The sequence below is a fragment of the Malus sylvestris genome, chromosome 5, assembly GCF_916048215.2.
Source record: "Malus sylvestris chromosome 5, drMalSylv7.2, whole genome shotgun sequence".
In the NCBI taxonomy this organism is placed as follows: domain Eukaryota; kingdom Viridiplantae; phylum Streptophyta; class Magnoliopsida; order Rosales; family Rosaceae; genus Malus; species Malus sylvestris.
The window spans coordinates 31,977,088-32,036,846 of NC_062264.1; the positions used below are offsets into that span (position 1 = coordinate 31,977,088).

Below are 59,759 nucleotides of genomic sequence, written 5' to 3' on the forward strand. Positions count from 1 at the left end.
CAATAGTTTGTAAAATTCTTTAGATATATCTTATGAAATTTATCGTGAAATTGACATTAATCAACGGGTAAAAAATATAGAGTATGCACCATTAGGTGTCGTTCAAATAACATTATCATAAAATTATTTGAGAGATCGCTAACTATAATAAAACTAATATATTTATGTAATACTATTTACATGTTTTCATATGTATAATATATGTTTTATACACAAACCAAGTTAATTTTGATTAGTTGCAGCATAAGTGGGCCAAATCGTCATTTTAAGCTGCCCATCAGGGAGTTAATCCTTGTTCATGAATCAATGACGTGCATAATCATAGTCCGGGCAGGGCGGGCAGAAGTCGCAAACCTGCCCGCATTTTTCTTTTATCTTTTTCCGTGAGAAAAAGCAAAAGGCATAATGCATAATTTAGATATGTTTGTCTCAAACTTTTCGACTCACAGATTTCCTAAACCAAACACTTCGTACATATTCATTCTCTTAATCAGACACAAACCGCAAACTGTAATCATAGTTTGTTCTTTGATTAAGCCAATAATAATATACTTTTTCATAATGCAAACGAGATTTGACGTTTAGGGAATCGAACACAAAACTTCAGATATACGATTAACAGTTGTTAATCACTTTAACTTTAAGTCATTTGCTGTTAATAATTGGTGATGAAGCTAAGGGTGTATTTAGATTTTGTGCTTTCTAAATTCAGCAATTTTACCCTCTCAGGGGTGGCGGCACTCAAGCGAAACACGTGGACATCCCATCAATGTGACGTACATAGGGTCGGCCCTAATCAAGGGCAAGCTGGATGATCGCCCAAGCACATAAATTATTGGGATACTTTGGATGCGGTCCATAATCCTTAACATTCTTTGACTAAAATCTTAATGATATCCAAAGTTTGATCCAAGTCCCTTGACTTTGTACACCTCATTATATTACAATTAATATTTATATTTTTATAGTTTTGACATTAATTGTTTGATATTTTATGACATTTATAATCCTATAAATTTAAAATCCCTCATAATACTATCAGAAACGGTTACAATAAAAAAAATTCAAACATTTTAATTGAATAAATGGATAAAAACTATGTAAAAATAAGAAGTAATAAATGGCAAAAGAATGTATCCATAGTGTTAAAAAAATTGGTACATTTCACATATAACAAAGTGATACATTAATAAAAAAGAATGGATACATTATAAATAAATTAGGGTACAGATAAAAGATTAAAAAATTATGAGTACAAATGAATTTTTAAAAAATATAGGCGCTAGAAGAAATTAATACTTGGGTACGAAATAAAACTAAAAATAAAAAACTACAAATTTAAAAAAATGTTGCAAATTAAAAGTGGGTACAAACGAAAAATATAAATATATGATACAAAGTTTAGGCATAAAACATAAATATACCATATGTAATTTTTCCATTGATTAAATATACAATATCACGTGACAGTATACACATGGGTACAAGCACAAAAAAAACTTTAAAAAATATGGGCACAAAAATAAACTAATATATGGGTACAAATTAAAAATGGAAAAAAAATTGGTCCAAACTAAAAATAAAAATATATGATAAAAAAATTTAGCCATAAATATAAATATACTAATTGTAACATTTTTAACACTAAAGGAATATATTTACAAATAAAAATATTTTATTATTCAAATAATTAATGATGTTATTAATATCCAAGGACCTTGATTAAAAATTAAAATTAATAGGTTTTTAATCAATAGAGTAGCAAAAAGAAGGATGTAAATCTAATTTCTCCCAATTAGGATGATATATTCATATATGTTTCCATAAGCAGAATTTATACAATTTGGTTAAATCATCAAGAAGTTTAACGAGAAGTATTGCTTTTTGTTGTTTACTATTAATAAGGAGGTTTTGGGTTCGAGATGGCATGCGTATATTTTTTTATCTTTTCAATTTTTTACGAATTTTTGTTTGGTTAATTACTTTTAACTTCATGTTTAATTATGATTATTAGCTATGTGAGTTCTAGCTTTTAGACATTCATTTTAATTCAAGTCTAATCTTCAATGAATTAATGTACATATGTCTTTACCAATAACAAGTTTAATTTTCTGCTCATTTATTGCTTATACATATCAATTAAAAACTTGAAAATATGATTATTTTTTTTAGTCTCATATTGACAAGGTTAGTAAACAAGAAAAAAACCTCATCATCTATACTTGTAAGCCGGGACTTTTTGGTTTCCTTCACTCAGTACAAAATAAATTGGTTTTTCCGTCTTTCTAAATTATTAAATTTTAAGTGCAATTTATCGAAATCTTACTTATGAAAAAAATTATTTTCCTTATATGAAGTTAGGCATATTTTAACGTCGCTCTAGGTCTCAAAAATCTCAAAACCAGCCATGAACGTGCATCACGTTTGGCCATTGGTAATGGTATTCATGCAACGGCGAACCGTTGATACTACGAAGGACGTTCAAGTTTCATCCCAAAACCATCCCCAATGGGACAGACGCTAACACCTTGCCAGGTTCCTCAATTTTCGGTCACGAGACAACTATCCACATCCTTGCACATTAGCCATGGGCTGGAAACAACCTAAGTTGGAGAAAAGACCATTATCCATTACGTGACCATATTCCAGCACCGCAGAATAACTTTTGCCAAATAGTAAAAAGCTTAAAATGGAGCTGTCAATTTATGCCAACAAATCAGCTGCTTCGTTGCTTCGGTGCATAACATGAGAAAAATATTAAGAAGCAAGACCTAATGTGCATCAAAATTGCACAAATAGCGAACATTCTGATCATATTATTGCAAATTGCAGAAGTCTATAGTGTTATGTACAAGTTTATATACAACAGTGATTCAGAACCAACAGAATCAATCAGAAGACAAAAAAAATTGAGTCACACTACATGCTTCAAACACTCAAGCAAAAGCTAAGTTCCCAGGAGAACTAAGAGCAAAGAAACCTACCTACCTATCACATAAATTCCGCCTTCCCAAGCTCAAAGGGAAGGAGGAGAAAAAAAGGGAAAAGTTTAGACATTGTACGCTGCTGATCCGGTTCCTGCGTGTACTTCGCAATATTTCCATGACCACTAATCAGAAAAAGGGAAGAAAAATGTTTGGACTTCTCTGAAGCTAAAATAAATTAAAGAATATATATATAAAAAAATATCCCTAAAGAAATATCTTGAGGGAGAAAATGTTATGGGGCTAAATTTAGAAAAAATCAGCAACAGGTAAATGTCTTTATTTTCCCTTTCCCATTGCCCCTTCTCGCTGATTCCTGAAGTGACTGAGAAGCTGCTGTGCCTGCATAATATATGTAAAGCAAAATTTTATCTTCTTTGTTCCACAGATCTATAAAAAGGTCGTACCCAGTGCACAAGGCTCCCGCTTTACGCAGGGTCTGGGAGAGGTGAACACAGATCTATATTCTAACAAAATCATGCAATGTTCGGCATAACTTCGGTTTTATGCTGACTCAACAGGGATAAACATTGAGAGTGAACACCCTGGCATAGTTCTAGGTTGGCCTAAAGAAAGCACTCATGGCATTTTATGTGCATATCAGATGTTTTCTCACAAACTTTCGACAATATAGATTGATCTTTCGCCGGTAATGGTAAATTATTGGGTTATAGCTACACCAGGGCAATAAGTAATAACAGCTGCCAAATGACGGGAGGAAGAGAACTGTTTTCACTAAAACAGAAGGAAATCATCATTATTGAACAATCAATTTTTCCCCATCCTTTAAAGTTTTAAAATTTTCTGTTCCCTTGCCTTCTCCATTATTTGGCACACTAACCGGTAAGCAGATCAACAGAGAGCTAAATAATAGACAAGAAAAATGTTTAAGCTGTGTACCTTTTCCTTTGCTCTTGGTGTGCCAGACTGAGATAAGGCAACCAGGGGAGGGACAGCTCCTTCCTGAAGAACAAGAGTACAAAACTTTGGACTATGAAGGCACAATTGCAACAGTATGGAGGCGGCATTTTCCTTTCCTCTCTGGGAACCTGATTCAACAATCTCAACTAGTAATGGAATGCCCCCTTCCCGTGCAATTGCTACGCGCCCCTCCGCAATGGTGGACAAATTTGCTAGGAGAGCAACGGCCTTGTCAACCATCCCAGTATCAGGGTCCATCAAATCAATAAGATGCTTCACAGCCCCAGCTTGAACTAGGCGAGCTTTATTTTCGTGAAAAATTGACAGATTGAACAATGCAGTAGCAGCATCTTTCTTCCCTCTAAGAGTCCCTGAGGCTAGAAGATCAACCAAGGCCTTAACTGCACCAGACCGACCAATTTTTGCCTTGTATTCATCCAATACAGAGAGGCTGAACAAAGCTGCAGCAGAATTTTCTTTGGCTCCGTCACTTCCTGTTTTTAGAACATGGATTAGGGGATCAATTGCCCCTGCTTCTGCAATCATTGCTTTGTTGTCTTCATTAATTGATAAATTCAAAAGAGCTGTCACAGCATGCTCTTGTGTTATCATCACTCCTGAATATAGAAGTGAAAGTAACGGCGAGATAGCACCACACTGGCCTATAATAGTTCGATTCTCCGTATTGCGCTTCCCAAGAAGCCGCAACTCTTCTGCCGCCATAGTTTGCACTTCATTGGACTGGCTGTGGAGGTCTTCAATTAATTTCCTGACACGGGATGCTGTCGTCAACTCGTCAGATCCTGAACTAGAAAATGGAAGCAGCTGTCTGTTGGGATAACTGGGGCTGTCAGTCCATGCCCCTTCTGCTTTTGCCTTGGAAATGTGAGATAATTTTCCTGATAACCCGGGGGGTATTGTTGATTCTTTATCTGGAGAAGAAGCAACTTCATGCGCAGATGAGATTTCTCCAGACAACCTACGAACATTTTCATGCTTATTAGATATCCCCGACACCTTAATGGATGCTGGCAGTGCATAATCAATACTGGAAGCAGCACTAGTGGCTGATTCACTCCTGCAATGACTATATGACTGTTTTGGTGATGAGTGGCCTTTCTTGTTGCTATCGCATTCATTGGACTTTTGTCCACCTAACCTAGGAGAGACATCTTTCTTTTGTTTCTCAAATACGTTTCCAACTTCAAGAGAGGACCTCGATGTCGAATTGCTACTGTGTGTAGAGCAATACAAACTATCTGTGTGAATTGAATCTGCATCTGATGGAGATGGGACCAAGATAGCATTAGAGCCGTCAGAGTTCGCCGTAAGTTTTATATCATTTTCCTGACACCAGCTTTCTATCATAGCTTTGACAGTATAATTGGGAAGGAGATTTGTATGGGAAAGCCTCTGTCGGGTCTTTGGGCAGAGAGTTAGCCCATGATCAATCCATTTTTGGATGGAAGATCTCTCATAGGTTTGACCTGAAGCTACGATCACAGGGTCCAGCATTAGCTCTGAAGACAAAGGGCAGCGGAAGTACGAAGGGATTGGGACGCCAGATGCAGTTTCAAGGTGCTCAATTTTGACCATGAATTCACGAATATGGGAGACGAGAACCACAATTTGGTTAATTTGATCTAATTCCCCTCTAACATCGCTGACTTCGACATTCATCCTTTCCTTTTCTACAGCAATGCTTTCTTTCAGCAGTTCTTGGTTTGAAGTCAGATTAAGCAATTCGATAATTTTCATAAGAAGTTTGGTGGAAGGCATGACGTCTTTTCTTGGACTTTTCAGAGCCTCTTCTAAGTATTCTGATACTCTTTCCAGCTTCAAAGATTGAATTTCCTGCATACAGTGCTGAAATAATTTACCACAGATTAGAGTTGCATTTGTCCTGACTTCTGACGAATTGAACAACATAGTTATAAATAACTAGTGGGATGAGGAATAGAAAGTTTCAAAGAAATAGGTTAATATTAAAAATAATAAGAACGAGTAGTAGAAATTTTGTTATATCAACCTCGTTTTCTTTTTCCTTTTTCCTTTTTCGCTTATAAGAAAACGATACATGCAGAAGGCAGTTTGAACTTAGCAATTACCTGAAGACCTGCTAAGATTGAGCCAGATGAAGATGACTGCAACAGTCTAGGTAATACGCCGCAAATCTTGAGTGATGAGCTTTGGATTGTTATCAACAATGGTTCACCCCACCAAGCCTGAGGATACATTGCATTTCGAATTAAAACATAAGACGAAACCCCCACCCCTCAACACAGGCACAGACACAGACATACACCAGATAGTTTGTCAAAGTTGAGGTATTTTATGCACACTGCTTTGTTCAATTTCCATGTATTCAAAAGGGAAATACAGAAGCCTCATAGTTGTGATTGTAATTATTGTTGTAGGGTTCCTATTTCTTACACCACAGTTTTTCTTGATTTTGTGTGCCTTTCCAAATGAAAAAAACCAACAGAGATTCCGTAATGAAAATCCTCAAGCATGGACTAGAAACACACATAAAGACGTGAATTTAGCTGAAGAGTAGGTTTGCACTTACACTTAAAATTTTGCTCGACTTTGGAGACCATTTTTCCATGAATTCTCTAGCTCCATTTACAGCCATATCCAATTCATCACACTCTTTATATAGAATGTCATCTGACGGTATTTTAAAGTCAACTACTTCATCAAGCAATGGCTTCAAAAGCTTTAGTACATCAACTATGGTTGTGTAATCCTTCTGAATAGGAATATGTTTCGATGTTTGGCTTGAAACTAGGTGAACAAATCGAGATATACTGTTGATCAGACATTTTATAGATGCTATGTCCATCTCACCTGTTCGAGAAGAGAAACGACAAATAAATACAACAGACGGCAGAGAAATATTATGCATTGAAAACTTTACAAAAATGCTCTGCGAAACTAGTTCAGTTTTCTGGTTCTGAAACTCCAACAGAACGTAATGAATTAAAAGATGTATACCAATTGGTCCTATTTGTCTACGTAACAAACGTCCTCGAATTGTGAAGCAACCATCAATTACATGTTTTGCACGGCCTCTCTTAACAATGCATCAAGATTCTAAAACATTGTAATAGCTAGCAAAGATCAGAATCTTTACACCTCCATTGTCAGCCTGTTGGTGTTTCAAAAACCGAACTTTCCTGCTAAAAGTGTTTCGATTCAAGATACCAAATCAATTTCATTAAACACTCAGCACACAAGAAACCATGCAAAGGGGGAAAACACTATTGAAATCTTAACTCTTATCATTTTTTCCCAATTTTGAGACCAGAGCACAGAAGAAACTCGGCTCAACTTTGTCGAACGGTAATTTTCGATTGATTTTTGTTTCGAAAAACCAACACGAATAGTGATTCAAAAGCTAGTTTTCCTCCCCTCAGCTCAACCTCCTCAGTCATTTTAGCAACAACAACTAGAGGCAGGTGAATTCACTCAACCAAAACCTCATTCCCTTGAACCTCAACATAACAATACCTTAAAACAAACCTTATTTTCTCCTAAAAACAATCTGATCAAACATGTTACAGATTATCAAACTCCCAATTTGCACAAACCCAGAAAAATTCACACAAAACCGAGAAGAACAAACAAACACAGCTAAATCCAAAATAAATAATCAACACCAACCATTTCCTCCCCCACCCACTAACATAAGACAAACATCACCAAACATTTTATTGGGAAATAAAAAACAAAAACAACAACATTGGATAAAACGAAAATTGTTACCTCTGAATCAAACGGTTAGAACTGGTGAGTTGAGGCATAAAAAGCAGATCTTGATGAACTCAAAGCCAAAGGTGGAAACTTAAACATGAAACTTCAATTGGGTTTTTGATAACAAACATCAATCTTCAAGAATCAATCTAACCCTCATGCACTGCTTTCATTACAAGGCTGCATGAGAGAGAACAAGGAGAGAGAGAGAGTGTGTGTGTGTGTGTGTGCTGGGAATGAATAAAATTTAGAGGAAATTAAAAGCAAAAAAGGAACTAAATTGGTGGGGCCTATGTGGTTGCAGATTTGTTGGGTGAGGAGGTTAATGAAGATGGTAAAATGTAAAAGGAGGAGACTTTGTCACTTTGGGTATCTAACCATGATTAGAGATAAATTTGTAAGACAAGTCGAGCCTTTTTTTCGTTTTTTTATTTTTTATTTTATTTTATTTTATTTACAAAAAAGATTATGTGAAAACATTTTTCTAATTGTAAGGGATTGGACGATGCTTTGGAACAATGATATCCAGCAAAAGATTCCACAGAGGAAGTATCATGATTGTTTTTTAAATTTCCTTTCTTTTAAGTTACTAATCTACCCTTCACATCTACACAAATTTACCATGCACGCATAGCTTTTCTATTGGCCAATGTTTGAATACTCAACTATTGGCCAATGTTTGGCTACTCAACTATGAATGCAAACTTCTACTTAAAACTCTTCATGTTCGAATCACAAAGTTTTGTACTTAAGATTAGAACCGTTCATATTATGAATCACTTTGTAAAGATAATCTCTACAAAAAATGATTAAAACTAAAATTGTTTAGTCAATCTAATGTTGCAAATACATAGACACTTTCGTAATGCTTCTACCAATTATGTTCATCTGTTTTTATACAATTCGATAATTAAATGACCTTAGTTTTAACTGATTTTTTTGCAAAAGAGATATTTATAGAATGATTTATAATATGAACAGTTTCGGTTATAAACATGAAGTTCTATGAGTCGACCACCTAACGGTTTTGAGTAGGAACGCCTACTCATACTTTGAGTAGTCAAGTATTATTCTTTTCTATTTCCCAATATCATTTTTTTAGATATTCTTATTATAACATGTTACCTATTTAGAATCAGAAAAGTACGTGAATAAGAGAAAAATAAGAATAATATAAAAAAAATACTAATCAATTTAATTTATGTTTTTTATATAATATTTTATAATGTTAGTGCATAAATTAACGATAAATTATGAAATAGTAGAGAGTCCAAGAAGAGTCCCCTGAACATTTCTCATCAAACAATTATCATCACTATTGACAAAATTCCATCATGTCTAGCTTTAGATTCTGGTTGAGATTAAGAAATGATAACTTAATTTATATTTGCCACCTACTCCAATTAATCTGATGAAATGATTAATTAATTAGATCAAGGATTATAATTATGAAACTTTAACTAAAAGTTTCCGGTACTGTTTATTTTAATAAAAAATCACATTTTTACGCTAAAAAATCAATCTTGATACTATTCACTTTACCCTTTATTTTGTTATTTTCGTTAAAACTCAAAGTTTTCAAACCATTTTTATTAGTTTTCCTTTATAATTATAAATTATAATTTAGAATTTAAGCTTTTATGTTATGCCTACTTCACTTGCTAGCTAGAAAGCAGAGAATATGTCAGACTTATACCTGTCCAACCAAAATAAATCTAATTATTTTGTTTTAACCCCAAGTTTAACCATAAGATAATTAGATTTAAGACAAAATTAGCAACTTTTTAATGGACTTAAATAATCACAACCTATATGCTATTTGGAAGAAAAAAATATTGGATAACATCCCTTTGAAAAGTTGGAGTCATTTGTCACAACCTTTCATTGGTTTCAGCTTTTGCTAACTAAAGCATGGGATTTTCTGTAAGATGCATGCCAAACGATGCCAAACAAGAAGTTGCGATGGGGCATCTCCTTCTTGTTTCGGGCATGGTAAATATCACCTTGGAAAATCACTTGCTAAACTAATGAAATGTTATTATTCGTAGGGCTAAAACTTACTTCTAACGGGGTGTATATGTCTATATGTCTATTTCTTGAGTGTAGAGAGAGAATCACATTGACGGATGTAATTCGTTGTAGGTAAGTTTTTTCTCTGACGAAGGTTACAAACTTTGTAAGTGGCCCTCTACCATAGTGATGGAGAAAAATGTTGTTCTTGCACCACGGCGTGGGTTCGAAACTCGTTGATTCCCTAATCTAATATCTAATCTAACAAATCCATCATTTGACCCAAAAAATGGTTTCAAACCTTCAATCAAGAAAAAGAATACACAACAGTATAATTTCATTTGCACCATTGCTAACTGTAAGTACATTTACACTCATTTTTACTTCTCACACGCCTCTTTCAATTTTCGGTCGTAGATAAAATAAATTAAAGAATATCAATGAACACAAATTACACTACCTTTAAAATAAGGACAAGGATTGTCTGCTCTCCACTTCCGATGCCCTCTTCGTGTCCTCCTGTTTGTGTAGTCACGGTTAAGCTACGGTTAAGCCACGTCAACATTTTATATTACTATTCATTTTTGTCTTATTATATCTATATAAAAAATAATATAAAATGTTGACGTGGCTTAACCGTGACCACACAAAACAGGAGGGCACGAGGAGGGCACCGGAAGTGGAGGGCAGACAATCCTTGTCCTTAAAATAAAGGGTAAATTAGGTGAATGTCAGATTGTAGCACCTTTAAAGGTTTTAGCTACCAAGTTAGCTGTGAATCTCCAACTCTTTAAAAGTTTTATCTACCAAATTAGGGTTCATCGAGAAAAATTTCAGTGAAACTGTCTTATTGTAACTGCACTTATTTTGAATTAGACGATTAGCATTGATTTGTATGAAACTAAGATACAAAATATTTCAAAATTTTGTAAAAAGTGCCTTACGAATAACGCGAGCTAGCTAAATAAATCTAAAACTCCAAAATTAATTGGATCCCAATTATTATTGGCCCCTTAAATAATATCTTCACCCTCTTACAAATTTCATCTGAGAATCCAACTATGATCATTTGGTGTGATTTTCTTTTATTTTCCTGTCGTTTTCGATTTCCAAGGGTGTGTGATTATTTTTTGCACAATCATATATAGGAAAGACAACCATCTTCTTAATAAAAACAAATCATTTGCATCCACATTTCTAAATAGTTGGCATCTTCACACCCTAGTTTGGACCCCGCCCTACTCTCCTATACCATCCCATACATACTTGTACATTTGATACAGATTGATGGTTATGTATATAGATAAAGACATACCTATATGTGTGTATAGATAAAGACATACATATATGTGTGTGTATTGGATAATAGAATCTCATGTCCAAAATTTCATAGAATAAAGTATAATTTGATAAAGACATACATATATGTGTGTATATTGGATAATAGAGTCTCACATCAAAATTTTCATAGAATAAAGTATAATTTATATTTTCATCTAAAAAAATTATAATTTATATTGAATGATTTCATTTTTAATTGTACCGAGATCTTTTGTGATAAAAGCTCAATACTTATCAAACTCTACAGGTGATTAAGTTATAACAATATTAATGTGATTAGTTGTGGACCACAGATCTTACTCTGAAATCTTACGACACACATAAAGACTAGGCTTTTACAAATTGGAAAAGCAAACAAAACCATTCTTTTTGCCATTCATTTATGCAGCAGTCACCATTTGTGAGCTTAAATCCAATAAGCCTACCATTCCATATCAGACTATACATCTTTACGGTTGGTCTACCTTCACTTCCATTCTCATTCAAGCACAAACCAGAAAGATAAATAATGCAGCTCAATCATTAAGTCCCCCCTCCATTATCTTTTACTGCTAGCTTTATTATTTTACTGCTAAAGCAAATCACTTTGTAAGAGCATTTTTAGTGGAGTCTCTATATAGGACAATCACCGTATAAAATGAGTATAAAATAAATATAGGAACAAAATGAATCTCCAATGGATCAAAAAGTGAGTTCTTGAAGTATAGAGACTTGCCGGATACTTGGTGTATGTACCCACATATAAGGACTTTATAGAGATGGAAATGGTGAACCCAATAGGATAATTTAAGTGGAAAAACAGGCATGAGTCCTAGTCACATGGCCTTGTCTTTTTTTCTTTTCATTTCAACCATTTAAAATGGAGGGTCTAGATTGATTCTTGATTTTCAATTTTTTTTACCATTTAAAGATCAACTGTTCTAATTAAATAAGTGTTTCAATTTAAATTACTCTCTCATGTTGGTTTTCAAATTATTTTGTTTTCTCACTTCATAATGCCCCTGTTGAAATATTAATATTTTCAATTTGGGTTACTCTTTCATTTTGTTCTCTCATCATTCTTATAAATACTAAATTATCTAACCAAAACTTACCACAATTTCATCTCATATATTTAGTTCACTCGTACTCAATTCACTCATTCTAGTTACGTTTTTGTGGAGAAAAAAATTAGTATCAGAATTTGATTTTTTTTTTTTTTGGGTTAAAATGTTCACAAAAATATTTTACGAGAACGTAATATTAACATAAACAACAAATGTGCATCTAACCAAATAATCACATAAAATTGTAAAAACCTCAAATTTAAGAATTCTACTGTAACGACTCTGCCATTGGAGGCAATATTCCTTTAGGGATACAAAGATTCTCTTTAAGTCCTTAAATGAGTACTCAAAGATGGTGGTAGGAGTCCCTAAATAAGGACTTCCATTGAAGATGCTCTAAGGAGAAAGACTTGCATGTCACTAAATGTATATTTTTGTATAAATATATATAACGCTCATTAAGTGATTGCGTAGAAATAAACGCACCTTGATATGCAAGAATCCTCCTTAACTAGAACAAGATGCGTGCTAGCAATTAGAACCGGACGAATGATTTATTAGTGTAGAATAGCCCTTCTAGTAAGACTATTTTTTATAACAAAAAAAAAAAGACCAGCTAGTGGCTTTTCGACAGTAGTCGATCTTTCCGAGAATCAGAAAGACTCACAAAAGCATTTTAACCTCCGCTTGTCCACTATTGTGTGATTCATCAGCGCCAAGAATTGAACTCATGGCATGCCTTGTGAAACACAAGACCAAAATTCGTCTCCAACCACTGGGATCACCCCGTGGTGGTTCTTCTACTAAGACTTAAAGTGCAATTGTATGCAAGAATTAAGACATGGCTTAATATTTAACAAATCGAAAACGGTTAACTTTGTAGAAAATCTTATATACGTTCGAAAATCATGACAACGTATTATTAGTTTGTTATACTGTTGTGGTGAAATTCGAAGTGCAAGTAAGTCGTTGTTCAACATGTGAGGCGGTATCCCATTAAGTAAAGAGTACCCTATCTATAATCGAATTGATATTTAAATTACATGACTGCATTGCCGTACACGCTATGTTGGCATGGTTCTACTTTCAAAGGACACAATAATTAAAGACTTGGTTCCCCATATATCATATGGCCATACGGTCATAGAAAATGTATAGGATGAAAACTTTAGGGAAAAGTTAATGTGACTTTAGCAGGACTTGAGTGCTAGTTTGTGGATTTTTCTTGTGGCTCTTCCCTTCTCCCTACATATAAAATCTTGTCTTGTGTGTGAATCTTTTAGAGATATGTTTGTAATCAAAATAAGTCTAATCGAACAACCACATAATTATTGATCCGAAAAATGTTAAAATCAGCGGTACACGTGAAGATGAGTTGATCCGGTAATTCATGCTTGCAGAGTTTACAAAATGCCAATAATCATAATCAATTAGTGCGTACGGACATAAGTTAATTTAATCATTCATACTTATCAAACTTAAAAACGATTAGAAACAAGCGACGAGACTATCCTAGCCATCTTATTATGGACGCATGTTCAAGTGAGAGTTCTGGGGCAGTTGAAATAAGTTGAAGGAGATCTGTATTTGAGTAGCCATGTGCATCTGGTTTCACATAAATGGAAGGTAGGGTCCCATGATGTTGGAAGTGCTACTTCTCATGTGATGTTAGAGTACACCTGTAAACAACATTTGACCTTTTGTTTTTTGAAACGTAAACAATGAACAAACATTTGACCTTCCCATAACTTCATTGCCCTAAAACTAGGGTTAGGGTGCTCAACCACGTCATATGTACGACACCTTTTATAAAAGCATGAGTCTACTCGTATTTTGATTTCATCTGAACCGCTATAATTCATGCGATGTAAAAACGGTCCTAGTCAAGTAGCCCTACCCAAGTTTTTCTCATATATTTGATATCTATCGCCATTTTCAAATTGACGATTCCAGTTTGTGACAACGAGGAACTGTAAACCAAACTTCTTTCTGTTGGACAAACTTGCAAATGATTGTTAAAAAACCTACAAATTGCTACAATGCAATGCTGCTATTTCCTCGAAAAACAGTCGCTGCCTTTCCTACTTTAGACATAAAAAAAACCGCGTCACTTACTGTTTGAGTTTGCGAACATATGCTGGAGGAAGAATCACCTCCGTCTACCAGACTGAAACCAATGATTGTCCCTTTGATCAAAATCTCCTCACAAATAGGTGCAGCAGAAGGAACTGGTGAAACAGATGTGATATTGCTACTGTTTGCGAGGACAATTGGGATCTCGTTACTTGGGCATGTCCAGCAGGTTGTCTACTGACCCTGAATCACAGGATCCATCTTCTGTAGTCCCCCTTTCCCTGGTTCATTTAACCACCATTTGTAGCTTCCGAAGATCTGTTTCTACAAACCATTCCCCCGCCAATTATAGTAACTGCTATTCTCAGCAGAGCTCTGACCATTCTGTTGATAGTTTCAGGGATCCGGGAAGTATTAGGAAGTTGGTATGTCCACTGCATACTACATGCAAGCAATGAATGTCATTACAAATTTCGCATATTCTGAAGAAGCAGCTTCTGCAGAAGCTTGGGTGAGGCACCGGGAAAGGCATAACCTGAGCAGAGAAGAAAAGGCAAACACTTTCTTTCAGCAATTACCCAGACCAGTAAATCTCTAACATCTAAATGTGAATCATATGTGACATGATACTTGAAGCAAAATGCGTCCAAGTAAAAATAGAACTAAAAACTATATGCAATCTTTAACAAGGCACTCGAATTCCTCTGCGTGTGATTGCATAAGCACTGAAACTTGCTTATATTGGGGTTCTGATAAAATACATACAGAAACAGCTCAAGTTTTGGCAACACCAATCAGTTTGGGGATCATGCGTTTCGTGGGTTCTTCTCTTTTCAGTGAAGCCACTGTGTCAAAAGTACAACCCAGGTCACAACTTTCTCCCCAAAAAACGGACTCTATGTTGCAATCACACAGTTACAACCTAATTATCAGCCAAAAACAATAGAATCCACCCCACACTGCACTTAATGAGAAAATAAACTTAATTTTGGAATTGAAAGATTCAAACGATTAAACAATGGCATGAGTGTACTAAGCTAATACGAGTTGGGATATGAGGTTAAAGTTCTGGGTTTTGTACGTAACTAACAAAACATAACATCCATCAAATTATAAAAGTATAAGCTACAATGTTCAAGATTATAAGAAAACATATACAAAGAATAACTTCAAAGAGGCTTAGAAGGAGTTGTGTTAGCATTACCAGTTTATTACCTCGAGGCTAGCAACTTCACCGCAGAGACCTCTTTAATGGCTTCCACATTTGCTGGAGTTGACAATCTCATAGAGTAATTCAGGTTTGGGACCTTGTTAGCTTAATGAATCAAGATTTTGGATAATCAATTATGATTTTCAAGAGACCTAACAAACTTCAAGCCACAAGGAAAAAGGCACAAGAGCCAAGAAAATAGATAATATTTGAAGCACAGATAGGGTTCTCAATCCACAGTGGCAAGATGGGATTCACATTACTAATATCCGAGACCAAACATTTTGGAATTAATCATTGCTCACTCATTGTATTATCACTGATCATCATCATACAACACAAATGAAAGATGAAAATTTTCACCCCTGATGGTCCAAAAACATAGATATCTAAATCCATGCTGCAAATACAAAGACGATAACAGAATCCTCGCTTTAAAGCCACTCCACTCCAGTCGTCCCACAAATGATTCTCCATAGCATCAAATCATTTTATCATTCCATCCGCTCCTCACCATCGGGCCTCAACATTAATTTGGTCAAGACGCAAGACAGAAGAATAGGGGAGATATTCGCTCCTATATAGCCTCCCCAACAATATCCTTCTAACCAACTAAATGGAGTTCTAATGTTCTTGTATCCACTAAATGGATGTTAAAATACACTAAGCTACAGATTAGGTCGGTGCGATAAACTTTGCCATTCCATCTACATTACTTAAACACTGCAAATGAATACAAGGAAAATCGAACGTATATTTCATGCTCAAATATCAGCTCCGAAGCTGTATCTAAGTTAGACAAGCGCAAGAATTGTTCTTTAAGCATTGAGCATTCCTAATACAAGTAAAATAGCACACATTGTTCCTAATACAAATAAATAGCACACATTGTGCACAGATAGCCATTAAATTTTAATTCAGGATCATAGCTTGCTAAAACTTCAATTTTACATAAATCTACAGCTTGAAATATAAACCGCAATCATGCTACAACAACACAAAAGCACCAAAAATCGACAGTTGGGTCTTTCAAGATACACTTACACAGCCTCAAAAACCTCTCCCTTTACCACACCACTATTGCCCGCCGCCGCCTTCTTCCTCCAATTTCTGCACATAAGCCTTCAAAAGCATGACCAACTCCCTCGCCGGCGCCTGAATAGTCCCCACCAAGCTCGACGCCGGACTATTCAACGTCCCAAGCAACTTAGCGTAAATCTCTGCCCTCGTTGGCATTGTCTCGAGCTGCTTAAAGTCCCCAGGCCCGTAAAATTTCCCTTCGAAAACCGCCCCGGTGAAGTCGTTGCTGTCGAGCTTTTTCTCCTTCTGAAAATCCCTGTAGGGCTTGATCGCCGGCGGGATTTCCTCGCTGTGGACGAAGAGCCAGGCGTTCATCCCCGTCATGCACGGCTTGAGCGCCTCCCACGGCGTCCCCTCGATTGCCTTGTAGACCAGCGTGTTCTTCGCCACAATGAGCTTGGTGGTCTCCGGCAGGACTTTCCGGAGGTCCTGGAATTGCTTTACGGTGAGGCCCTTGTAGCGGATACCGGCCATGAGGTGGCAGTTCTCGAGATTTTCCTTGATGGTTTCGACGGTCTGTTCCTTTTTGGTGCGGGAGATGGCGGAGCGGATTGTGGGGAGGCGGTGGTGGTGGTGGCGGGTGGGGCGGGAGGTGAGGGAGAGAAATGGGTTGGTGGAGGGTCGGGCCAGGAGGGATTTGGGTTGGGTTTGGGTTAGGGAGGGTGATGGGGGTTTGGAGCAAGGGAAGCTGAAGAGAGTGGCTTCCATGGTCGCAGAATATGAATTGAGAAGCGAGAGTGTGCTTTTGGGGCTTTTCCTTATCTTATCCGTCCAATTTTTGGGAAGGGGTAGGGACCGTAGGGTGGGAAAATTATGTGAGCAACAATGTGGACATTTGAGAAAGTTCCTCAAGTTTTAGGTAATTCAATTGAAACCCAATTCCCAATTTTTATGAAAAACTATTTCCAAAGAGGGGTGGGTATAAAAACCGTCATACCGGAAAATCGAATTGAACCGTGAGAAAGAAAACTAAAAAAAATTGTGTTGACCAAAAAAGTTAAAAGCAGGTAAAAAATGATTGGTTTCAATTCCGATTTTGAAGGGAATTACTTGTTCCCAATTAATATACAAAACTATTTCCAAATTCAAACAACTTCAGAGACAGAAAATACTCGGTTCCTTCTAGTAGAAAAATCACTATTTGACATATACGTAGAAATTTTTTTGCTAATTAATGAGTTATTTTAACATAGACGGTCACATGTAATGAGGAATATATCCTTACACAATAGTGTTCTTTAGAGAAACTCTTATTGTCCTAAAAAGCTCAAGTCTTTTTCGCTTATTTTCATCTTTGGTGATTGATTTGTATAATTAGGCCTTCAACGGGTCGGAAATTTTGAGTATGATGTCTAAATTAGAATCAAACTCATACAGTAGTCCGGAAAAATTGAATCCAATATAAGTGTTTCCAACTGTTGAGTATAACACATGCGTCTCGTGAGTTTGATTCATATAAAATAGTGGCCATCAATTTTTAAACTCACACCATTACAACTTTATGAGGACTTAAGATTGTTTGGGCCAACAAGGCATGGATTCCAACAGTCCGTAAATACACAAGTAAAAATATGACAAAATGTAGTTTGTGAAGGAAACTACAACGAATTAGACACTTGAACTAGTTCACCAATTTTACAGAGAGCAACCTTTAAGCTACAATAAACCAGAATTTGACATATTTTCCCTACGATGAAAATCCTCTACGAAAACAAATACAAAAAAAGGACCAATCCCATCGCGGCGAGACCATCCTGTGCTCGAAAAAGATCCTCCGAAACTAGAAAAAGCTAACCACACTCTCAAATCTCAACAAGGATTCAGAGGCCCGAATACATAAACGTGATAAGTTATTTGAAACTATATCAATATGTCAGCGGTAATACCGTGCATCACAAATCAAACTGCGCTCCTGCTTAGCAACTCCAAAAGCTCAGCCTTCTTCATCTTCGAAAACCCTTTTACACCTCGAGATTTTGCTAGTACCCTCAATTCTGGCAGCTTCAATGTACTCAAGTCCCTACTTTCAACAAGTTCTCCTTCGTTCTCATTGCCTTCAATAAGAGTTTCTTCAGGAACTGAAATCTCATCTTCTGAGGTCTGGTCCTCTAACAGTTGAGAAATCCCTTGCTCAGGCTCAGGTTCAGGCTCAAATTCAAACTTAGCATCATGCTCGGGCTCATGGTCAAGTTCTGCCTCCAACTCAAGCTTTGGCTCGGGCTCTGGTTTTGGATCTCTGTCAACATGATTCTTCGTTCTTTTCCCAGTTGAATTCACATGTGGTACTGTGTTGCCTATGTGATCATCCTCAGAATAAATGGCCTGGTATGTTAACCGAGGAATGGGAGACTTGCGTTGAAAATTTGATGCAGGCCTGCTGAAGGAGGCTGTAGGTTCTTCAACCTCGTCCTTCAAAAGGTTATTTGAATCAAAGGAAGCTTTGTTATTTGAATCAAAAGAAGCTGTGTTTTTTCTTTCACTATATCGGGAATTATTTTCTGGTTGGTCCAACGTGAAGTCCTTGTTGCTGCTGCCACTGTTGCTGTTTCTCTTTGATTGCTCAACCGAGTGTTTTCTTAACAGGTTAAGGAGGGAATCCACGGTCGCATTCTCTTTACCATGCCCTTGTGAAGCTTCAACCTTCCTTTCTTCTTTAACTGCACTTCTCTCCCGAAGTTGAGTCTGGACCTTCCGGAACAGCTCAACAATCTCTTTTTCTCTAGGTCCAGGGGATGCAGTGGCCCCGAACTTTGTGTTACTTGAAAGAGAGACCAATGACCCGTTTTTAGAAGAAAGCACATCAGATTCGTCAAGGTTTTCAAAGCCATCTCTTTCTACACTTTTCCTATTCCTGCTCCGGGAGTACCCATGTCTGTTTTGCCTTGGAAAGTCTGGATTTCTATTACGACCACTAGAACTTGCTCTGCACGTAAAAGATACCCCCTTGCAAGCACCTCTCGGTGATCCAATCCTGATCTGTGACTTGGACTTATGGTTGAAACGAGAAGAGCAGTGATATAAAGGGGCTACTCTTCCGGAAATTCCTGAACAAGGAAGACATTTGACATCTGATGGTCCATAACCTGGAAGAAAACCACCATCATCCAAAAATCACAATGCAATAAACCTAACATAGAAATGAAAGCTACAAGCAATATCCACAACCCCAATTCACCTGCTCGTGCCCGAAAATATTTTCAGAAGAGACCATTCTTATTCTATCCCACATGTGCAAACATTCCCCACTCACCGAAAAAGTACATATTTGCGTTCCTTGTAACAAGACAGCCTAATAGAAAACCGAAATCCCACATGTGAAATTTTCCTTAGCATTCAAATGCAGCCAGTAGTTATCAATAAAAAAAATCCCAAGGCAATGCAAGATGGAAATTAAAAGTCAAGACGCGACATGAGAGCTAAATCCTTCTGTAGCCATTTGTTATATGCAAGTGCTGTTCATACAAAATCTTTTCAACAAACACCTGGTGGGAACTCTAACCAAAATGTGCAATTTTGAAAAAGAACAACACAGACATGAATACTTCAAAATACCAACGAAACCAATCACAAATCGGATAACCCACATCTTAAAAATAAAAAAGCGAAATGGAAAGAACCTACAAACTCCAGCCTACGTAGAAAGTTGGAAACGCAGCAGAGTTTTGTTTCGGTTTATGAGAAGCTCACCGATGATACGAACGCCTTGTAACATTTTTGTGGAGGTTAGAGGCAGACAAGGAGAGCTTTCAGTTCAGTCGTCAATGGCGGATTCGCATTTTCTGGCGTGCTAGCTGATGGTAGAGCTCTTTCGAAGCGTTAGTCTCTTTGCATTGGTAAACCCTATAGCGCCATTGATAAGGGACTCGTTTGTGGGTCAGACTCGGGTCATTTGACCCGGTTATTTTTTAGGCCCCGTTTTCTTTTGTTATTTTTTATTTTTTAATAGAAAAAAAAGGGATTAGCTAGTGATTTCATCACGGCACTTCATTCGGAGCCAGAAAGATTCATAAAGACATTTCAACTTTCCTTGGTCATCATCGTGCGGTTCAACAGGGCCAAAAATTTAACTCATAACATATCCTATGAAATACGAGCGTGAAATTTATCTTCAACTACTAGGTCACTCTGTGGCGGTTGTTTACTGTTGTTAGTTCCATTTGGCCCTCGTTTTCTTTTTATTCTTATTTTTTTAGCAAGCTACATCAAATTTGTCCACAAAATAATGTGTTACCAATGAATTTTTTTTATTCAAGTTAGAATTTAATTAATAATTGTCATAAAATAAATATGTGGTGTAAAATATACCAATTTTTTGGTGCACAAAGTTAGTGTATTAATGATCAGTTGGGTTAAGACCAATTGACCAAATCATTGTGGCTCACTCTTTTACTCAAGTTCAAACCCATATTCGAAAATGGATCCTCTTAGGATCCCTTCTTCCTAATTCACCAAATTAGAGAATTCATGCCGTTGAAAATTGATCAAACAGCTGAAGTTATTATGACTTTTAAAGTGAACCCTTATTTGTAACCGTTAGATCAAATTTTAACAGTACGAATCCCGTGATTTGATGGATTAGGAAGAAGGTATACGGAGAGATCCCTTTCCCCTATATACCTATTTCCTACACAAAATATCAACTCAAGTTCAAACCTATATTTCTATTTCCTACACAAAATATCGTCTCCTAAGAACGATATCAACTACGTCCTGTACTGCTGCGCCCATATAACAGTTCAGTTTATTTCTTTTAAAGTTACAAAATCTTACCCCCGTTAGTTTAACCAAGTTAACTTTTTTTTTTTCCTAACACGGGTGCCAAATTCCATGTCATGTTAAGACATATACTGCGCCTATGCGAGGAAAAATATTGGCTCACTGAATGCCCCGCGAAAATAATGGCAATTTACTTGATAGTTTGACGAAGCGAAGCTCAATTTATGAGATGTTTAACCTAAACACCTCATATAACTACTACTACAACACGAGATTTTGGATTTGATGCATGCAAGTAGCACAGAGGAAACTAAGCATAAATGGATCTTGTTGAAACACAAGAAAGTATATTCCGCCGGAAGGATCAACAAACAGACATGCCAAGGATTTAAATATAGGTCTAAAAACTTGACAACGTCTAGGTTTTCTCTTCTCTCTGTTAGTTTTTCGGAGTACAGCGCTGTTCCAAACTCCGTCGAAAGACAAATACCGCTCTAAACTCAAATTCGTTACAGGCCGCTTCTGTATTTTTCAGCAAAAACTAGACGTGCCATTACTGAAGTAGGAGCACCTGAACAAGCACCATAAACTTACAACCATCTATCTTTATTTTTCTTCTTGTACTCGAAACAAGGGGAAGAACAGAGAAAGAAGAAAAATGATCCGATAAGCAATTGGGAGGAAAGTAGGTACAAACCAAGTTAGCAGTCATTGCTTTATGAGGACATACTTCAGGCTTTGTGGTTTTTTGCCATCTCATCGACATCCAATTCAACTTGTAGAACTGGTGCATCCTTTCTCATGCTAGAATGGCTGGACAAAGAATATAACAAACACAAATATTAATCACTGCAGAACTTCTCGTCGTATAAAACAAAGATGGGTTGAGCACATTTAGTTTGAGTAACTCGCCTGTTCTGCACGGGGCCATGATCCACAGCTGTTCGTAAACAATATATGACTCTGCCAACTATGCCTGTCATGGAAACTGGCCCAAACTTTCGACTGTCATTGGCTTCCTGCCAGAAATAAGAACGAATACTAATCCATCTATTCCCAAATATTCAAGTAATGCTATACAGAGAATGTCATAGTTCACCCTAATTGTGTACATGTGTCAAAGCTAGAATATGTCAAAATGGTGAGTTGTAAATTTAGTCAAAATTCTAAACACAAGGAAGGAGGAGAGAGAGAATCCTGAATATCATATATTTTAGGTGAGTTTCAATTCTTACATGATCATAGAATCAAGAGATTATGGAACTATAAATGAGCATGTGATGTATGTGTTGCATATTTATGAATCTTGATTCAAGTGAAACGTCTATCTTTAATTATTCAATTTGTCATCTATTTCCAATAGTTTCCCAAATTTTCGATTTATGCCTCCAGTTCCATGACTTTCTTAAAGATTCTCAAATGTCTGTACCCATTTCATGAAACAACTTCCTCAACTAACAAGCTGTTGCTCAAGTATAGTTCATAAAAGATTTACGCTTGATAGATGTTACAACCAAACCAATAGATGGCAATCAAAATTCCACACATATGTAATGATGATAATATACTCAGCTGCTGTGCTACAGCTATTTCCAAATAATAAAACATAAAAATAAGTGTGAATGGACTCATAAAGGAACAGTGCAAACTGTGAAGTAACCGAGCAAATATACTTGATACATTTGTCTGAACATAACTATAAAAATTCTGAATATGGCATTGTACCTTGGGCTTCAAATTTTCATTATCAGCCAGCACCCAGCATTCATCCTTGTCAAGGACAAAAGGCTCATCCTTTTCATCCGTAGACAACATTTCATACCCTTCAATTGCAGCCAATCTTCTGACAAGATAACTATCTGGTTTCTCCGGGTCCTTCAAGACCACTACATCCCCAACAAAGACACGCCTGTCAGATAAATATGAGGATGTCAATTGAGCTGTTAGGAACCATAAAAAAGGTCGTACCCAGTGCACAAGGCTCCCACTTTACGCAGGGTCTGGGAGAGGTGAATGTCGGCTAGCCTTACCCCCATTTATGGAGAGGTTGCTCCCAAGTCTCAAACCCGAGACCTACCGCTCATGGGCGAAGGCACTTGCCATAAATTAACATAAATCAATATGAAAAAGAAAATGAACATGTTTCACACAGAGGTATCAATCTCTGTAAAAAACAGGTAATGATCAAACCAGAAGGACTCAGCTCGGGACCATCTTTAGAAGAATGACAGGCAGAACACAACACGATTAAGCACCAGAAAGCTTATCACCAATCCATGTGAGAATTCAGAGCACAAGTTGAATAAAAGCTCACAATACATGGTAAGGGCCTGCTTTAACAATATAGAGACTCAATAAGAGCGACTAAGCCAAGAGCTTACACCAACTTCAACTTTTCATGTATCCATGGACAAACGGCACAGGCAACCAAAGTGGTCCACAAATCTATTTATGACCTTTCCTAAACTGCACCTAAATTGACAAAGTATAAATGTTGAAGAAAAACACCCTAATTGCTCATCATCACAAGAAGTAAACTAGAATTGATTTACTATCCCCAAGTTTCCGAAGGCATTTATGATATCTCAGTTCCTTCATGAAAACCCTACCACTAGCAGTCCCGCATAAAAAGCTGATCTACGGCCAACAACTTAACAAGGGTTTTATTGTTTTAGATGCACGATCTTAGATCATTACATAAAATGCTTAAACTGGTCCTAGAGTATCTTTGGAAGAAGAGAGGACATATTTAAAATGGTAATTACTTTGGATCTGCAGCTGGTATCTTCCGAACAAGAAGAGTTCCCCCTTGTGCCCCTATACTAGGGGCCATCTCCTCTCCTTTATTCCAATGCAAGTATGTCAGCCTTCCCTGAAATAGATTTTTAAAAAGAGCATCACCCATTTCTTTGTCCGTGATTTGACCTCTGTGATAGTTCTGCATTACATGAACACTTTTGACTTAAAAACGTAAAAGAACAATATAAAACAAAAGTCGTTTATAAAGCTTTCACTGACTTAAAGGTAACCCCTGTGAATGGAAAGTAAGAATCTATCTTTAAGATTGCAGAAGAACCAGAAGTAAATTAAGTGTTACTTGACCATCTAAACCATCTGCCAAGCTAACCCTTTGTGCTTATAAATACTAATAAAAACTTATGAAAGGATAACCCACATTACAGCTCACCCCAAGTTACATATGAAAAACTGAGGGAGATAACTGGTTCCCCAATTTCACAATTGAGTTTGAACATTCAAAAGACGCGCATCAAAGGCAAGGTAAGCACACAAATCATGTTTTAAATGTTCCTAGATTCTTAAGAATAGCTATAAAGCTTTTTTCTTTTGACAATGCAATATTCTAATAAAACTACTCTAATCTGCGGGAAAAGGGCGGGCACACTGCCTTGACCAACTAACCTAACACTAAATATCTATAAAGCTAACTTTACCGAAAGTAGTGAACATTACTGAATAATTCTCCATGGTCTCTCAATCTTTTCGAATGCCTTCGGAGAGGTCAAAAGTAACAGTTTTGAAGCTGAACTAAAAGTAGATACCAAACAAGATTTCAGTTTTCAGTTTTCAAAAAAGCAAAAACTTGAAACCAACACAAAAAAACTGTAAACGAAATGATTAACAAACAGGCCCTAAGGATTTCAAAAATGCACCTTCAACATACACACAACATTTCTCTGACACATGTAGCAGTATAAAACCTGAAATCATACACAATATCTATTCCTACAAAAACATCATTGAAATTGAGAACGCAAAACATTGAGAAAACCCACGAAAACCCTTATTCAGATCACCATTTTAACACAAAACTACCAAAACAATATCGTTCTCAAAAAACCCAATACAACCCATCCATTATTACCCAAAATCTAAAAACCCAAACATCAAAGCTCACTGCTTTAACTTTCCATGGCAGCAATATTACAATGGGCAATCTCAAAACCGGTCTAAAAACAAAACCCAGAAGGCGAAACATCGAAAATTGGATGAGAGAGAGGAGAGAGAAGGACCTTCAAGCTGAGAGTGGCAGAGTACTCGAGCTTGTGGGCTATGTACCGGCACCAGGTGGAGAGGGAAACCATCGCATAGAGAGACGACCGACCGCCAGCAGCTTCGAGTTGTTGCTGTACGCGTCGTCAAGCTTCCCCTCCCCCTTCCCTTTTTTCTCAAAACACTACGATAACAAACCAGCCCTTAAACCCCAAAAATAGTTTGATCTTGAAAATTTTGGTATCGTGGGCTCTTGCAAATCGCAATTTTTTTGGTGTTCAAAGCTAATCCACTCCAGTATGATGAGTTGGAAATCAGTGTGTGCAACGACATGCCGTTTCACTGGGAAATTTTGGAAAATAACCAATTTTAGAGGCACAAATTGAATTATAGTCAAACTTTCTAACTTCTTAGACCTCGTTTGGTATGCTGTATAAAGTACCAGATAGAACTAATAATATGGAGCCAAGTGTTTGGCGTCCATATGTATTAAATAGTCACCGGATTAATAGTTCGGCCCCACCTATTTTATACGGTGTACACCGCTTAGTTATACACTCTAAAACCACTGTATTATTTAGTCGGGTAAAAAACACTCTTGCTTATTTAGTGGGATAGAGTCCTCGAGCTTGTCGGGTAAAAAACACGTTAAAACCACCGTATTATTTAGTTGAGCCGCTATAATTGTTGCGATAGTCGGGCAGCAAACGCCCCAGCAGTAGCCCTTTCCTCATATTTTAGAGCAAGTCCACCCATGGTGGTTGCTCGGGGGACAAGCTCCAGGAAAGGGTTCGAGGGCCGGTTGGTAGGCCTCCAGCCTTGGAGAGCCCGAGTGAGGGTGGGAGCCCGAGGGCCAGGGGGTGGGGAATCGACAGGTCTGTGGCCCGAGGCCCGTGACGTCAGGCTTCGGTCCGGCCATTTTTTTTTATTTTTTTTGTGTCAGGCGCGTGCCCCTCACTCGCGAGTGGGGGCATGTTGCCCGATCGGATTTCAGGGCACAGGCCCACGCGAAGCAGAAAACCTAGTGACCGTTGGGAAGCCACGTGGCTTCCCACGGTCCGTTTGATCCCAACGGCTCTTTAATACGAGCCGTCCGATTTACAACAGTAACAAAAAAAAGATGATTTTATATCAACCGTTCGATCTGAGATCAACGGTTGATATTAATCTGCTTTATAAATTTTAAAAAAATAGTTTTAAAATTAAGAAAAGTTACCGTTGTGACACGTGGCACAATCTAGAGTGTTGGAATTCAAATTTTTTAAAATCCAACGGCAGAGATTAATTATTTGAATAAAAATTTAAAAAAAATTGTAAAAAATGGTTTTTACTTTTCTATAAATACCACTTCTTCTCTATCTACCTTACACCACAATTTCATATTTTCTCAACTACTTTCAATCAAATTCCTATCTTTCTCTCAAAGTTTCAATCCAATTTTTTTTCCACAAAATGACTACTGATGCAGGTACGAATTGGTCGTTTATTGAAGATGTTGCGTTGTGCACTAGCTGGGTTGAAGTTACTCATAATTCCCTTACGGGTAATGAGATGCAGCTGCGAGAAATGTGGAGTTTAATTCATACCAAATTTCTTGAGCAAATAGGTGGGAAAAGAACCAAAGAATCGATGTCCAGTCGTTGGAAAATACTTTGCCATTCCTTTAGTACGTGGAGAGATGCCTTGACACAAGCTAGTAGTAATGTTCGAAGTGGGGCAAATTATGCGGATGAGGTAAGAATATATTATAATTATTTGTTTGTATTATTATTTTGTTTCCTAATAATAGAATCTTTATTCATCAAATTGTTCACGTATAATGAAATTATAAAACACACCAAATAAAACTAAAAAACTCACCGAATGGAATTACATAAACACACCAAATAAAATTACATAAACATACCAAATAATAAAAAATTCACTACAAAAAACACACCAAATAAAATTACATAAACATACCAAATAATTCACACCAAATAAATTACATAAACATAGCAAAAAAAAAAAAAACTCACTACAAAAAACACACCAAATAAAATTAAATAAACACACCAAATACAAACAAACATACTAAATAAACTTAAGTATCTTCAGCTTGTTTCAATGCCCACTGGTGCTCTATCAAGTCAATTTGCCGATCATTGTGCATAGATGACCTTTGAAGTGTAGTATATCGTTGAATGACAGTTTCATTGTAACGTCCATCCTTTTCTAATGGCTCGTGTTGTACGGGTTCTTCGATGGCATCATGCGCACAATATATCTGTGTTCTTGAATTGTTCATCGTGTCTGGCTCTGGCTTATATTCATCAACCGCATCATAATCGAACTCATCTTCCACAATCATGTTGTGAAGAATGACGTGCGTCATAATGATGGATCGAAGTGACTCTACATCGAACATTATAGAAGCATCCCTGACGATCGCCCAACGAGCTTGAAGGATACCAAAACAACGGTCCACATCCTTCCTGCACCCCTCTTAACAGCTTGCAAAGTGTTTTTCCTTTGCACTTCGCGGACGTGGCAATGTTTTGACAAATTTTTCCCACCGTGGGTAAATGCCGTCAACTAGGTAGTATGGCCCGTCGTACCTACATCCGTTGACGATGTACGTGACTTTTGGTGCCCTTCCTTGCAGGACGTCGTTGAACACTAGGGATTGGGCAAGGACGTTGAGATCATTTTGAGCCCCCGGAACCTCGAAAAATGTGTGCCATATCCATGTATCAAAAGATGCCACTGCCTCCAAAATGATAGATTTTGCTCATTTTCTGTCCCCATATGCGCCTTGCCATGCACTTTGACAGTTTTTCCACGTCCAGTTCATACAATCGATGCTTCCTATTATCCCAAGAAAACCTCGCATCTCGCCCTTCTTCAGAAGCCTTTGCAGGTCCATGTGAGTAGGTGTTCGGAGGTACTCTGCGGTGTATAAAGATTCGACTGCTCCGCAAAACCTCATTAGGGCCTCAAGAATGGTTGATTTCCCCATCCTCGTTATCTCATCCACTTGGTCTGCAGATGCTCCATACACAAGCATCCGCAATGCAGTAGTGATTTTTTGCTAAGGCAGGAGACCCATAACACCACAAGCATTCTTCTTTTGCACAACGTAAGAATCATGGTTGCAAACATCAGTCATGATTCTGTTGAACAAATGTCGTTCCATTCTAAAACGGTGTCTGAAGTATGTATTAGGAAATGCACTGTTATGGACAAAGTAATCGTCTAACAGCTCTTCACCCCGTCGTTGCCTGCTTCTATCAAGGTTTCTTGAATGGTTGGGTCTGCATATCTGAGCAACAGTCTGGATGACTCGACGGGAATGTGAGGCTCTGGCCATTCTTGTTTCGTCATCTCTCCTTCTACGCTCTTCATCCTCTTCCATCTCATTTTCGGCTATCTGAAGGTTGAACATTCCTTCAGATTGGTTAAACAATTCTTCCTCTTGTTGATCGATTTCCCACATCATCCTTGATGAAGAAGAAGACATTGTAAGGATGGATGGTGAAGAAGAAGCAGAAACTATGAATAATGAGATAGAGATGTTGAGAAAATTGGTGTGAGATTTGTGAGGATGGATGGTGGATTATACGGATGATTCAGAAATGATTGGATTGTAGATAAGGCCACGTGGCATGTCGTCATTCGTTAAAAATCTGATCAAAATCTATCTGCAAAGATTCTGAAAAGATAATGACATGTGGCACGATCGTATTGGATAAAAATCTTATCGAAATCGATCTCCAATAATTATCTTTTCGGATAATGACATGTGGCGCAATTTTGAACGAGTTAAAATCTGATCGAAATCTTTAGACAAGATTCTCAAAAGATAACGACACGTGGCACGATGACATTGGATAAAAATCTTATTGAAATCCATCGCTAAATAATTGTTTTTTTTATAAAATGACACGTGACGCAACGAGAACGATTTAAAAAATCTTATTCGAAATTATAAATAATTTTATTTTGTATTATTTAAACAAACAAAAAAACTAATATTTTATTGCCTATTGCCAGGGGGGAGGGCTCCAAGGGTGGAGATGCAAATGGCAATTACTGTTCATTAAGGGCAGTAACTATTCATTAAAGGCAGCTACTGTTCAATAGGGTGGATTCAATAGTGGATTGTCAGGGGGAAGGCTCCATGGGTGGAATTGCTCTTATGGTACCATTTCGCCTAAGATTAGTAGGCAAAGTGAAAAGTTCTGTTTAATGCATGAGTTGTAATAATTTCTATGCACACAAGGGGGAAATTGAAAAGGATGAAATACATGTCCTTGGCATGTGGTGTATCAACTGAAAATATATAGAATAGTTTCTAGGGTAAATTACATAAAACTACTTCAACTATTGGGTCAATCACAATTTCATACCCTATCTTTAAAACATTTCAATGTCATACCTCATCTTACGAATTTGTTACAATTTCATACCTTCCGTCAGTTTGTCTGTTAATTCTTTCGTTAAATAGTGACGTGGCTTGAGACGAGACCCACTCTCTTTAAATTTTTTTATTAAATATTAAAAACTAAAAATATAAAATCATTTTATTTTATTTTATTTTTTGCATCGTGGACCCACCCCTTATCCCCCTCACCCTTTCTTCCCCGCTCCTATCTTCCCCCAACACAAAACTAGAACCACCCTAAACTCAGATCCCACCCACACCAACATCTCCCCCCCCCACCCTCCCCGACCACTCATCCCACTCCCCCACTATTCTCTTCTTTCCCTAGAAACAAATAAATTTTGAAACAAAAAAAATCCAGAATTTTTTTTGCAGGTGATCGATTTCGCCGATTCTCTCCCCATTCTTCTCTTCTCTTCTGGCTGATTCTGCCGTCACTCCCTCCCCCCCCCCCCCCCACGGCACATCAAATCCGCTCATTGCCTCCTTTCTCGAACCCAAACCAAAACCCAGAAAAACCCGATTGAACCCACTCTCATTCAACCCCATAACCCAAGCACAGCTGCATCCCGCCCCTTGAGCCAAAACCCACAAACCCTTGAGCAAAGCCCGAAGCTTTCTCCGAAACGGACGAAATCAAAATTTAGGGTTAGGGTTTGGGTGAAATTGGGGTTTTTGTTTGAAATTGGTTACAATGATTAATTTGGTGAGGGTGATGGGTGTGTAGGAGGATGGGGATGGGGATGAGCGCCATGGGGGGGAGGTGGACATGGAGGAAGAGAAGGCGGTGGTGGGTTCTAGTTTTGTCATTGAAGCAAGGTTGGGAGGACACGGGTGGATGGGAAAGAAAGGGTGAAGGAGATAAGAGGTGGGTCCCCATGTAAAAAAATATTAAATGATTTTATCTTTTCAGTTTTTAATATTTAATTAATTTTTTAATAAAAAGTGGATCCCGTCTCAAGCCACGTCACTATTTAATAGAGGAATTGATAGACAAATTGATGGAAGATATGAAATTGTAAGAAATTCGTAAGATGAGGTATGCCATTGAAATGGTTTAAAGATGTGGTATGAAACTATGACTGACCCACTAGTTGAGGTAGTTTTATATAATTTACCCTAATTTCTAAGTAATCAATCAAAGTAAAATTGTAAGTATCGTTATTGAGTGACATTACTGATTGGTTCCTCATTGTTGAGGATAAATTATCCCAGCTTGGAAAAAATGAAAATAATAACAATCTTGGGAGATCCTGACTTGTAAGCATCTATGTAATTTTGTATGTCAAAACTGGTTTGAGATCAATCACGTTGGCATCCAGAAAATCATGCACCAACACCTAATTCGTAATCGGAACAAGTTAAGCAAGGAACCCTCTCTGCAATCAAGAATTGAAGGAAAGTAAATAAGACCAATCCGGTGGAAGCAATAACCCGCATATTAAAGACATGCTACTAATTTTAATAGAAAGTTTTAACAAAACATCTCCGGTACTGTTCACTTTTAACGAAAAATCACATTTATACATTTCATTGGTACTATTCATTGTACCTTTAAAAAGGGTTTTTCATTAAAAATGAAGTTTTTTTGGACTTTTCGTTAGTTTTCCTATTTTAATAATCATGAGCAGAGTTATTGTTATTATCTGTTGCATTATATTAACTCACTCTGTCTTCTCTTATGCTCGAGTTTGTGAAAGGAGAAGGGAAGAGAAGAGGATTAGTATTACTATGGGTAATTAAGACTTTTTATATGAATTTTTGGTTTGATTTATAAGAAGTTATAAAGTTTGGCTACAATTCAATCCTTGCCTCTAAAATTGGCTATTTTTCAGAATTTCTCAATACTTCATATGCTAACCTTAGGATATTGCCATAAATAGCTTGTGAAAAAAAAATATAATCTAAACTACCTATTAATAAAACTCTAGTTGTCAACCAAAACTTCATTTTAACCCCCTCATCAAAACTGAACTCAAATAAAAAATATGAACAATTTAGTAATTACATGAACATAAATTTTACTGTTTTTAACAAAAACCTTGCAACTACTGTTTTTTACAACAACCTCATAACATATTTTTTAATATTGTTAATTTTTTAGAATTTAAAAACTAATCCCATTTCATAATAAAAAAAACAAAATGAAATGAAATGAAATTGCTTAGAAAGTGTGCGTGGGCACCTACTAGTCTCCATATATAAAGTAAAGAAATAGATGTTAATAATAAATTGCTACAAGTGTGAGCGTGTATAAAGGGCTAGTAAAGTTGAATATCAAAGTGCGCAACGAATAAGACTAACAAAATAATAAGAATATTATTAAAAGAAACAATAATGCCAAAACGGCTACAAAACTACATTGTGACTCACTTATTTCAAACTAAATTACAAGCAATATTTATAGAGAACTAAACCTAATAAATCCTAACTCGGATGAGTTAGGCCCAAATCCTAAACTAACAAGCAAACCCAAATACTAAAATAAACCTAAATACTAATACTTTCCAACACCCCTGTCAAACTCATGGCGGTACACAACATGAGTTTGCCAACAAGCAGATGTGGATGCAAGCCTCCAAATTCCGATGCCGATACCAATGCCGATGCCGATGCCTATGCCGATGCTGATGCTGATGCTAATACCAATACCAATATCGATGCCGATGCCAATGCAAGATTTGCATACAAACCTAAGCAAACAAACAAAAAAACACATATTTTTTCTTTGCCTGTGGGGGCCTCAAAGGCTCCAAACAATTTTTTTCTCTTCTTTTTCCTTCTTTTCTCTCTCTTCTTCTGGGTGAAGAGGTGCAACATTGCACCTTCTTCCTTCTTTTTCCTTTCCGTGGTTCTTTTTTTTTTCTCTTCTTTTCTCATTTGTCCCCTTTTTTATTTGCTGGGGGATCTTCTCCTCTGCTCTGCAAGCAAAACCTTTTTTTTTCTCTTTCATTTTTCTTTTCCTTGCAAACAATCAATACCAACTAACAAATCTAAAATGAACAAACAACAATGAAAACAAGCAAACAGATACCAACCTGAAGCAGATTAAATCTCGAAGGATCAAACTTGCTCTGATACCAAGTTGAATATCAGAGTGCGCAACGAACAAGACTAACAAAATAATAAGAATATTATTAAAAGAAACGAGAATGCCGAAACAGCTACAAAACCCTAAAAGATTACATTGTGACTCACTTATTTCAAACTAAATTACAAGCAACATTTATAGAGAACTAAACATAAGAAGCCCTAACTCGGATGGGTTAGGCCCAAATTCTAAACTAACAAGCAAAACCCAAATACTAAAATAAACTTAAATACTAATAATTTCCAACAAGTAATACATTAAATTAGCAAGGGCATGTATATACCTACATTCGTCCGCTCGTCATACACACTTTTCTCACAAACTGGCATCATTTTTCTTCATTCCACTCAAATTCGCTGAGAGCTAGCATCTCAGTTAAGGCAAAATATTTTACCTTCATGGCATGTTTACGTAAGGGTAATCGGAATAAAGAAAGGGAATTGAATTCCGATTACGGAGTATTCCAGTGTTTACTAAATATTAAGGAATCAAAAAAGTGGTGGAGCCCACACGAAACAAGGAATCCAATTCCTGAAATTGGAGGAACCGGATTTCCTAGTTTTGTGAGGTATTTGAATTCCCTAAGGGCAAGGGAATCAGGAATGCATCTTTTATTCCAATTATGCCCTCACTTGTTTCTTATTATCCCAACATTGCCCTTCATTTGACACTCATTATGTCATTTTTAATAAATAAATAAAACCTATTTATATTTTTTTATATAGATAATTTTATTATATAAATTTAATTAAGAATTTAATTTAATTAATTAGTATGAAAATAATTTATTTATGTAAGGGCAATTTAGTCATCAACTTAGTTTTCATTCCGATTGAAGTGAATTAGTAAACAACTTATATAGACTCAATATCATTTTTGCCATCTTTTAATAAATAAATAAAACCTATTTATACATGCTTATATAGATGAATTTTATTATATAAATTTAATTAAGAATTTAATTAAATTAATTAGTATGAAAATAATTTATTTATGTAAGGGCAATATAGTAATCAACCTAGTTTTCATTCCGATTGAAATGAATTAGTAAACAACTTATATGGACTCAACATCATTCTTACTCCGATTCCTGACAGTTTTAGTAAACAACTTCAATAGGAATCTGATTCTGATTCCACCTCATTTCAATTCCTCCTCAATCAAATTCCCCCTCAATCCAATTCCTCTCAATTTGATTACGGATTAGTAAACGCGCCATCAATGTCTTGATTTGTGATTCAATATGTGGATCGTGGATACGCATTTAATCCACACCCTGGAAGTTTAGCTTCCATCATAGCATCTATTTTTCCCAATAACCATTTTCGAACTAGTGTCAGCTCGTCAAGTCATGTCATTATCCAATTCTAGCAATGACCCATCCTTACTAGTTGTCCAATAATATTTTTGTTCTCACCTTCCTCGTTTTGTATGTTAGAAATCGTAGGCATTTCATTCCAAACATTATTACATAAAACAGTGGTGACTTTCTTAACTTGAAACAAAAGAAACAATCCAAATGTTATTACAAAAATTACAATTAAAAAGGACAACTAATGTCTTCATCAACTTAAAACAAAAGGGCACATCTCAATCACTGGCTTAATGAGCAAGGTTATCCCTCCATGCAATGCACTAGTCTGAGAACTCAACAACCGTAATGTACTCATACACATGAACTCCCATCTTCAAATTGCTCGTCCGCATTAGCTTCCGTAGGATTTTTTTTCCACATTACTTTGACATGTATTTAAAGTATGTGCGGAGCTCTTTTTTTACCTCCATCAAAGTTTTGATTTTCTTCGGACAAGTTTTTTTTACCGAGGTTCACATCAATTTTGTTTATAATCTAGTTTGATGTCGTATTTCTTGGAAAATCTTAAACTGTGCAATTTATAGGATAGATTTTGGTAAGTTTGTTTTTGTTTGTTTTTGTTTTAGGCCCGTGGTGATCATAGGCAACATATTTTAGAATGTGAGGATAAAGTCTCACATGGACGAACAATCAAATTAAGCTTTCATTAATATTACCATCTGCCTTTAACCCCAAACATTTCCATCTAGAGTACAAATCCTCTTTGGATCTAAAAAAACGAAGCTCAAAGATTAAATGATACGGACTGTTAAAATTTAATCCAACAATTACATTTATTATAACTTTTAGAAAAACTTTCTGTTTGTGACCGTTGAATTAAATTTTAATGATCCGGATTATTTGATCTTTGAATTCTGTTTTTTTAGATTCGGAGAGGACACGTGGTCTTCCATCTGCCTTTAACCCCAAACATCAAAAGCGACGTGGCAACAGAATCCACCAAAAGCCCACGAGGCAAAATCCTTGTGTCCATTATTTTATTTCCGCCACGCATTATCTTTGTTTGTTTCCAGTCGTGACCGTCCCCATCTCTCTCTCTCTCTCTCTCTCCCCCCCGCACCCCTCGCTTTCTCTCTCTAAAGTTCAGAGCTTTAAGGCCAATTCCAACTCAAAAGCCTCCGATTCTCTCTCCAAAAGCTCGAGGATTCCAAGCAGAGCCTGCAAATTCCTCAGTTGCAATCTCCGCAGACCCGAAAGTCACAGCAGGTTCGTTTGATTTTTCAGCTGTTCGCAAATTTCAATTGATCTGTTTTAGTTTCAGATGGAGAAGTAAAAAAACTAAATTTTTATGTTTGCCTTCGTGTTTTTCTGGATTGATAAGAGAATCTGAGCAAAACCGAAATTTTAATTTGATTTATATTTAATTTTGAGCTGCAATTTATTGAATATTACTGTTAAATTGTTTAAACTTGAGACTAAGAACAGTGAAATGTTTCCAGGAATCAATCAGAGATTCAGAGCCACCCAATAAATCACATATTTTTTAGACTTTGATTTTGATTTAAATTTGTATTTTCTATGTAGCTACAATTTATTCCATTTTTACTGTAAAATAGCTTAAATTTGAGTTCTGTGACTATGAACACTGTAATTTATTTACTTTTATTGGAATCAGGGTTGTGCATTTGTGATTTATCCAAAAGTGAAGAGACTGGTAAAATAATGGACAAGTTGAATCTATCTCAGTTGGGGGAGAGGTTAAAGATAGGTGGAGCTCAAATGGGTCGAATGGTAAGTGGGAAAATGAAGGAAATGAAGGAGATTCTGCAAGCACCGACCCCGGAATCAAAGATGATCGACGAGGCCACTCTGGAGACCATGGAGGAGCCGAATTGGGGTATGAATTTGAGGATATGTGCAATGATCAATAGTGAAGAGTTTAGTGGGTCCGAAGTTGTTAAAGCCATAAAGAAGAAGATTACGGGTAAGAGTGTGGTGAGCCAGAGGCTGAGTCTTGACTTGTTGGAGGCTTGTACTATGAACTGCGAAAAGGTGTTTTCGGAGGTTGCATCGGAGAAGGTGTTGGAGGAGATGCTTAGGATGATTGATAATCCGCAAACGGATCATGAAAATAGACGAAGGGCTATGCAATTGATTAGGGCTTGGGGAGAGTCTGAGGATCTTGCATATCTGCCTGTATTTCATCAAACTTACGTGGTGAGCCCTCTTTATTTTGGATATCAAGCATTTTATCATGTATTTTTATCCTTTCAATTGCATTTTTGAATTTTAAGTTGTTTCCCGGCATCAGTTAAGTACATGTCTATCGGAGTAGTTTTGTTTCTTCTTAGTTCTTAGTGTTCGTCGAGTTTTTAATCTTTCTAACTGTTATTACTGAAAAAAAATATTCTTTATTATATGACAGTTCCTCACATGAAACCCCTACCATTTGCAGTCCCTCATAAAAAGCTGATCTACGGCCAGCAACTTAACAACAGTTTTCTTGTTTTAGATGCACAATCTTAGATCATTACATAAAATGGTTAAACTGGTCCTGGTAGTGTCTTTGGAAGAATGATAATTATATTCAATCACAGAAATTATAGAAAAAGGAAATCAAACTCGCAAAAAGCAGAGTGAACATATTTAAAATGGCATTTATGTTGGATCAGCAGCTGGTATCTTCCGAACAAGAAGAATTCCCCCTTGAGTATCTATACTAGGAGCCATGCAAGTATGTGAGCCTTCCCTGACATAGATTTTTAAAAAGATCATCACCCATTTCTTTGTCCGTGATTTGACCTCTGTGATAGTTCTGCATTACATGAAAACTTTTGACATAAAAACGTAAATGAACAATATAAAACAAATAGTCTTTATTAGGCTTTAGTTGGCTCGAGTATTACCTACAATTACGGTTTTTACGCCAGCAAATGTCCCGTAGTCAAGTTACAATTTTGTCAGTGGTGTCAACTACCTGCCATTCAGTTTGTTATTTTGGTCTGTCTGGACATGTTCACTGGGTTATATTTTTTTTTTCCCGTAACAGTCCTAGTTTTGCAGTTATTAAGAGGCTGATGTCCAGCTTTTTTTCTGGGTGTTATGCAGAGCTTGAGAGAGAGAAGCACCGATCCTTTAGCACAAGAAGGGGCTTCGCCCTCGTTGCAGTCTACCTTGGAGTCATATGTTCATGACCCGCTGTCTCCCCCTGAAAGATACCCTGTACCTGACACAGGATTGCATGGAGGAGCAAATCATAGTGATTTCCCCTTTAACTATCAAAATGTAGCAGTTGAAGACAAAAAAGAACTTCTTGTTGTTGCTCGCAATAGCCTTGAACTTCTGTCAAGTATTTTGAATACTGAAACAGATCCGAAAACTTTGAAGGTATTTCTGATTTCTTAGTGGAAAGCAATACTATACCTTCGTATCATAATTTTTTCAAAACTCTTCATGTTGATCATATTCCTTTTGTCATAATTGTTTATTCTGACATCAAGTTCTGCCCCAAGTTACAAGTACAATATGGATGAACTACTAAACTCTCGTTAATATAAAAGGTAGAAATGTTGATCTCGTACATTGGAACCCGTGGTATGGACTCGAATCTGTGCCATGCATTATGACGGGGTGCGAGCGTGCAAGTATGGGGGCACTAGAATGTTTGCAATTGAAAATGGCCGTTCGTGTATCTCCTTTCTGTATCATTTATATGGATGAACATTAATACTTATTTAGATACATGAAAATGATTCTTCTAGGACATATTTGCCTTTTTGCTTTAATTGAATGTTGTTTCACTCTTTACATTATTCGAAGATCAGCTTGTGGGCAGAAAGACATGAAAGCTGATGGAATACTTGATTGCAGGAAGAACTAACCTTAAACATGCTGGACAAGTGCAAGGAGTCTCAGCCCGTTATTAAAAGGATCATAGAAACCACTACCGATGATGAAGGGATGCTCTTTGAGGCCCTATTCCTTCACGAAGAACTCCAACAGATCATTTCCAAGTACGAAGAATTGGAAGCTTCTCAAAAGTCTGGAATCCAACAGCCTGAAAATCCTGCAATCACCTGGGACGAGGGGATGGAATCTGGTCTAAACCCTGGAGAACTGCCTGGAAACTCCAACACCACTGAGCGCGAGGATTTGGAAGACACCCAAAAACATGATGGAAAACTGCCCGAAAATTCCAGTGCTAATGAAGGCAGCTCGTCTGCTCAGGTAGGAAACCGTAGCGAAACCAAAATAGTTGATTCTTCGCAGCAAGGCACCAAATCCAGCAGTGCTTCTGAAGGCAGCTCATCCGCTGAGGTAGGAGGAAAACATAGCGAAACCAAAATAGTTGATTCTCCGCACAAAGACCCCAGGTCCAGCAGCGAGAAATTAGGCGAATGAAGGAATCAAGCTCGATACATTTAGCTGTATCCATGCTTCGTTGTGATGGCTGCGCCGCCGCGCTGCATCCACGCAGATGACGTTTTATTTGCAAGACCAATCCTCGGTTATGAGGTTTTTCCATTTTCTTTCCTTTCATAGTAAGTAATCGTTTCTGTAAACGTTGTAATATTTATTGCTCCTGTGACCAGTTCATTATATTCATCCATGCAAAGTTTTTTTTCCCTGTCGTTTCTTAATTGATGAATAGCTCGTTTGCCAAGTGAAGAGTACCGAGAGCTTTTCGTTGAAGTTCTTTTATTTTTATTAGATTAAAAAGGAGTACGAAATTAAATCTCAATTGATGAATAATCGAATTCAAGTATCAACTATTTTTTTATATATCCATCACCATCAAATATTGATGACATATTATAATATCAACAGTATATTGAAAACGGATCATTTCAAGTGTCGTTATTGGCATTCTAAACTTGTTTTGTCCACTTTTAATAAGTGTAGTTTCTTTCAAAATATAATAAATTTGAAATGTACAATAAAATTTTTTGAGTGTCAATAATAACATCATTTTAGAAATTGAGAATTATAAATTTATCTTTCCGATGAAGTGTTTTTATTTTAAATATTTGATTCAAAGAAACGGCAATCAATCAACCTATATTCTATTATTCTTACAACTTTAAACTCAAATATGCCTCGTTTCATACCAATGACGTTATATCACAAGAGATGTGGATTCAGTTAAACCACCTGATAAAGAAAAATATCATTAGGTTGTAGGTGCGAAGAGTTGAAGATTTAGCTAAATTATGGAAGAAAACCAGAAAACCAGAAAGGGACCAAAATCCAAATAATCTTGTATTCGCATTACAAAATACCAAAAACCAACTAAAAATGGATCTACTGAATACTGATTTAGCATTGATGTACTTTTATAAAAAATAAGTATAAAAAAAAGCTGAGCTAAAAAAAACTGAAAACATGAACCATACAAAAATGAGCTTACTCGTTGCAGCGAAAACAGTTTTTTTTTTTTTTTTTTTCAAAGGATGCTGTGCGACAGGCTCGATATATAGCGTAGTGAAAAATGTCAATGCCCAGCTCTAATTGTGCAAAACTCCCCTTCTCCCGCCAATTCCCTTCCTCTCCGTACTTTCAATTTCCCTCCGTTTTCCCAAGAAAATCGCACTTCCTTATCCGGAAAAATCTCAAGCTTCTGTAAATCTACTCGCTCTGCTACTATTCCCTGAATCCGTAGCTTCAATTTTCAGAATCCAGCCCTAAATCTCCATTTTTTCCCAAACCCTAGTTTTGCTTCGACCGGCCATGCCGTCCCTGGTCTCTCAGGGCAAAATCCTCCGCCTGGAGCTCGAGAACTTCAAGTCCTACAAGGGCTTCCAGACCATCGGCCCCTTCTACGACTTCACTGCGATTATTGGGCCCAATGGCGCCGGAAAGTCCAACCTCATGGACGCCATAAGCTTCGTTCTCGGCGTGCGGACGGGCCACCTCCGCGGGGCCCAGCTCAAGGACCTGATCTATGCCTTCGACGACAGGGAGAAGGACCAGAAGGGCCGCAGGGCCTTTGTCCGCTTGGTTTACCAGCTGGCCAGCGGGTCGGAGCTCCAGTTCACCCGAGCCATTACCGGCGGAGCGGGCAGCGAGTACCGTATCGATGGGGCGTCTGTGACGTGGGAAGAGTACAATGCGAAGCTCAGGTCTCTTGGGATTCTTGTCAAGGCCCGGAATTTCCTCGTCTTTCAGGTTAATTTAAAAGATCAAATGCTTTCGAATTTCGCAGTATCGATATGTAATGTGAGCTTAGGGTACTTCATTTATCTGTTCGATTTTTTATTTATTTATCAATTGTCGTGTTGGAGGTGTTGCTGATGTTTGGAAGCTGATAATTTGGAGTTGATTATAAAAGAGATTTTTTCAAGTACCGGGTATTCAAGCGGTATTCCACGTGTCATAATACAAGTGGAGGAAATGAGATATTTTTATGTATCCCTCCACGTATTTTGTGACACATTGAGTGCCCGCTTGAATACATGCACTTGGAAAATTTTCTCTGAATAAGGAGGGAAAGGAAATCATTTGCATTTATTTGCCACGCTGTGTGGTAGTGGAGAAAGGTATATATATCTATTTATTTTCAAATGTATATGATTTCTCAGAAACTATTCAAATTATGAGACTCAATGTAGACTTCATTTTTGAAATTGTAATTTGGATTTCATTTCCCTGTCTATAGTTTCCAACTTTCCATCACTTTAGCATCTATCACTGAGTCGTATGTAGTGGCCAAGTTAGTACCGTTGGTTGCATCTTGTTTGCATCGGAGAGTATATTCATTCTAGGTCAAAGGGGGAAAATGAGTAGTCATAATCATAAAAGGGGAAAAATGAGTGGTCATAGAGTGTCGAGTCATTGCCTAACGGCTATTTAAGTGTTAAAGGAAGTTTATAAACATGCTAAACTGTGCCTTGTTCACTAGTTTTCAAATACCGTAAGACATATTGGAGCTCTTACGGTGGTTCTGATATGTCAATAGGAAGTTAGGGTGACTTCTAAGTTCTAACCACCTTTTATCTTTTTTATTTCAGGGCGATGTGGAGTCTATTGCCTCCAAAAATCCCAAGGAACTTACTGCACTTCTTGAGCAGATCTCCGGGTCTGATGAACTCAAGAGAGACTATGAAAAATATGAAGAAGAAAAATCCGAAGCTGAACAAAAAGCAAGTCTTGTTTATCAGAGAAAGAGAACAATAGTATTGGAGAGGAGGCAAAAGAAAGAACAGAAAGAAGAAGCTGAGAAACACCTCCGTCTGCAAGATCAACTGGTGCGCATCTCAAGGTTTCTTTGCTGGTTTCATACATGTGCACATATGAGCTGCAGCTGCTTTTGCATTTACATGCATACATACATGGGTTACATGTCTGCATTCACGCGTGCATATGCATGTTTTGTCATAATACCATATCTGCTTTAGCTGCAGAATTGCAGTTAGTTGTCCTTGAAAATGTTTAAGTTTCATAATTACTTGGATTCTCACAAACTGGATGCTTAAATTTCTAGCTTGCCATCCCTTAACCAAACACACGCATACACAAAAGGGAAGAATAGTACAAAGACAAACTGAATGCGAAGGTAGGCTGAAATCTCAAACTCGTAGGGAATTATGTAATTCAGGAAAGAGCATACTAAATGGGCTTTGCAAAGACTTGGTTCTCTCTCTTCTCTCTTCTCTCTCTCTCTCTCTCTCTCTCTCTCTCTCTCTCTCTCTCTCTCACACACACACACACACACACACACACACGCATGCACATACACAATCACTCACTTACACACTCACTCACACACACAGACTATCTGTCTTGTGTCCATGTGTTAGTGTACTTTGTGTGTGCATATACAAGATTTGTAAAAAAAATCCAGTGCAGGCTAAGCGGGGAATTCCTTAATATGCCAAACTTTTCTCGAAGCTAAATTTTGGTCTTGAAGTTTGTTATTTATACAAGTTTAATAGCTTTAAGTGTTTGCCATTGAATGTTCTGCCTCATAATTTCTAACAGTTGTAATATGCTAATTGTGTGATTATCTATTTGTCCTGCAGAAATCTTTGAAGAAAGAACATTCTTTATGGCAATTGTTCAACATAGAAAAGGATATTGCAAAAATGACTGAGGAGCTTGAAGCTGAAAAGAAAAGCCGCGAACAAGTTATGCAAGAAATTGATGAGTTTCAGCTAGAAGCAAACAATAAGAAGAAAGAACAAGCAAAATATCTGAAAGAAATTGCACAATGTGAAAAGAAGATTTCAGATAGAAATAGTAAACTTGACAAAAGTGTGAGTTTCTTTGGCTTCAATGGGACATAGAAAATTCACTCGAGATTTATTATAATGAGTTTAATTTGAGTTGAATTGGGCTCTGGTCGACCCTTGAACCAATGAGGTTAAGATTGGTGATGACTAAGTAGTTCATGGTAGTCAAACTGGGGAACTATAAGATGTTGTTGAAATATAGGGTGGTCCTTGTATATTTGTCATATATTGCTGGTTCTGTTGCCATTTTAATATGATGACCTTTACTTTTCTGTTACTGCATAAAGTATTTTTCTGTGCTGAAGAGGAAAATATTATTGGTCATCTAATATTGTTTTTCTGTTTGCAGCAACCAGACCTTCTGAAACTGAAAGAGGAAATGTCTCGTATAAATGCAAAAATCAAGAAAAGTGAGAAGGAGCTTGCTAAGAAAGAACAAGAAAGGAAAAGACATAAAGAGGATATAAAACAGCTGCAGAAGGGAATACAGGATCTGACTGCAAAACTAGAGGATTTACATGAACAAGGCCGAGATAGTGGCGACAAACTGAAGTTAGACGATACTGAATTAAGGGAATACTTTCGAATGTAAGCGTTTGGTGATTCCTGCTTTATATGGCCAGTATATCTTATTGTGATGGTAGTCTGGCTCTTTACTTTTATTCAACCAAAATATATGTTCCTTGGGCTAAATACCATTTTTTTTTTCAAGTTTAAGCTAAGGAATGAACTTGTTGCCCTGCTTACCCTTTCCTTTATTACATTCATTTAGCCATTGTGCTTTCTCTAGTGTTTCTCTTTGCGATATGGTTCTCTAAATTGTCATTGAGATGCTGATGTTACAGCAAGGAAGATGCTGGGATGAAAACTGGAAGGCTAAGAGATGAGAAAGAGGTCCTGGATAGGCAACAACATGCTGATCTTGAAGCTCAAAAGAATTTGGAAGAAAATCTTCAACAGTTGAGAAGTCGGGAGGCTGAATTAGAGGAACAAGAGGAACAAATGCAAACAAGGCAGAAAAAAATTAAAGAAAATTCTGCGAAACATAGGGATGAAGCTAAAAATCTGGATAATGAACTGCATGCCATGCAATCTAAAAATTCACAGGCCAGGTTTTTCAGCTCGCCTGTATGCTTCTCTATTTTATGTATATATGTGTGTGTGTAGGCTCTGGCAGGTGTATTGTGCTGCCACCCCATTCTCTTATGTGTTGATTTGGTTGTGTTTTATATTTTGTCATTTTATTTTGTTGTTTTACCAGAAATTAAGACAAAAAAGCATTGAATTCATGTTTACCATTGTCTTTTTTGGTGCATACAGAACGAAATATGAAAATCTGAAGTCAAAAATTGATGAAATAGATAAGCAACTACGGGAATTGAAGGCTGACAGATATGAGAATGAGAGGGATTCCAGGTTGTCTCAGGCAGTCGAGACTCTCAAACGCCTGTTTCACGGTGTCCACGGTCGTATGACTGAACTCTGTAGGCCAACACAGAAAAAGTATAACCTCGCTGTTACTGTTGCCATGGGTAAATTTATGGATGCAGTTGTAGTTGAGGACGAACAAACGGGAAAGGAATGCATCAAGGTTCTTTATGATCTTATAAGTTTATCTCCTTTCGTAGTGTGTTTATCTAAATTATACTGTTGACATCAACTATCAATACTTCGCTTTTGTATTTTATAGGTAGTTTTTACATTTTTGTGCTTCAAACTCACTGAACATTGCTAAAACATAAATGTGATTGACCCCTAAGCATGGATGAGGCATCCTGTTGCTGTTAACTATCCTACTGTTTGCATACTGAATACTTGAGGGCATTTCATCTTCTGGCTTTGAATGCAGTCCTCTCCATCTAGGAAAAGCAGATGCTTTTTTTCCTTTTCAATTTCTATGTACATATTTGCTGGTTGTGTGTTTGAATATAAATATTGCACGAAGCTGGGTTGTTTATTGGTTTATTGACTGGCCATCACTGGATTCGTGGGGTTGACAAAACTTTTGAAGTATGTGAATGCAATTCTGGTTCTGAACGTTTTGCATCCCTGCAGTATTTGAAAGAACAAAGGCTTCCCCCTCAGACATTCATACCTCTTCAGTCTGTCCGTGTGAAGCCCGTAATGGAGAGATTGCGCAACTTAGGTGGTACTGCAAAGCTGATCTTTGATGTAGTTCAATATCCTTTAGCAATGCAATACTTCTATAATCTGTCTTCTGGTAATGGTCTTACAGTACAGTAGCCTGGGTATGTTTGCTGCCCGTGTCCATGTGTTTTTCAGGTGCTCCATTCTGGTCAGCTGACAATTCTGCCTATGCGTGATTTGATGTGCATGTTTTTCTTCTTTCATCTTCTGTGATGTTTCCTTCATGCGACCCCCTTACAATTGTCTCCCTCCCAAAAGGAATTTGAGTTACTTAACTGATGATTATACCTTTTGGCACCATTGGATGTATTCTGGTGACTATTATCAACTTGTTGCTGTTGGTTATGTCATGATTATGCCATGCTATAATTTATGTGTGTTGGCCTCTCTTCTTTTTGTTTTGGTTTGGTTGTGAGATTAAACTGTGATTTTATGCACGAAAGTCTGAAAAAGCTTCTATGATTTGTGGACTTAACAAATCACACATTCGATCCTGCCTTGGAGAAGGCAATTCTTTTTGCGGTTGGCAATACTCTTGTCTGTGATGAACTTGATGAGGCTAAGCGTCTCAGCTGGACTGGTGAGAGGTTCAAAGGTAATTAGTTTCACATTGTGTATTAACAAATCATGTTCTTATTGAATTAGGTCTTTACCTTTTCATGTTTCCGATATAAATTAGTTGTAACTGTTGATGGAATTCTGCTTGCCAAATCTGGCACAATGACTGGCGGTACAAGTGGTGGAATGGAAGCAAGGTCAAAACAGTGGGATGATAAAAAAGTTGAAGGTTGTTTTTGACTTCTCTTATTGTTTTGAATTTGATTTTTTTGGGATTATTTTGGATGTGGCTTTAACTGTTTTTGTTCTGTAGGACTAAAGAAGAAGAAAGAACAATTTGAGTCAGAGTTGGAAGAGCTGGGGTCAATTAGAGAGATGCAGATAAAAGAGTCGGAGACAACTGGTAGAATTAGTGGACTCCAAAAAAAAATCCAGTATGCAGAGATTGAGAAGGTAAATCCATCGATTCTCTTCCATTCTACAGATGAAGGGTTGTCGGAATGGTTTTAATTGTTAGTTTATCATGCTTTGAAGCTTTAAATATGGTGGCAATAGGTATTTACTTTTTTATCCATACCCACTTTTCATCTTGGTTTGGTCCTTCAGCCAGATTATACCTGCTCAGGTCCTTGGAACTTTTGTTTAGCAGTTAGCATAGAATTGTTTCATATAACATTCTGAAAATGGCTTGAGATTCTGCCATAACTTGAGTGGGATAGAAATTCTTTTGAAATCCTTACATTTGATTTTGTTTGTGTCAATGACATTTTGATTTTGTTTGTGTCAAGTAACGTGACCCATACTCTATATCCAGAAGGGAAGATGGAGGTTGAAAATTAGAGCTGTTGCCTGTTGCTATGAGTTATTGTATGTGATTTGAAAAATAATATGATTTCTAGATATGGAATTGTGGAAAGGTGTGGCCAGTTTCAAATACTTGAAATAAGTAAGGTTTTATTTTGTAGGAAATCCGGTTTTGGTCAATAGATCATTTTATATTTCAGCATAGGTCAATGGTCATTCCACTTTCTAGCATAGATCAATTGAATCAATTATCCTCTTCAATTAAGGTCAATATAAACAATTCTTCTCTCCATCTAAGGTCCATACCCGTCCTTAATCTATCTCTTTATTGACCTCACTCAATCCTAATTTTTCTCTTCATCTAAGGTCAATTACCCCTTTATTTTATTATTTTTGGGTGGGTGGATTGGGGTGGGGGTGGGCTGCATGCACTGCAAAATGACATTGTTATTTCTTGATTTTGTCTTATGCAATTATTATTTTTCTTGGATGGACAAATAAGATAATTTTTGTTGCAGAAAAGCATCAAGGACAAACTTGCAACCTTGGCACGGGAAAAGCAGAATATAAAAGAGGAGATTGATCGCAGCAGTCCTGAACTTCTTAAGGTTTTTTGTTTTGATTTTTATGATGACAAGGCTCTTCGTCTAGTTTCTTGCAATATTTGAATTCAAGCCTGTAGTTTCAGCTGTTTTCAAATTTTCTTGCAGTTAAAGCAAGCTGTAGATAAGCGGAGCAAGGAAATCAATAAGCTTGAGAAGAGGATAAATGAAATTGTTGACAGAATCTACAAAGATTTTAGTAAATCTGTTGGGGTGGCAAACATCCGTGAGTATGAGGAAAATCAACTCAAGGCTTCCCAATATATGGCTGAAGAGAGGCTTAGTTTGAGTAGCCAGCTGTCAAAGTTGAAATACCAGTACGTCCTTGCCTCCCCCTCCATTTCGCTCTCAAGTCAATAAATGCAAATATCAACATAGATGTCAGTTTAAACCTGTTAAGAGTTTCATTTTCTTCGTTTCCTATATCTTTTCGGAATCAAAACAGTTTCCTCATTTCTGAGTACTAGTTGTATTGCAGCTGTGGCACTCACTCAGATTATATGATGCAATGCTTTTATTTTTGTTTACTTTCAGGTTAGAGTATGAGCAAAACCGGGACATGGAATCACGAATTAACGAACTCCAAGATTCTATTAGTAAATTTAAAAAAGCTTTAGAACGGGTTCAGAAGGAAGAGGCTGCAGCCAAGTCAGCAGCAGAAAAAGCTTCTGGTGAGATTGATCAGTGGAAGAAAGAAATACAAGGTATGAAATGGGATTGTTTTCCAAGAAATGAAATTTTGAAGCTTCTATTCAATCAGCTCAAGATTTAGTTCTTAAGTTATTCAAACTAGTCAGCAAGCCAATTTATTCTTCATTCTTCATTTATTTTTTATTTTAATATGTCTCTTCCCATTCGTTAGAATGGAAATCCAAGTCAGAAGGGTGTGAGAAGGAAATCCAAGAATGGAACAAGCGGGGTTCTACAGCTACAACAAGTTTATCCAAACTTAATCGACAGATACACGCTAAGGTTGGAGTCAGTTCTCTTTTCACCAGTTGTGTACCTTGTTCTAGGTAAATTTAAAAGGCTTACGTATGTTTTTCTCACCTTACAGGAGTCACAGATTGAGCAGCTGATGTCACAGAAGCAGGAAATAGTAGAGAAATGTGAATTAGAACAAATAAACCTTCCCATCATCTCAGACCCAATGGAGATTGATTCCTCCCCAATGGGCCCAGTCTTCGATTTTAGTCAGTTAAACAAGTCTCATATGCGGGACAGAAGGCCCTCTGAACGGGAGAAGCTTGAGGTGGAATTTAAGCAAAAAATGGATGCCGTAATTTCAGAAATTGAAAAAACAGCTCCAAATTTGAAGGCCCTGGACCAATATGAGGCAATAAAAGAAAAGGAAAGAGCTGTTACTGAAGAGTTTGAAGTGGCTAGAATAGAAGAGAAGGAAAAAACTGATATGTTTAACTCAGTTAAGCAGAAGAGGTATTAATTGCTTCTACACTATTAAAGATGCTTGGCATGCAATTCTGCTGTGTTAAATAGACGTTTTCTATAGGATAAGAACTAGAAAGAGAAATTTTAATTTTCCACCTTTGAAAAGCAAAGTAATGTATTGTTTTACGGTGATCTCCTGCAAACTATTTGTTCTGTGGTTTTTTATTGTAATGCAGCTAGCTTTTTTGTTTTCTTGTTTTGGTCAATGCAGGTACGAGTTGTTTATGGATGCCTTCCAACATATTTCCAGTAACATTGATAAGATATACAAACAACTGACGAAGAGCAACACACATCCACTGGGTGGGACGGCATATTTAAATTTGGAAAATGAAGATGATCCATTTTTACATGGCATTAAGTACACTGCTATGCCCCCAACAAAGCGCTTTCGTGATATGGAACAACTATCTGGTGGCGAGAAAACTGTTGCAGCATTGGCATTACTCTTTTCCATACACAGGCGTGTCTCTTAACTTTTTACCAATGGAAGAGTTTTTACCTTTAAGTTTTACAGGCTATCACACATGAAAGTTTCAGGATGGAACTTAGTGTGTATATGGAGATTGCCACAATAGTAATGTATATTAATAGTTCTATTTCCTCTTATGCATGGGTTCAGTTTTAGGCCTTCACCGTTTTTCATACTGGATGAAGTCGATGCTGCACTAGATAACTTGAATGTTGCTAAGGTTGCTGGATTCATCCGTTCAAAGGCACGTGAAGGAGCCAGGGCTAACCAAGATGATGAGGGAGGCAGTGGTTTTCAGAGCATTGTAATATCTCTAAAAGATAGCTTCTACGACAAGGCTGATGCTTTAGTTGGGGTTTACAGGGACTGCGAAAGGAGGTGAGCTTCACACGAAACTAGGAACATCAATAAGTTTTCACAATTCACTCTACGGTTTAGTAATGCAGTAACTGTGTTTGCTTTATTCCAGCTGTTCGGAAACTCTGACATTTGACCTGACCAAGTATCGGGAGTCGTGATGCAGCTACTACAGGCTTCAGCTAGATAACCATGCTTATGATGTAGATACGGATTGTTTTGCTCACATTTCATGTAATTGCTGTGCATAAAGGTTGTAAGATTTGTGTGGCTGCTGGATTGTTCTTTTATAATTAGGCATGAAATTCAGCAAATAGATCTTCTGTTTTAGGCATGTAAAATTCACCCCTTTTGGTTATGTTTGATTTGGTGACTGATAATGATTCAATTTTTCACAAAGCAATAAGCTTTACATGATTTACTGTGTTTTTTTACTTTTAGGGAGTGGTGGTTTACAATTTTCTTTTTACCTCTTGCACTCCTCTTAATTTTGTCCCTTGATTGTTTTTTATTATGTTTCCGCTAAATGGCCGGAAAGAAAGAGGGGAGTGCATAAGACCAATGAATCTCCAGAGTGTGGTTGTCTCAAGATTGACCGCATTAGGGTTTGCTTAAGAATATTTATGTAGAAAGTAGTCTGCTCATAAGCGCTTTTGTTGAAAGTTGTCATAATCACAAGTTCACACCACATTGGAGCGTATATGTAAAAGCACTAGAGAGTGCGTGGGAATAGAAGATAACTTGGAGACTTGGAATAGTGACTTGGAGAATGAGTCATGTAACACGTTCTGGTTAGTGAAACGTAGTCATTGCCAATCTGCCAAGTACCACGTTAGTTGCCCAAATGTAACATGTTGGCCAATTTAGGCATACACCAACAAATTATTAAACTAGTCCCCAACAGAGTTGCAGAACTATGTGCAAGGGGTTGAGAGATTAACTAATCATGTTTTTTTACACAATTTTTTTATAATGTTGGCACGACAATTGACGTTAAACTATGAGGTGTCGGAGAGTTCATAGAGAGTCTCACTTTGAGAGAGTCATTTTAGCATTTATCTTAGGAAAATTTAAAACCACTACAATGTTTCAGTGTATTGCATTGATAATGAAGGGTCAAAGATCTTTTTTTTATTTGATCGAAAAGTCACAAAAATCTAACCGTCTAAATTCCGGTATAGACTATAATAATAAAAAAAACTTTTTTCTATTCTTTCTCATTTTGCTTCTTAACAAAATAGAGCCAACTTATTAACTTAAATCCCTTAAAGAAAGCTGAAAACTAAGTTTGACTCAAACAAATTAATAAAAAAAAAAAAAAAGGAAAAAAAAGAAGAAAGGAAAAGAAAAGAAAGATCTTTTGTATTCCTAGCTTCCATTCATTAAGAGCCACTAATATCCATGCCAGCCTACCACATGTCAAAACTTAAAACACTCTAAAACAATTTTGGACCAATCTAATCGTAGATTGCTTCGCATATAATGAGTTGGTCTAACGGTATTTTATTATCGAATTTTCTTTTTCCAAACTTCATTATCGAATTTAAGTTGATATAAAATTATAAATACATTGTGATTTATCATCAACAAATTAGCGACTGGTTATAAAAATATTTTTTAAATATCTTATCGCATGCCAAATTTAGATTGTGTGATGATTATTATTATTTTTTTCCTTTAAAAAAAAAAAAATCATCACACAATCTAAATTTGGCGCCAAGGGTAACTCACGGTTGTTTTCATCTTCATAGGCACAGAAGATTCCAAGAGAGCTTTGGAGTTTGAGGTGATAGAAAAAAGGAAAGGGAAAAAAAGACGAAGGCTTTGCAAATTTTTGTGTCTCCATGTCGATCTCAATTCTCCACCATTGAATCCTCTCACCACCAAAAATTAGTCCTCTGGAAATAACTGCCTGAGAGCTGTGTACACCGAAACTCTGGCAGCACCGGGAACCTGAAAGCACGATGACGGAGAAGAAAGAGGAGGAAGAGACACCATTAGAGAATGTCGAGGATGATCGTGTCGAAGAAACCGAGGATGAAAGCACCCATGAAGAAGTAAGCAAAAATAGCCCTAGTGAAGATCAAGAAAGTGATGTAGAACAGGAGGGTGGAAATGTAAATTCACCGTCTGTCGAATTCAAGAACAAGAAGAAGAAAAAGCAGAGAGCCTTGATGGAATTGAGGTGCAGGGTTGAGGATGCAATTGTTGGGAATTATCTGTTGGGAAAACCCAACAAGAAGCTTGGACCGGACGAGAGTTTCCGGCGGGAGATGGAGCCGAGGGAGATCACTCTTTGGGGGGTGCCTTTACTCCCAAGCAAAGGCCACCAAGGCACCGACATTGTGCTGCTCAAGTTCTTGAGAGCAAAAGACTACAAGGTCCTGGAAGCGTTCGAGATGCTGCGAAGGATGCTGAAATGGCGAAAAGAATACAAAACGGATGAGATTCTGGAGGAGGAGTTGGGGTGTGATCTTAAGAATGTGGTGTATTTGAATAGTGTGGACAAGGAAGGGCACCCTTTGTGTTATACATTTTATGGGCCTTTTAGAGATAGGGAATTGTACAATAGGACTTTTGGTTCTGAGGAGAAACGGCAAGAGTTTTTGAGGTGGAGGGTTCAGTTTATGGAAAGGGGAATTCAAAAACTTAGCTTCAAGGACGGAGGAGTGGATTCTATGGTTCACGTTACCGATTTGAAGCACTCGCCGGGGCCGGACATGAAGGAGCTTCGTTCTCTTAGTAACAAAACCCTAGTTTTGCTCCAAGAAAACTATCCAGAGCTCATCCAAAAGAATGTAAGTAGTACTTTCAAATTTGAGGTTATGATCACGCTGAAATATTTTGTACAAATGTTGAAATAAGTTTGGTTGATTAATTTGCAGATTGTGATAAATGCTCCACTTTGGTATTATGTGGTGCATGTGCTCAGATCAAGGCTCCTAAGTCAAAGAACCAAAAAGAAGTTCGTGTTTGCCAGGCCTTCAAATGTTACAAAAACCCTTCTCAAGTGAGATTACTATATAACATTTCACTAATTAATGTTTGATTGCTTAATTTATGTTCTTTTCTCTCACAAATTTGCTTGGAAATTTACCGAAAAGGTTTGTAGAACCAGAAGAACTCCCATCTCAGTATGGTGGCCTCAAAAGAGAGAAAGATGGTGATTTCACACCAGAGGACAAAGCATCAAGGCTCAAAGTCAAACCGAGCACAAATGCCTGCATCGAAATCCCAGTTGCTGAGGTATTACTTCAAACAACAAATATATTAAGCTTCTCATAAATTCAATTATCTACTTTTAAATTGGAGAAATCTTTTAGTGTGACAGTTAAACTATCACTTGATGTTACTAATTCACGTGTTATAATGTAATTGAACATTAATGATGTCTCAAACCTAAGGTATAATATTGATAATAGATATCATGAGCAAACTTGTACCGTCATGTGAAATTTGTGGTGGTCATAGTGACAAAAATACCCTTTAGTTCGATGCATGATGAGGCAAGGGTTCATTAGTTTTACGTCCAGGCATGCCCTCAACCGTACTTATTCAAAGCAAATACGAAAGTATTTCACATCAGTTGGTCTCCAAAAGTTTGTCTCTAGCTTTATGCTTGAATAATCTTGATTAACTGATAGATTTTGGGTGTGCTTAATTAATTGATTAGGGTGGATTGACAATGGTGTGGGATCTAACAGTGGTGGGATGGGATGTGTACTACAAGGAGGAGTTTGTACCTGATGATGAAGGCTCATACAAGATTCTGCTCCAAGAAAGGAAGAGATTGGGACAAAGTGTTAGAAACTCCTTCTATATTAGTGAACCTGGCAAGATGGTGATAACAATTGAGAACTGGACATTCAAGAACAAGAGAGTTCTATATAGGTCCAAAGCCAAACCCACTCTCCCCATGTACATCTACCTTAACAAATAGCTTTCTATTTAGATAGTTCTGCTTACCATGTGTTTGGATGATGGGAAAATATTTAGAATTCAAGGAAAAATCGGGAGTTGGACCGTAGAAAAGGCTAACTCCCTCGTTTGCCAAGATGAGCGAAGAAATTGAGAAATTTCATGCGAGAAATATTTTGGAAAATTCTGTGGTTTATTTTCCCTTGGTTTTCTTTCTCTTTGTTTGGCTTTCATTTACATCGGTCTTCTCTATTTGCTGTCGTTGCCTCTTTATCTATTGTTTTCTTTTCATGTCATTTCTTTTTAATGATGCTGTTCATCCCCCAAATTCTACATGGATCTTGCATGTAGGCCGAGAATTTACATGAACATGAATTTAGAAATTACAAGCATGCCAGTACTAGTTTCTACTAGTAGATGGTGTGTGAGAGATGAAAATAGCTGACTTAGAGCAGCTCTAGCCCACATGAAATTGCCAAGGCAACTGGGTAGTTATTGCCCAAAAAACCGAAAATCTTGCTCCAGTCCATATTAAAAAGTTGGACAATTGCTAGGCCCAGAGTCAGCTCAATCAGGCGATCCTTGCCCGACCTTGTGCCCATGTGCGGTCTAACGTAAAAAAGCTGACGTTGGACACGTTAAATTTTATTTTATTTTTTCTGGGGGGATCAATACCCGAGATAGGGAGTTACCGGAGGGGGAGATGTTGGAGACGGGAGGAGAGGAGGAGGGGATGGGCTCGGGCAAGGCGATGGGTTCGGGTGAGGCGAAGAACCCGACTTGTCAAACCTTGGGGTCACTGACTATGCGGGAAGGTCGGCGGGGGTCTAATTTTTGGCATTGTGGAATGAGGGTTTTGAGGGGTGTGGAGTGAGGGTTTGAGGTACGGAGAGAAAAGTTTGGGCGGTTTGGATCATTGGATTTCATCAGGGAGAGGAGGGAGAAGACGGGAAGAAGTAGAGAAATGAGAAGGAGAAGGAGAAGGGGGTGGAGGAGAAGGGGAAGGAGATATTAATAATAAAATAATTATTATTTTTAATTTTTTTTTAAAACCAATTGTTTGAGCAATTTATTTTACAGGGTGGAGATACACTCAGACAAATACTATTTGCTAAGTCAATAATTGTCTGCCACTTAGTACTTAGTCTAGTGATATTCTTCTTTACTTGTAAGTGAGAAATCTTAAGTTTGATTCTTGCCAAAGGAGAATTTGAATCACATTATGGTGAGCCCCGTGTGAGGCTTAACCCACATTATGGTATTCCTCTTTATTATTTTCTCGAGTTTAAATTAATTTTAGATTTTAATGACTTAATTACAAAGTTTGAATTTTTGAATATAATTATTTAAAATATGTAGACCTTTAGGGGTCACTCTTAATGTTTTCGAATTGAGCTCGACCCCACGAGCGAATAGACGAAGGCCGTTCATGAATCAGGACGAGGAAGGAGAAGTTACGAACACTAGAAGTTTCTTAAATAAAATAGGGATTTAATATTTCTTAAATAAAATAGGGATTTAATATTTTTAGGGGTTCCCATTAATTTGGGAAGGGACTAATTAGAAAAAAAAAAGTAAAAAGGAAAGAAAGATTAGAAGCTTCTAGATGGCAGCAAGAGAGAGGGGAAGATAAGAGATGCAGGGGAGGAAATGAGGGAAATGAGGGAGAAGAGAAGAAGGGAATCAAACCCTCTCTTTGACCTGCAACCTGACTCGGCGGCATCCATATTTTCTGATGCATTTCACGGTGGTTTCTCTGGTGAACTGAAGCCAAACATCACCTGGAATCGACCTAGCATCCATTTTTCTTCCAATTTCATAAAAAACCGGAGTTATTTTGGCCTTGATTTCGTGAAGAACTCCCTGACGAGTTTGTGAGGTGCATGGCGGCGATCCTCCATTTCTGAAGGTAGTACAGTTGACCACCACCACCAACAAACTCCCTTAAACCTCATGAACAAAGCCCATGCATTGGTTGGGGCGTCAGAGTTCGTTTTGACGTCGAATCGAGAACACCAATTTCTAGGGTTTTCGACGGATCGAGGTGTTTTCAAGCCACTTCCTGGATGAATTGGACTTTAGCCCAGGTATGAAAATTATTCCCCTTGACATGCTCTACATTTCTGTGAAAATTGGTAATTTTTAGAGTTTGTTGGAAAATTGGGTTTCCGTTCGCTAGAAACCACAGCATGTGGCGGCACATGGCTAATGGGCCAACTCTGTCTTTCTAGGCTAAATTCGATACAATGAATCCATATGTGACATTGGATTGACGAAATCCCATTGTTTGAACATATTTTCGTTAGAGGCCGCCACTTGATCATTATAACAATCGACGATCCGACCGTTAGATCGTTCCAAACTTTAATATGTTACTATACATAATATTTGAGGACCTTAGGAACTTATAGATTGAAAATCCGGTGGGCAGATCTTCCTGATTGGCCTACTAAGGTTGATTTTGATCAAAATGTTCTTAATCGTTCTTGAATCTAAAATTAGTATTACTACAGACTAAGTAGGGCTTAGGGGGCCTATACTGGTTAGTGAGTTATCCCAGATAATATATACCTCGATTTACGTGTATGGAACACCTTATTGTGATATATGTGTATTTATCTTCTTGATAATATGAATGATATGTATGATAACTGTTATGACAATGTGAGCTTAAAATCCTATTATAAGTATTCTGTAGAACTTATATGCTTGTGTGACATGTTAGTTAGTGGTCATGAGAAGTTAATAGTGCAGGTGCCTACATTGTAACTCATAGGGGTTGAGGTATGGGGTAGGTTATGTGTTCAATTTACTGCACCATGTAGCAGTGGCACATGGATGGTCTTGCTTGGTATATCCACGATAGGGGACCATATGTATTACAAGGGTGATCATGCTTGGTATATCTGCGATGGGTAATCATCGTCTGCACGATTAGACTATGCTTATGGTTATGCTTGGTTTATCCGTAATGGGGGACCATACGCATTCTAGGATTGATCATGCTTGGTATATCCGCGATAAGTGATCACTACCTAGAGCTATAGGATATAGTCTTGCTTGGTATATCCACAATGAGGGACTGTTAGGTTTGATCATGCTTGGTATATCCATAATGGGTGATCACTGCCTACGTTATTAGACTATGCATATGGTTCTGCTTGGTTTATCCGCAATAGGGGACCATACACATTCTAGGAGTGATTATGCTTGGTATATCTGCGATGGGTGATCACTACCTAGAGTTAGAATGTGGTCCTGCTTGGTATATCCGTGATGAGGGACCATACGTATTTGAGGGGTGATCATGCTTGGTCCATCTGCTATGGGTGATCACTGCCTGCATGATTAGATTATGCCTATGGTTCTGCTTGGTATATCCGCAATGGGGGACCATACGCATTCTAGGGGTGATGAGGCTTAATTGTACTTGGTACATTTTGATAGGCGACCATATTTTAGTTGGATTCCTTTGAGTGGTCCAGAATCCATACTCTTGCTCATTTCCATAAGGTTAGTCCAGCCCTAGATTCGAGTGAATAAGAATTGCTCACAGTAGATGTTGTGTTTATAAATTAGATTGATCATGTTATTACTTGGAATCCAAGTAGGGAATTATGTAGAATTCCTTTATTAAGTTTCATGAATTGATATGTGATCTTATTGATTGATTAACATAGTTAAATGTTAATATCGTGCATCCTTGATTCATGGAATTGATTAATTGACGTGATTGTGGAATGACGTTGGATATGATTGTTATTATTATGATTAGATTAGTTGATCAATGTGGCTTGAGAATAATATTGTGCTTTGTTGGTTCTCTGATATGTTACATGCTATGGATTGAGGTATAATATTGAAAACATAGTGATTTATATGATGGATGGAATGAAAATCTTGAATGTCAAGTGGGTTTATTATGTAGCCATGAACCTAGTAATTTCATGTTTGTCAAGTTCTAATAATTGATTGAGGAATGCTATGTTTTTTTTGCTTGAATGTATTGTGATAAACGTCGAAGTGTAGTGAAACGTGAAACTACGAATGGGTTAATCCCTTCTTAGGGTATGTAGGCAGTCTAACGTAAGGTTAGATGCAACTGTGAAATAAAAGAAAATGACTACGTGGTTAAATCATTGATTGTGTTTTAGTCTTGTCTAAGAGGCGAGACATGATAGATAAAGAATATGGTGACGTCACATGTTGATCTTGGACGTATGTCGGGATCGGGGCGTGACAACTTTTAGTGGTATCAAAGCTTAGGTATTAGGTTGAAGTACCTTTACCTTTGGGTGTTAGAAATTGTGTCATGGAGTTGGAATGTATTGTTATTGATTTTGCACTCGAATCTTGAATGTTGATGATTGTGAATTGAATCATGAGTATATTAATGAATTCTTGTTAGTAGTGGCATGCTTTGTGCTTGTACAAATATTGGTTTGAGATCGTGTTAAGACGATGATAATTGTATTTGTGAGTTGTGATTCGATGTTGTCAAGCTTGATGTAAGCTAAATTCGAGTATAATTAAAGTGTGAATGCCATTTGTGCATCGTTATTTGTTGGATTTGTGGCATTGGTGGATATGGAATTGATACTGGAATTTCGAGGACGAAATTTTTATAAGGGGGGAAAAATGTGAAATTCCGTTCCTGGATTTCACTATTGTAATTTTCGTATTTTGTATTCTCGAAATTTTGTATTATTTTCGCGAATTTAAATTAATTTTAGATTTTAATTACTTAATTACAAAGTTTGAATTTTTGAAAATAATTATTTAAAATCTGTTTTTTCCTTCGGGGGTCACTCTTAATGTTTTTGAATTGAGCTAGAACCCACAAGCATATAGACAAAGGCCGTTCGTGAATCGGGATGAGGAATGAGAAGTTACAAATGTTAGAAGTTTCTTAAATAAAATAGGGATTTAATATTTTTAGGGGTTCCCATTAATTTAGGAAGGGACCAATTAGAAAAAAAAGAAAGAATGAAAGATTAGAAGCTGCCAGATGACAACAAGAAAGAGGGGAAGATGAGAGATGCGGGGGAGGAAATGAAGGAAATGAGGGATAAGAGAAGGAGGGAACCAAACCCTCTCTTTGACCCGCGACCCGACCCTGTGGCATCCATGTTTTTCGATGCTTTTCATGGTTGTTTCTCTGGTGAATTGAAGCCAAACACCACTGGAATCGACCTAGCATCCATTCCTCTTCCAATTTCATAAAAAAAACCTGAATTAATTTGGCCTTGATTTCGTGAAGAACTCACTGGCGAGTTCGTGGGGTGCACGACGACGATTCGTCATTTATGAAGGTAGTACAGTCGACCACCACCAGCACCAACAGACTCGCCTAAACCTCAAGAACAAATGCCATGCATTGGTTGGGGCGTTAGAGTTCTTTTTGGTGTCGAATCGAGAACATTCATTTCTAGGGTTTCCGGCGGATTGAGGCATTTTTAGGCCACTTCCTGACAGAATTGGACACCATCGCATGTATGAAAATTATTCCCCTTAACTTGCTCTACATTTTTGTGAAAATTGGTAATTTTTGGAGTTTGTCATGCGGCGGCTAGTGGCTAGTGGGCCAACTCTGTCTTTCTAGGCTAAATCCCGTTATTCATATGTGACATCTGATTGACGAAATCCCGTCGTTTGAACATATTTTCGTTAGAGGCCGCCACTTGATTATTATATCAATCGACGATCCGACCGTTAGATTGTTACCAAATTTTAATATGTTATTATATGTAATATTTGAGGACCTTAGGAACTTACAGATTGAAAATCTGGTGGGCGGATCTTCCTGATTGATCTACTAGGGTTGATTTTGATGAAAATATTCTTAATCGTTCTTGAATACTAAAATTAGTATTACTAGAGACTAAGTAGGGCTTAGTGGGCCTCTATTGGTTAGTGAGTTATCTCATATAATGTATACCTCAGTTTACGTGTATGGAACACCTTATTGTGATATATGTGTTTTTATCTTCTTAATAATATGAATGATATGAATGATAAGTGTTATGACAACGTGAGCTTAAAATCCTATTTGAAGTATTATGTAGAACTTATATGCTTGTATGACATGTTAGTTAGTGGCCATGAGAAGTTGATAGTGCAGGTGCTTACGTTGTAACTCATAGGGGTTGAGGTAGGGGTATGTTGTATGTTGAATTTACTGCACCATGTAGCAGTGGTACATTGATGGTCCTACTTGGTATATCTACGATAGGGGACCATACGTATGCAAAGGTGATCATGTTTGGTATATCCACGATGAATGATCACTGCCTGCACGATTGGACTATGTTTATGGCTCTGCTTGGTTTATCTGCAATGAGGGTTCATACACATTCTAGGAGTGATCATGCTTGGTATATCCTCGATGGGTGATCACTACCTAGAGCTATAGGATACAGTCCTGTTTGGTATATCCGCGATGTGGGACTGTTAGAGGTGATTATGCTTAGTATATCTGCGATGGGTGATCATTAAGTAGAGCTATGATAAGTGTTATGACAACGTGAGCTTAAAATCCTATTAGAAGTATTATGTAGAACTTATATGCTTGTATGACATGTTAGTTAGTGGCCATGAGAAGTTGATAGTGCAGGTGCCTACGTTGTAACTCATAGGGGTTGAGGTAGGGGTAGGTTGTGTGTTGAATTTACTGCACCATGTAGCAGTGGTACATTGATGGTCCTGCTTGGTATATCCGTGATAGGGGACCATACGTATGCAAAGGTGATCATGTTTGGTATATCCGCGATGAATGATCATCGCCTGCACGATTGGACTATGTTTATGGCTCTGCTTAGTTTATCCGCAATGAGGGTTCATAAGCATTCTAGGAGTGATCATGCTTGGTATATCCTTGATGGGTGATCACTACCTAGAGCTATAGGATACAGTCCTGCTTGATACATCCCTAATGTGGGATTGTTAGGGGTGATCATGCTTGGTATATCCGCGATGGGTGATCACTGCCTACGTTATTAGACTATGCATATGGTTCTGCTTGGTTTATCAGCAATAAGGGACTATACGCATTCTAGGAGTAATCATGCTTGGTATATTTGCGATGGGTGATCACTACCTAGAGTTAGGATGTGGTCCCGCTTGGTATATCCGCGATGGGGGACAATACGTATTTCAGGGGTGATCATGCGTAGTATATCCGCGATGGGTGATCACTGCCTACACGATTAGATTATGCCTATGGTTTTGCTTGGTATATCCGCAATGG

General features: G+C 37.3%; 7 protein-coding genes across 9 annotated transcripts; 3 read left to right on the forward strand and 4 right to left on the reverse strand.

The window, feature by feature from the left end:
- Positions 1 to 2,796: 2,796 nt before the first annotated feature.
- Positions 2,797 to 7,928, reverse strand: LOC126624107 (U-box domain-containing protein 3-like). Its single transcript, XM_050293129.1, has 5 exons — positions 7,674 to 7,928; positions 6,475 to 6,755; positions 6,014 to 6,130; positions 3,885 to 5,771; positions 2,797 to 3,326 (listed from the first exon to the last, which is right to left on the reverse strand). The coding sequence occupies exons 2-5, from the start codon at positions 6,748 to 6,750 to the stop codon at positions 3,264 to 3,266; spliced, it is 2,343 nt and encodes a 780-aa protein (XP_050149086.1). The 5' UTR covers positions 6,751 to 6,755; positions 7,674 to 7,928; the 3' UTR covers positions 2,797 to 3,263.
- An 8,143-nt stretch (positions 7,929 to 16,071) lies between these two features.
- LOC126620663 (50S ribosomal protein L10, chloroplastic-like) lies at positions 16,072 to 17,233 on the reverse strand. The gene has a single exon (XM_050288882.1). It carries the CDS (start codon positions 17,127 to 17,129, stop codon positions 16,419 to 16,421), a length of 711 nt encoding a protein of 236 aa, XP_050144839.1. The 5' UTR covers positions 17,130 to 17,233; the 3' UTR covers positions 16,072 to 16,418.
- Positions 17,234 to 17,993: 760 nt separating this feature from the next.
- LOC126620662 (rho-N domain-containing protein 1, chloroplastic-like) lies at positions 17,994 to 20,274 on the reverse strand. The gene is made up of 2 exons (XM_050288881.1): positions 20,109 to 20,274; positions 17,994 to 19,504 (listed from the first exon to the last, which is right to left on the reverse strand). Exons 1-2 carry the CDS (start codon positions 20,131 to 20,133, stop codon positions 18,321 to 18,323), a joined length of 1,209 nt encoding a protein of 402 aa, XP_050144838.1. The 5' UTR covers positions 20,134 to 20,274; the 3' UTR covers positions 17,994 to 18,320.
- A 1,174-nt stretch (positions 20,275 to 21,448) lies between these two features.
- On the reverse strand, positions 21,449 to 25,378 carry LOC126620664 (mitochondrial inner membrane protease subunit 2-like). 3 transcript variants are annotated; one of them, XM_050288884.1, is made up of 6 exons: positions 25,169 to 25,378; positions 23,903 to 24,075; positions 22,863 to 23,046; positions 22,050 to 22,156; positions 21,835 to 21,950; positions 21,449 to 21,708 (listed from the first exon to the last, which is right to left on the reverse strand). In XM_050288884.1, exons 1-5 carry the CDS (start codon positions 25,238 to 25,240, stop codon positions 21,869 to 21,871), a joined length of 618 nt encoding a protein of 205 aa, XP_050144841.1. In that variant the 5' UTR covers positions 25,241 to 25,378; the 3' UTR covers positions 21,449 to 21,708; positions 21,835 to 21,868. The 3 variants fall into 3 exon arrangements, with proteins under 3 accessions (XP_050144841.1, XP_050144840.1, XP_050144843.1); XM_050288883.1 differs by having other exon boundaries at positions 21,449 to 21,950; XM_050288886.1 differs by having other exon boundaries at positions 21,449 to 21,950; positions 23,903 to 24,009; positions 25,169 to 25,370.
- Positions 25,379 to 35,032: 9,654 nt separating this feature from the next.
- Positions 35,033 to 38,604, forward strand: LOC126620661 (TOM1-like protein 2). The gene is made up of 4 exons (XM_050288880.1): positions 35,033 to 35,243; positions 35,653 to 36,194; positions 37,086 to 37,364; positions 37,848 to 38,604. The coding sequence occupies exons 2-4, from the start codon at positions 35,700 to 35,702 to the stop codon at positions 38,376 to 38,378; spliced, it is 1,305 nt and encodes a 434-aa protein (XP_050144837.1). The 5' UTR covers positions 35,033 to 35,243; positions 35,653 to 35,699; the 3' UTR covers positions 38,379 to 38,604.
- Positions 38,605 to 39,425: 821 nt separating this feature from the next.
- On the forward strand, positions 39,426 to 49,012 carry LOC126620660 (structural maintenance of chromosomes protein 1-like). Its single transcript, XM_050288879.1, has 18 exons — positions 39,426 to 40,142; positions 40,985 to 41,221; positions 41,996 to 42,229; positions 42,555 to 42,793; positions 43,051 to 43,317; positions 43,526 to 43,796; positions 44,261 to 44,385; positions 44,839 to 44,948; positions 45,033 to 45,140; positions 45,225 to 45,364; positions 46,234 to 46,323; positions 46,426 to 46,634; positions 46,852 to 47,021; positions 47,180 to 47,289; positions 47,375 to 47,754; positions 47,978 to 48,229; positions 48,389 to 48,616; positions 48,708 to 49,012. The coding sequence occupies exons 1-18, from the start codon at positions 39,705 to 39,707 to the stop codon at positions 48,754 to 48,756; spliced, it is 3,657 nt and encodes a 1,218-aa protein (XP_050144836.1). The 5' UTR covers positions 39,426 to 39,704; the 3' UTR covers positions 48,757 to 49,012.
- Positions 49,013 to 50,287: 1,275 nt separating this feature from the next.
- LOC126621667 (patellin-4-like) lies at positions 50,288 to 52,804 on the forward strand. Its single transcript, XM_050290210.1, has 4 exons — positions 50,288 to 51,393; positions 51,481 to 51,605; positions 51,700 to 51,841; positions 52,269 to 52,804. The coding sequence occupies exons 1-4, from the start codon at positions 50,560 to 50,562 to the stop codon at positions 52,533 to 52,535; spliced, it is 1,368 nt and encodes a 455-aa protein (XP_050146167.1). The 5' UTR covers positions 50,288 to 50,559; the 3' UTR covers positions 52,536 to 52,804.
- The last annotated feature ends 6,955 nt before the right edge of the window (positions 52,805 to 59,759 follow it).

Excerpts from the sequence above, each read along its gene's own strand:
- LOC126624107 (XM_050293129.1), bottom strand. The coding sequence starts at position 6,750 with ATGGACATAGCATCTATAAAATGTCTGATCAACAGTATATCTCGATTT. Across the intron at positions 5,772-6,013 it reads CAATCTTAGCAGGTCTTCAG|CACTGTATGCAGGAAATTCA; the intron begins GTAATTGCTAAG and ends AAATTATTTCAG. Across the intron at positions 3,327-3,884 it reads CACCAAGAGCAAAGGAAAAG|GCACAGCAGCTTCTCAGTCA; the intron begins GTACACAGCTTA and ends TATATTATGCAG.
- LOC126620663 (XM_050288882.1), bottom strand. The coding sequence starts at position 17,129 with ATGGAAGCCACTCTCTTCAGCTTCCCTTGCTCCAAACCCCCATCACCC.
- LOC126620662 (XM_050288881.1), bottom strand. The coding sequence starts at position 20,133 with ATGTTACAAGGCGTTCGTATCATCG. Across the intron at positions 19,505-20,108 it reads ACAAGGCGTTCGTATCATCG|GTTATGGACCATCAGATGTC; the intron begins GTGAGCTTCTCA and ends GTTTTCTTCCAG.
- LOC126620664 (XM_050288884.1), bottom strand. The coding sequence starts at position 25,240 with ATGGTTTCCCTCTCCACCTGGTGCCGGTACATAGCCCACAAGCTCGAG. Across the intron at positions 23,047-23,902 it reads ATACCAGCTGCAGATCCAAA|GCGTGTCTTTGTTGGGGATG; the intron begins GTAATTACCATT and ends TTTATCTGACAG. Across the intron at positions 22,157-22,862 it reads ATGAAAATTTGAAGCCCAAG|GAAGCCAATGACAGTCGAAA; the intron begins GTACAATGCCAT and ends TATTTCTGGCAG.
- LOC126620661 (XM_050288880.1), top strand. The coding sequence starts at position 35,700 with ATGGACAAGTTGAATCTATCTCAGTTGGGGGAGAGGTTAAAGATAGGT. Across the intron at positions 36,195-37,085 it reads TATTTCATCAAACTTACGTG|AGCTTGAGAGAGAGAAGCAC; the intron begins GTGAGCCCTCTT and ends GGTGTTATGCAG. Across the intron at positions 37,365-37,847 it reads CAGATCCGAAAACTTTGAAG|GAAGAACTAACCTTAAACAT; the intron begins GTATTTCTGATT and ends ACTTGATTGCAG.
- LOC126620660 (XM_050288879.1), top strand. The coding sequence starts at position 39,705 with ATGCCGTCCCTGGTCTCTCAGGGCAAAATCCTCCGCCTGGAGCTCGAG. Across the intron at positions 41,222-41,995 it reads TCCGTCTGCAAGATCAACTG|AAATCTTTGAAGAAAGAACA; the intron begins GTGCGCATCTCA and ends TTTGTCCTGCAG. Across the intron at positions 42,230-42,554 it reads ATAGTAAACTTGACAAAAGT|CAACCAGACCTTCTGAAACT; the intron begins GTGAGTTTCTTT and ends TTCTGTTTGCAG.
- LOC126621667 (XM_050290210.1), top strand. The coding sequence starts at position 50,560 with ATGACGGAGAAGAAAGAGGAGGAAGAGACACCATTAGAGAATGTCGAG. Across the intron at positions 51,394-51,480 it reads CAGAGCTCATCCAAAAGAAT|ATTGTGATAAATGCTCCACT; the intron begins GTAAGTAGTACT and ends ATTAATTTGCAG. Across the intron at positions 51,842-52,268 it reads TCGAAATCCCAGTTGCTGAG|GGTGGATTGACAATGGTGTG; the intron begins GTATTACTTCAA and ends TTAATTGATTAG.